The 72,089-nt window shown below is 34.0% G+C and overlaps 1 protein-coding gene and 1 pseudogene across 1 annotated transcript; both read left to right on the top strand.

Moving 5' to 3' along the window:
- The first annotated feature begins 28,476 nt into the window (after nucleotides 1–28,476).
- On the top strand, nucleotides 28,477–33,055 carry LOC120182387 (annotated as a pseudogene).
- A 1,032-nt stretch (nucleotides 33,056–34,087) lies between these two features.
- LOC120182367 (protein DCL homolog, chloroplastic-like) lies at nucleotides 34,088–36,099 on the top strand. The gene is made up of 3 exons (XM_039187357.1): nucleotides 34,088–34,561; nucleotides 34,621–34,735; nucleotides 35,808–36,099. The coding sequence occupies exons 1-3, from the start codon at nucleotides 34,209–34,211 to the stop codon at nucleotides 35,982–35,984; spliced, it is 645 nt and encodes a 214-aa protein (XP_039043288.1). The 5' UTR covers nucleotides 34,088–34,208; the 3' UTR covers nucleotides 35,985–36,099.
- The last annotated feature ends 35,990 nt before the right edge of the window (nucleotides 36,100–72,089 follow it).

Below are 72,089 nucleotides of genomic sequence, written 5' to 3'. Positions count from 1 at the left end.
ATACTGGATGATCTGAATCCTGGGATTGTGGCACCCGAAATTCAAGCTGCACATTTCGAGCTGAAACCAGTCATGTTCAACATGTTGAATTCCATTGGGCAATTTGGGGGTATGCCAACTGAAGATGCCAGGCAGCACATTCGCAATTTTCTGGAAGTTTGTGATTCTTTTCACCAAGAAGGAGTGCATGAGGATTTTCTGAAATTAAAACTTTTTCCGTATTCATTGCGTGACCGAGCAAGAGCTTGGTTGAGTGGTGTACCAGCCGGTTCAATGGAATCATGGGCCGATCTTTGCAAGAGTTTTTTATTGAGGTAGAACCCACCGAATATGAATACGCAACTAAGGAATGAAATATCATCTTTTCGCCAGGGCGACGACGAATCCATGTATGAGTGTTGGGATCGTTACAAGAGTTTGCTTCGAAAGTGTTCAAATCATGGTTTTCATGATTGGACTCAAGTAGTCATGTTCTATAATGGAGTCAATGCACCCACGAGGATGTTACTGGATGCCTCGGCAAATGGGACATTGCTGGACAAATCACCTACGGAGGCGTTTGCTATCTTGGACAGAATTGCTAACAATGATTATCAATTTCCTTCCTCAAGACTTGGGAGTGGGAGAAGAGCACCTGGAGCATTCGAGTTAGAAGCCAAAGATTCGGTGTCCGCTCAACTCTCCGCTATTACTAATATGTTGAAGAACTTACAATGTTCCACTGATGTGAAGGAAGTGAAAACAACTAATCTGGCATGTCTGTTATGCCAAGGCAATCATCACGAGAGCGAATGCCCAACCAACCATGAGTCCATCAACTTTGTTGGTAATTACAATCAAGGCAGCAACAATCCTTACTCAAACACTTATAATGTTGGATGGCGTCAGCATCCTAATTTCTCATGGGGAAATCAAGGAGCCCACAATGCTAATCAACCTACTAGGCAGCAGAATCACAATGAGCCTCAAAGTTACCAAAATGATATGCCATGGCATAATGCTAACAAAGGAGCTTCATCTTCAGCGAGCATAAGTTCCATAGAAGCTACAATTCAAGAATTCATATCTACTACGAAGACAATGCTGCAAGACCATTATACTTCAATTAAAAATCAAGGAGCTTTACTTCATAGTCAAGGCGCCTTACTTCAAAGCCATAGCTCGTCTCTGAGAGCTTTGGAAGGTCAAGTTAGTCAGATTGCTACGGTATTGCAAGAGCGTCAGCAAGGACGTTTGCCAAGTGATACTGAAGTCACTAAAGGGCCTGGAAAAGAGCATTGCAATGTGTTAACTCTTAGGAGTGGAACACAAATCAATCGACAAGTCAAGGATAGTGGGCCACAGCATGATGATTCTAATCCCACTACTGAAGCTGAATTACAAGATGATAGAGTTTCTGAGAAGGAAAGGAGGAGGATTCTGCCAAGGTACCAGATTCTGATGCCAAGGCAAAAGAAATTCTATTCCTACAGCTAAAGAAGCTAGACCTCCCCCACCCTTCCCGCAAAGATTGAAGAAGCACAATGATGAAGTTCAATTCAAGAAGTTCGTAGACATTCTTGATCAACTCCATATCAATATACCTCTCTTGGAAGCTATTGAACAGATGCCGATGTATGCAAAATTTCCTGAAGGATATATGTACCAAGAAGAGGAAAGTAGAGACTGTTGCCACGGCAACAGAATTTTGTTCTTCATTGAGTAAGTTGCCACCAAAGAGAAATGATCCGGGCAGCTTCATTATTCCTTGTTCAATTGGAGCTAATTTCATTGGAAAGGCTTTATGTGATCTTGGTTCAAGTGTCAACTTAATGCCTAAATCGATATTCTTGAAGCTTGGCATAGGAGATGCAAGACCCACCTCAGTTATTTTACAACTTGCCGACAAATCCCATGTTAAACCTGAAGGGAGAGTCGAGGATGTCATAGTAAGGGTGGACAAGTTTGTGTTTCCAGTCGACTTCTTAATTCTGGACTGCGAAGTTGATCCCAAGGCACCAATCATTCTGGGAAGACCTTTCCTAGCCACTGGACGTATCTTGATAGACTGTGAAAAAGGTGAACTCACCATGAGAGTGGTTGATCAGTGTGTGACTGTCAATGTTTTTAGAACGCTCAAATATGTTGATGACACTGAAGAATGCCAAGGCATTTCTGAATTGAACTCAGTGATTGAAGAAGAGACTGAACATCTTTGCCAGAACAACTTCATTCAGCTAGCAGAAAATGAATATTGGGTGGATGATGAAAGCTTAGTGGAGTCCGACGACTTTCCAATTTTGGGGGAGCAATCTAGCTTAGTACAAGTTAGATCAGGTATGAATTTTGAACCTCTGAATTTTGATGAATTCATTTCTCCTAAGCCTTCATTATTGCATGCACCCAATCTAGAGCTTAAGACTTTGCCAGGGCATCTTAAATATGTTTACTTAGGTAGCGATGAGACTTTACCGGTGATTATTTATGCTAACCTTACTGCTAACCAAGAGCAAAGTTTGTTAAGTGTTTTGATGCAACATAAGAAAGCAATTGGTTGGACTATGGCCGATTTGAAAGGCATTAGTCCCACGATCTGCATGCACAAGATTCTGCTACAAGATTGCCACGGCAATTCAATTGAACCACAAAGAAGACTCAACCTTGTTATAAAGCAAGTGGTGATGAAAGAAATTCTGAAATGGCTTGATGCTGGAGTGATCTACCCTATCTCCAATAGCTCATGGGTGAGCCCTGTCCAATGTGTTCCGAAGAAAGGAGGCACGACGGTGGTTACGAATGAGGATAATGAGTTATTACCCACTCGCACTGTGACCGGATGGAGGATATGCATGGACTATCGAAAACTCAACAAAGCTACAAAGAATGACCACTTTCCTATACCTTTCATCGACCAAATATTGGATCGATTGGCCGGCAAAGCATTCTATTGCTTTTTGGATGGGTACTCAGGGTACAATCAAATTGCCATCGCACCAGAGGACCAGGAGAAGACTACATTTACTTGTCCCTATGGCATTTTTGCCTTTAGGAGGATGCCTTTTGGACTCTGTAATGCCCCGACAACGTTTCAGCGCTATATGTAAGCTATATTTTCAGATATGGTTGAGGATTTTCTGGAGATCTTCATGGACGATTTTTCTGTTTGTGGGGACGACTTTGAACGATGCCTCGGCAATTTAGAAAAAGTTCTCAAGAGATGCGAGGAGGCTGAGTTGGTCTTAAACTGGGAAAAATGTCACTTCATGGTGACTGAAGGTATTGTATTAGGCCACAAAATTTCACACAAGGGTATTGAGGTGGACAAGGCAAAGATTAAAGTGATTGAAAAATTGCCACCACCAACTTCGGTCAAGGAAATAAGAAGTTTTCTTGGACATGCTGGATTCTATAGAAGGTTTATCAAAGACTTCTCCAAGATTTCTAAACCCTTGTGCACATTGCTTCAACAAAACCAACCCTTTGTGTTTGACGAATTATGCCTCGACGCATTTACTGAGCTGAAACGACAACTGATCTCGGCACCCATTGTAGTCCCTCCCGACTGGACATCACCATTTGAGCTGATGTGTGATGCAAGCGATTATGCCGTAGGATCTGTTTTGGGGCAATGTCGAGGTAAAATCTTTCATGTTATTTATTACTCTAGCCGCACTTTAAATGAAGCACAATTGAACTACACCACCACTGAGAAAGAATTACTTATCGTAGTATTTGCTTTTGATAAATTTAGACCTTACCTAATAAGCACTAAAGTTATTGTTCACACTGATCATTCGGCTATAAAATACTTAGTGAACAAAAAGGATGCCAAGCCTAGACTTATTAGGTGGATCTTACTTTTGCAAGAATTTGACTTAGAGGTGGTAGATAGAAAAGGAAATGAAAATAAAGTTGCTGATCACTTATCTAGGCTAGAGAACATTTCTGAATGCCATGACACTGTAGATATCCAAGAGGAATTTCCTGATGAGAAAATTTTATATGCCGCGGCAATCCCGTGGTACGCTGACCTTGTTAATTTTCTTGTTAGTGGAATTATGCCTTTTGATTTGAATAGTCAGGCTAAAAAGAAGTTCAAGCACGATGCAAGGCACTATTTTTGGGATGAGCCATATCTAATCAAACATTGTGCCGATCATCTCATTAGACAATGTGTACCCGAAGAGGAGCAAAGTGATATTTTGTACCATTGTCATTCGGCCCCAAGTGGAGGCCATTTTGGTGGAGCAAGGACTGCTGCTAAGGTCCTGTAATCAGGCTTTTACTGGCACACTTTGTTTAGAGATGCCCAAGCATTTTACAAAGGATGTGATCGATGCCAACAGACTGAAAACATCTCCAGACGACATGAGATGCCGCTGCAAAAATATTTTGGAGATAGAGTTGTTTGATGTGTGGGGCATCGACTTCATGGGACCATTCCCATCTTCTGAAGGAAAATTATATATATTGCTTGCTGTGGATTATGTGTCAAAGTGGGTGGAAGCAATAGCAACATCAAGGAATGACTCCAAGACCGTACTCAAGTTTTTGCACAAGTATATTTTCACTCGGTTTGGAGTACCTCGTGCTATCATCAGTGATGAAGGAACCCATTTTGATAACAAGTTGATTGCCAAGGCATTGCTGAGATATGGAGTTCGACACAAGATTGCCACGGCATATCATCCGCAGACAAATGGCCAAGCTGAGATATCTAATCGAGAGATCAAGCAAATTTTAGAGAAAGTGGTGAACCCAAAGCGAAAGGATTGGTCGTCAAAGTTGGATGAAGTACTTTGGGCGTACCGAACAACATTCAAAACTCCTTTGGGGATGTCACCCTTCAAGCTAGTATATGGGAAAGCTTGTCATCTCCCGGTTGAGCTCGAACATAAAGCTTATTGGGCTATCAAGCGATTGAATTTCGATGCTCAACTAGTTGGGGAGCAGAGATTATTAGAACTTAATGAAATGGAAGAGTTTAGAGCACAAGCATATGAGAATGCTCGGATATACAAGGAGAAAACCAAGAAGTGGCATGACCAAAAACTGATGCCACGGCATTTTCATGTGGGGCAACAAGTCTTGCTTTACAACTCCAGACTTAAACTCTTTCCTGGGAAGCTAAAATCTCGATGGTCAGGGCCATTTGAGGTGCATTATGTCTATCCCCATGGAGCTGTTGACATCAAGAGAATAGACAATGGGAAGATCTTCAAGGTTAATGGCCAGCGTCTGAAAGCCTACAATGGAATTCCACCACCGCACAACAAGGACGTGTTACGGCTGCACGATACTGAAGCGTGCTCAGAGGAGAACCAAAATTCGATGCCTCGGCATTGAATTTGTGTCTGTGCATAAATAAAATTTAACATTCAAGTTTTTTTTTCTTTAGTTTTATTTTATTTTATTTTGTATTTAATTTTTGATTTGATCTGTAGGGACCACATTGTTGCAAACCGTACAAGGAACGGTTACCAAAGGGAGGAAAGGACAGAGCATAAATTGGAGAGATATTCTTTTGATTTGTTTCTTTTTATTTAATTTAAATTCTGACATTTCTTTTTCTCTTTCCACAGACTTGTCCTATCACATCATTACTTTTTGGCAGTTTTTCCTTCCCCATACACGCACAACCCCCACCCACTAATTTCTCTCTTAACCGTCCTATCACCCCTTTTCCCTCCCAAATTTTTAACTTTTTCTTTTCTCTTTCTTTATTCATTTTTTCTTTTTCATGTTAACTTTTACTTTTTCTCTCTCTTTTACTCATCTTCTTCCCTTATTCTCTCCATAGCCGAAATACATCCAAGTTTTTTTTAAAGCTTTCAAAAGTTTCTTCCTTTTTCATTTTTCTTACTTCAAAAACACTGAAAATGGTGCGCTCAAGACCGGCTCCAACCGACACGACCGCTTGGCAACAGTTTGAGAACGATGAGGCTAAGGCTCGGTTCCAAAACTTCAAGAACCGAAAACTCTTTTTTGAGTTAGGATTTATTTTTACCGAGGAAACCGTTGGCGGTTTTGGACCCGAAGTTATAGACATTGTGACGCCACTCAAGTGACAGAAGTTTGCCCGTCATCCTGGTTCGGTGAACGCCTCATTAGTTAAGGAGTTCTATGCGAATATTTCCAAGCCCAATCAACATTCCATCTTCGTTCAAGGTAAGCAAATTCATTTTACATCCACTGCTATTAATCATTATTTTCATTTGTAGGATGTTGTGGATAACCATGTCAAGTTCTAAGAGGAAGCCGATAGTAACACATACGATGGGGTCTTGGAGGACCTGTGTTTCGAAAACACTGAGTGGAATGGTCGCCAGACGAGCCGATACTCGGTCAACCGGGAACGTCTTCAGCCGCGTGCCAAATTATGGAATCACTTCCTCAAGCATAAACTCATGCCCACCTCCCACAACACTACGGTATCACTTTCAGGCTTATTGCTTTTACATTCTATAATGGTATCCCGTCCGATCGATGTGGGTTGTATCATTGTTCAGCAAGTTCACGACTGTTTGGGTAAAAAGGCAAGTGCTTTGGTGTTTCCTAATTTAATTATCGCTTTATGTCGTAAGAAAAAGGTTGAGGAAAATGCTTTTGATGAAATTTTACCTGGATTATCGAGCATCACTTGGGCTAGACTTCCACTGTTGTTGGGAATTGAAAATACCAAGTCTAATGACCCTGTTCATGAGCAATCTGCAAGTGCTACAGAATCGAATGTCGAGGCAAGGTTACTTGCTCTCGAGGAAGCTGTGACGCAGACTCAAGCTCAATCCGTAACTTCTTTGGATATGTGAAGTATAGAGATGCTGTGGTGGAATCATTCTTTCAAGAAATCATTCCCCACGGACAACGGAATTTCCCTGGTTTCCCAGACGAAATTCTGCCGGCATTCAATGCCGAGGCATCTCCAGAGCCTGAGCATGATGCACCTGATCCTCCTGCTGATGACCCTACTCCTGATACACACCGGTTCGAAACTCCTGAATATCCACCCACTGTCCCTGTCGAAGAAACACCCAGCCCCATCCCAGCACCCAATCCTTCTCATGCACAACGTAGTGGTCGCCGCACCAAGACCACAGCTGGACGCATTGCGCACTATTACTCCACTTCTTCCGAGTCCAGCCCAGACACCTATCCGAAAGCGCACCCGACGAGGAGCTGCGAGCACCTCCAAAGCACCACCACCACGTAAACATTGAGGTACCTCTCTTGCATCCATTTTCATTTAGTTGCATTTTATTGTATAACATATATTTTATAGTTAGTTTAGTTCTCTTTAAAGCATTGAGGACAATGCTTCCCTTAAGTTTGGGGGAGGTATTGTTCTTGGTAGGTCATATGCATGATAGCATTAGCATAGTATTATGCCATGGCATCAGTAAATGGTAGGACAGTTAGATGAAATGTTTTAAGGATACCCGATGATGATAATTTTGTTAGGCTAGAATCTGAATGTAAATGACTGTTGAGAATGATAGAACTCACTCTAGGGCTTGATGCTTTGTGAAAAATATTTACACGATTTGTATGTTTTCTATACTTAGAAAATTTAGGACATTTTTATGAAGGAACTTTAATTAGTCTTGGCATTGAAATATAGTATGGTGTTTAAAAGAAAAATCAAAAACAAACTCCCTTAGAAATGAAACTGTGAATAAATGCTTAAGCATAGCTGTAGAGGGACACTCCTCTTTGCCGTGGCATTTCCTGGAACTTTCTTTAATAAATGGAAGCCTTGTGCATATGAGTGAATGAAAGAAGTCACGGGATGACTCTACTTAACTAGTTCGGGGATGGAAGCTATGCTCCCTTTCATCTAGAGTGTGGGAGACTAGGTGTGATGAGCTGACTCCCTTCGTAACAGCATAAAAAAATCAAATCAAAGAAAAGGGAGTAAAAATGTTCTTAATGATAAGTAAATGCCTTGACAAAAACTAGGGGACTTGATTAGAAATTGTCTAAATTCGCTAAGTATAGATTGGATACAATCACGCACACACACTACCACAAAGGATTTTGACCTAGGGAAAAGTACTTGAACTCTTGATAAGTCTAGCATGTTGAAGCCTATCGTTCTGAGGGTTGAAATTCAATTTTGCCCTACTGTCTTACTATCGAACTTTACCATGACATTATGCTTATGTAACTGTTATCCATTGCTTGAGGACAAGCAATAGCTTAAGTTTGGGGGTGTGTTAACTTCCTAAAAAGGCTACTTTTAAAGCCTTTTTCATGAAGTTATTGTTTGTTTAAAAGCTCATTTTAGTCATTTTAGGATCATATAGTTGCATATAGTTGCATTTGTGGTGGTTGTGCTATTTTATTTCTTAATGATGCTGTTTGAGGGAAAGGTGCAGTTTGTCTATGGTGTGCAGGGAATAGCAAGAAAAATGATTCTTTGGGAAGTAATGTCGCGGCATCACACGTTGCTAAAGCAGATTGAAATGCCTTGGCATTTCTGGCGCAGAAAAAGACAAAAAGATATTTCTGCATAAGGACAGCTGGAACTGGACAGCTGTCTCTGCACGTGAAGGACTGCTGTAACCGCCTGCCAGAGCTGCCAATGGACCACCGCCACTTGGAGGATAAGGATCATGCACAACATGTGATTCTAGGGGTATGAGGGGTATTTTTCACCCAACAAACTCATCATTACCTCCTAGATATTTTATTTATTATATATGACACCTCATGGGAGAGAGGGACATACGGACGAGAGCATACGCACAGAGGAGAAAAATCACATTTTTTATTCTCTTTTCCTTTCTTCTTCCTTGGGATATTCCTCCATTGATAAAGCTCCAAGGAGTGGCAACCTAGGCGCCGGAAGGAGCTAGCTAGCTAGGTGGTTCGTGGTGGCCGAGAGGAGACCTACGGTGGCGCGTCGAAGGCTTCTTCTCATTTCCCTTTTTGCTGCTATTTTTATATTATTTTGTGGGTTATTGGAACGAAAATTTTCATGACTTTGTGTTTGGATATTTCGAACCCCACCATGAACTAACTTATTTGGTGGTGGTTGGTTGAATGGTTGTTTGAACTTTATTTTCAATAGTATATTTAAGTTTATTTTGGTTCTTTATTTGCTTTGCTTATGAATGCTTCACCATCTAGGGTTGTAAGAGGCATGGAAATGTCCATCTCTTAGATGAAGGTTAGGTATTCGGAAGAATCCTAAGCTAAAAATACTTGTAAGTATTCGGAAGAAACGCAAGATAAGATCCTCATAAGCAATGGGTTATGGTATTTTCAAGGGGCTTTGAACCGGCCTAGGAATATTATAACTTAATCCCTTAGATCTCGGAAGAGACTAGGATAGGATTTCAACGACTAAAAAGGGTGTCTTTATCAATAGGGTAGGCTGTCCAACATCGTTGAGTGAGAGCAGATGCCTTGGCATCCTATTCTGTTAGGTTCTTTTGAACACCTTAGGAAAGCCCTGTCGTGTAAGTAAAGACCAGTTAGCTTAAATATACTTGAGAAATAAGTTTAGCAACCTTAGACCAATCCTTACCATTCATTTCATTGGAAGCTTGTCACGTGAGGATTATTTTCTTCTTATTTTATTTATCTTTTTTATTTACTGTTTTTACCATTTCTCATTGCCTTGACATTTCACCATACTCAATATTAAACATCCATCATTGGCTCTGCATTTCCATTTGCTACACCATCACACCATCAATCCGCATTCACCAGCATACACATATCCATTGCCGTGACATTTGTATATATCAAGACTAACTATACTTAGATAGAATATTGCATTGCTTTGGTTAGACTTTTGTGATTTCACCCAATCCATGTGGAGACGATACTCACTCATCATTATATTACTTGAGCGATTGTGTATACTTGCACATTATTTGCGTATATTTTATAGTACTCACAACACGCGAACACCAAGTTCACCACTTTGAAGTCAAAGGAAGATTACATCAACATTCATGCATTCATAAGAATATCATTTACACAATAGACAATGCATTACATTGATACATCTAAGTGCATTCAAACATAAAGTTTTATAAATCTTCGGAAGAACAAGAAGATTCATGGAAAAAAATACCTTATAAGAAGAAGGTATTCAAAACCGCAAATGCAGGAATCATGCCAACATCTGAAGAATAGATGGACGTAATCCACAAAAACAGCCTTATCTTAAGATTGGGGCATGTTACCCAATCAACATGTTATTTTGAAAAATAATGAGAAAACGATTTCCATAGTTTCTCATTCTATCTTTTCTAGAAATGAAATTGTTGAAAAGAAAGAAAACGATTTCCTTAGTTTTTTTACTTAGTAAACTATTTCCTACATCTGTAAGTCCTGCAGTGCATGATGTTTCCAAAAAGCCTTCGGGAGCTTTTTGATGTTTTCAAAGCCTTAGGGTCATCTGTAAGTCCTACAGTGCATGATGTTTCCAAAAAGCCTTCGGGAGCTTTTTGATGTTTTCAAAGCCTTAGGGTCATCTGTAAGTCCTACATTGCATGATGTTTCCAAAAAGCCTTCGGGATCTTTTTGATGTTTTCAAAACCTTCGGTGGATCAGCAATGCCAGTTAGAGTTCATAATGAGAAGAACTTATTTGAAGAAGAAAGAAGAAATTTATAATGAGAAGAATTTGTTCAACTTTTGTTTGAATTCATCACTCGATGGATCAGTTTTTCCAGAGAAAGTTCATAATGAGAAGAACTCATCTGAAGAAGGAGAAGAAGTTCATAATGAGAAGAATTTGTTCAACCTTTTGTTTAAATTCATCATTTGATGGATCAACATTGCCAGGTAGAGTTCATAATGAGAAGAACTCGTCTGAAGAATGAAGAAGAAATTCATAATGAGAAGAATTTGTTCAACTTTTTGTTTGAATTCATCACTCGATGGATCAACTTTTCCAGAGAAAGTTCATAATGAGAAGAACTTATCTGAAGAAGAAGAAGAAGTTCATAAGGAGAAGAGCTTGTTCAACCTTTTGCATAACTCTATCACAGAAGGAGATAGATCATCATCAACATTACCAGAAGTGTTCATAATGAGAAGAACTCATTTGAAAGAGAAGAATTTGTTCAACTCTTTGCTAGATTGCATTATAAAAAGAGATAAATTGTCATCCCCAGTGGAAAATTTCATAATGAGAAGAACTAATCCCAAAGAAGAAGAACTTGTTCAACATTTCCATCCTACTCAAAAGAAGTCAAATGAAAAATTATTGTCTTTTTCGTCTTTTCTCTATTCTTGTTAACACAAGAATGAACAAAGAGGGGCAGTTGTAGACACTAATTTTTCATTTTCATATATTATTATTATTATATATTATTATTATTAAATAAATAATTACAAGCCCAAGACCCGGAGGCCCGTTTTACAAATCTTGGAGGCCCAGACCCAATCCATGCCCAAATAGACAACCCAAACCCTTTAGGGTTTGTATCATTCATGCTAAGGTTTCAAACCCTAGCCCCCAGCCGCCTCTGCTCAGCCGCTACCTCCACGTTGACGCTTCAGCTGCTGCCACACCGCCGTCAGTACCACGAAGCCACTCTCTTCAAAGACTCCAAAAACACCACGTCGGCCGTCCACGTCGCAGCTATGGGGTGAGTCACCACATAGTTTGGTGACTCACCAGAACTCATCTCTGGGACCGGTCCAACGAGAGCCTCGGTGGTGGCTATAAAAGCCACTCCACCTGCAACACAGAACAACAGCCACAGAGAGCAAGAACGAAGAACATAGCAACCACAGAGAGACACAGAGAGCAGAAAACAGAGACCGATAGCCAACCAAACAACACCAACAGCAGAAAAAAAACCCATAACAGCAAACAACAAAACAAAAAGAGAAGAGCGAGAGAAACTTACCGAGGAAGACAACATCTCAATCGGAGTCACCACTGGCCTCCAGGCGTCACCAAAAACCTTCAAAAACCGAAGGTACTTTCGTAGATTTGCTCCGATTGGGAGCTTTTTAGGGAAAAAGAACACCGGAATCGGTTTTAGATCGTCCCGATCTATATTTTGGTGTATTTTAGAATTTTTCAGCCACCGTTAACGGTGGCCGGCAGCGGTGGCTGACCGGGACTGTGTTCTCCCGTTTTAGAGAGAAGCCAGAGAGAACTCTGGCTCCCTCATTTTTGAGGGAGAAGAGAAATGAGAGAAATGAGATAGCTGGCCCTTCGGGCCAGCCGTTTGGGGCATTTATACCCCTTCCCAAACAACGCCGTTTTGGGAGGGGTATATTTGTAATTTCGCGCATGGCCAAACCCTTTCCGCAACCATCCGAGTTTTGTAATTATTCATTTTAGTCACTGAAACTAACTTATGAACGTTCTAATTCAGTCTTCGAATTTTATTTTATTATGTTTTAGTCCTTACCAGTATTTTATATGTATATTAGAGTAAATACCCATTTTAGTCCCTCATAGTTTAATTAATATTTATCTTAATCACCTATTAGTTTAAATTACACTATTAGTAATTATATTTTTATAATAATTCAAAATATTCCCTTTAATTTTGATATTTTACTTTTTAGTCAATAATATTTTGTTTCTTTTCATTTTTGACCCTGATTTTTTTATATTTTGCAAATTAATATTATTGCTTTTTAATCATTATTTATTTATTATTTTGTTATTACTTTTATATTATTTTATTATTATTTTCATATTAGTCACATAAATATATATATTTTTAATTAATAATTTTTATTTATTTTCAATATCAAAGAAAAGGGCAATCTTAATACAACTGGATGTCCTATTCTGGTATTTTAAATAATTAAATATTATAAAAATTATAATTTAGTTTTATTTAAATTATTTTTAGGAAAAATTATTACATATTTTAATATTTATTTATTTATCAATATTGAAGGAAAGAGTTGTCTTAAAGCAACTAGAAACCCTTTTCTAATATTTTTAAATAAATAAATATCTTACTATATTAAAATAATTTTTTATTTTTATTTTTTTTAAATATCAAAAAGAAAGAGTTGTCTTAAAACACCTAGAAGCCCTTTTCTGATATGTTATTATATATATATTTTCTTTCAATTATATTAATAAATAACAAGATTATAAATTAAATATATCTTTGAATTTTTAATTTCTAATAATAGAGACAATTTATAATTAAAAAGTACCAATTTTGGGCGTTGTAGGGGTGCTAATCCTTCCCTAAACGTAACCGATCACGAATCCCTTTTTATTATTAAAAAGAACGAATTTTTGGTTAAAACGCATATCAGTTTATCTTTTAATCGATGTTTTCTTAAAAACTCTTTTAAAAGATAATTTTTAGATATTCGACCTACCTGACTCAAAAGATCGATGGCGACTCCCAAAATATTTTTTAAATCAAAATCATTTATTTATTCGTTTTATTTTTCTCACCAAGTTAAAAATTCGTACTCGGACGAAAACCGGTTACGACAGTTCTAATACTCCAAGATTTGATTCAAGTACCTCTCTCTCATTGTCACAAATGCTTGTTTTTTTTTTTCTCCGACTATTGCTGGTAATCCCAAGTATTTTTCCGGGTTTGATGTGTTCGCCACTTCCATGATATTTTTGATGTCATCTCTGTTCGAATCACATACGTTAGAGCTAACGAATAGTCCATATTTATCGAAGTTTATTGCATGTCCTGAGCTTCTACCATAGGTTCAGAGTATCTCTTTTAATTCACCTGCCACCCTCGTCGCTTCGCTGAAGATTAGACAGTCTTTAGCGAATAAGAGGTGTGTAATTGTTGGAGCGTATCTGTTGATTCTAACTCTCTTTAAAGAGCCCCGCTCTGCAACCTGTCTTAAGAGAACCGAAAGACCTTCGCTGCATAATAGGAACAAGTAAGGGTTCAATGGATTAACTTGTCGCAGTCCTCGTTGGGGTGTGAACTTTCCCCCCCCCCCCCACCTATCCATTGATTACCACCGCATATGAAGCTGTAGAAACGCATCAGGTAATTAACTCGACCCAATGATTGGAGAAAGCCAATTTTTCCATCATTCGCCACACAAATTGCCATTCGACCCTATCATAAGCTTTGCTTATGCCGAGCTTAAGGGTGAAATAACATTTCCTTCCTAACCTTTTCTTCATAAATGAGTATAGTAACTCGTAAGCCATAATGATATTATTTGTGATTAATCTACCTGGAACAAACGAACTCTGAGCTTCATCGATGCATAGGTGAAGATGATCTTGCATTGGTGAACCACCATCTTTGAGACTTTTTGGTAAATGACATTGTAGAGATTGATTGGTCGAAATTGAGTCATTCGGTTGGGGTTTTTTTTACTTTAGGTATCAACATGATGTGCGTCAGATTAACTGCAACCATATCCTCCGTGCCGTTCAGAAGTCCAATACAATATTTAGCCACTTCTGGGCCTACAATGTACCAAAACCTTTGATAAAGTACTGCCCCTAACCTGCTTTCTCCAGATGCTTTTATCGGTCTCATCGACTTTATTGCTTTTGTTACCTCCTCATAAGTGAATGATTTTTGCAACAGTTCATTAATTTCCTCAGTAATTTCGTTCCTATCTTGGAAACAATTGCCTCGTCAATTTCTTCCAATTCAGTTTGAAACAACTTCTCAAAATAACTTTTTGCAATGTTCCAAATGGATGTTTCGTCCTCCCTTTTCCCCCTCTTCATGTTCCAATGCGTTAATCGATTCTGTTTCTTTCGTTGGGATGTGAATCGATGACAGAAACCGGTGTTGTCCTCATTTTTTTAACCAATTCGCCCTTGCCCTATGCTCCTAATAAATTTTGGATTTATCTGTCTTCATATTTATCTGCAGTTTTACTTCAGTAATTTCTCCTAGGGTGTCCTCATTAGGTTCCATCTCCATCAATTCATTCAGCCGCTTCTTTAATTCTCTCTTTGTTAGCTATTTTCCTTTCGAATCACTTTAAACCACACGTCCAAGCCTTCTTTAACTCGATTGATCTATTCCGATACTTTCCCTGGGCTTAATGTCCATAGTCGTTCTACCTCTATGGCACGTGACTCCTCCGTTAGTCGGGCTACTTCAAATTTAAAGTGCCAATGTCGTTTTTCTTTTTATTTCCCGCTGTATCCATCAACAATGGGTAATGGTCACAATTATTAAGGTTTATAGAGATATAACACTATAACACTAGTGTGAGTTTTTGCTTACCTAGCTTACCTATCTGGTAAATAGAATTCTATTATATTAAAATTCTCTCTGGTGTGAGATAAAACACTGGTGTGAGGTAATAAATTCGCTTAAGTGGATATAGAGATATAACACTGGCTGACTTTTTGGTGAAGGCCATCGAGATATAGAGATATACACCAATGCTATATCTCACACCATAAAGAATTTTAATATAATACAATTATATTTACTAGAGAGGTAGGAAAAAACTCACACCAGTGTTATATCTCTATAAACCTTATGTCGACACGATTTTTCTTTAAAAAAAATTGATTTTTAAAAAGTGATTTTTTAAAAGATATCGTCTCGAATAATTTGGTGACATTTTCAATCATAAAACGTAATTTGAGGAGTCGTCACCAATATTTGATTAAGGTGTGATTGGGCACCCAAAAACATATTCATCATTTTAATAAAAATATTAATTTTAATTAAAACAACAAATTTGTGGTTTGCGTTACTAAAATTTGAGTTTGGGAGTCGATTACGCGTGGGGAAGGATTAGCACACACACAACGCCCTAAATCGGTACTTAGTCGATTAATTAGTTGTCTTTGCAATGAAATTTATGATTTCAAATTTAATTTAATTTATGATCCCAAACAAATAATATTCTTTGAATTTTATGATTAAATACAATAATATTTAATTATTTCCTATCGAGAAGAATTGACCTCTCATTGCCTTAAAGCATTCAATTTTTACTCCAGTCGAAATAAAGAAATATTACAATTACATCCTAAAGTCCATTATTAATTCAAAATTTAAGTACATAAATAACAATAAAATAAAACAAGATAACTTTAAGACCTTCTTTTTAAAACATACTCTTTGAATTTTAATAGGAAAAATAATAATATTTAATTATTTCCAATCGAGAATAAATGGCCTCTCATGCCTTAAAGCAGTCATTTATTACTCCAATCGAAATAAAGAGATATTACTATTTCATCCTAAAATTCAATATTGATTCGATAGAAAACGATAATATCTAATTATATACAATCGGGAATAAATGACATCTCATGCTTTAAAGCAGTCATTTATTACTCCAACCGAAATGAAAAGATATTAGTATTTCGTCCTAAAATTTAATATTAATTCAGGTGTTACTTATTTTTTTGAAATCATGAAAAAGCATGCAAAAATAGAAGTTAAAAACATACATAAAGCAAGTACAATTAATTATTTATTTTACACACCTTTAATGAGAATAATGATGTTCAATTAATTAAATACATCGAGACGATATCTTAGATTCGATCTAACAGTATTTCCTCGGTTAACTTAATTAAAAGAACATGATCTTTTTCTCAATCCCCCGAATTTTAAAATGTAATCAAATTTTTTAGGGTTTCAATTGATGGATACCCTTTTATTTTAAGACTATTGAAATAACCTCTTATTCTTTAAGACAATCACTTCTCTTAATCTCAAAATAAACGGATATTCCCTTAGTCAAATTATTTCGATTCGAGTCAAGTAATGCTTATGAGATTTCATATATTTTTCATGCAATTAATTAAAATATAACCTAGACCGATATGCATCAAATAATAAACTTACATACAAACATAAATAAAATAATAAAATAATTAATATATATATATATATGTAATATTATTTATCAAAAATAAAATACACTTAATAAGCAAATATTAATAATATAGCGTATATGCATAAATTTAAAATGCATAAAAAGTAACATATATAAAAATTTCTTATACTTTTATAAATATTTTAACTTAGGATAGAAATAATTATATTATATCTAAAAAAATGCAAAACGCACACATGTATATATATATATATATATATATATATATATATATATAATATAAATGAAATAAATACATATACAATATAAGGTATTTCATAAATACATAAATATGCATATATTATAAAAGAATAAAGTAAAACAATGAAAAGTATAGGGATTGAAACAAATTTAAGCCATTCGAAATGAGGATTAAATCATAACATGTCAAAAGAATAAGGACTAAGCATGCTAATAAGCCATTATCGTTCATAATAATTTTTTAAATAAGCAAGGATTAAAATGAATATATTTAAAATTACATGCAAGAAATTAAAATAAACACCAACGCATAAATTATGGGACTAAATTGTAATACACACAAAATAAAAGCTCCAAATCAGAAGCCTAATAACATCAAGTGAGGACCAAACATGCAAATAAACCAAAACCAATAATGTTAATTATAAAAGTGATCAAAATGAAATAGTACAAAACATAAGACCCTCAATGCTTGAATAACCCATAATATTAACATAGTAAGTAGTGACTAAATATAACCTGTACAAAATAAAAAGGATCAAACATAGTATTAAACCATTTTTATTTCATGACTGAAATAAAGAGGTTACACATATGAGGGACCTAGGTGTTATTATCCCCTAAAAACTCAACAACACAGGTTGCCCTAGGGTGAAACGGTGCTGTTTTAGACCCTCTAAATACCCTATTATAACCTAAAAACCCTAACTCCTTTGTTATCACATCAACCGTAAAATATAAACCCTATTCATTCTTCTTTTCTCTCATTTTCTTTCTTTTTCTTTCCTCTCTCAACCGAAAGAGGGAAAGGTTTTCCCTCAACCACCTTCTCAGGTGGCCCCGACGAGGGGTCAGTTACCCCCTAATCACCCCTATTCAGACCCTTAAACAAAATAGCCATTTTAGAGCCTTGGTTTTAACCCCTCCCACTTCCCAAACACAAAAACCCAAAAGATAGAAATGCCACATTTGAGGTTTTACAGCTCCGGTGAGACAAAAAGAGCTTTTACCCGACTGGTAAGGCCTAGGTTTTCTTTTATCTTTTTTATCTCTGTTGTTTTTCTTCTCCACTGAACCCTCTATTCGACTTTTCCCTTTTTTCTCCGAAAAGCAAAGACCCCTCCTTTTTTCTCTCTGAAAAGCAAAGACCCCTCCTTTTTTCTCTCCGATTTCCCCTATTGTTTTTTCTTTTTTTTCAGAAACCCGAATCCTCCATTCTTCAGATCGTGTTCCTCCTTTTTTTCTCTAACCCCCTCTTTTTATTGCCTCTTTGCGTTCTTGGGGAGGTTTTGCAGAGGTTATTTTCATAGGTGAGGGTTGACAGGTAAAGGAAATGATTTCTTTTTGTTGTTTGTTGTTTGTTTTTTCTATTTTGCCTTATTGCGTGTTTGGTGAGGCTTGATAGAGAGATGATGACGTTGGTGGTTAAAACGACACCTATCAGGTGGTTGGAGCGACGGTATAAACGACAGCTGCGGTTGGTTCTCGGTATGAGAGTGGCAGTTGCGACTGGAAACCCTAGGGGTTTCAAACCCCTAGGTGTTTAGTTTAGTTAAGCTTCGGCCTTGACTTGATGTTGGGATTCAGTACTGAGTCGGTTGTAATTGGGCCCGATTAGATGACTTGGGTTATAATTCGAGCCCACTTTTGGGTTTTTTCTGAAAATAAAATAATAATAATAATAATAATAATAATAATATTATTATTAAAAACCCGGTCAAAATGGGTGTCTACAGCTACTCCTCTTTGTCCATGATTGTGTTAACAAGAATGGGGCAAAGATGAAAAGATAACGCGTTTTTGTCCGGTTCCATCATGATGTTGTCTCAAGTGAGACTGATAGATGACCCGAAGGGTTTAATCATCATGCTCTAAAAATTTACTGATGGCCCGAAGGACTTACTAAGTAAGAAACTTTGGAAATTGTTTTCTTACTTTTCAAAATATCGCATAAACCCATCTTGCTCGAAAGACTAATAGATGGCCCGAAGGACTTACCAATTTTGGAAATAGTTTACTAGGTAAGAAACTTTGGAAATCATTTTCTTACTTTTCAAAAATTTCAATTTTCAAATTTAAATGAGAAATTTTGGAAATCGTTTTCTCATTTTTCGAAAAACATGTGAAAACATCCTGACCGAAGGTCTTATGGATGGCCCGAAGGACTTATCATCTTGCTCGAAAGGCTTATAGATGACCCGAAGGATTTAATCATCATGCTTGAAAGGCCTACTGATGGCCCGAAGGACTTACCAATTTTTGCAATAGTTTACTAGGTAAGAAACTTTGGAGATCATTTTCTTACTTTTCAAAAATTTCAATTTTTAGATTTAAATGAGAAACTTTAGAAATTTATTTTCTTGTTTTTTTTTCGAAAAACATGTGAAAACATCATGCTCGAAGGTCTTATGGATGGCCCGAAGGACTTATCATCTTTCTCGAAAAGGCTTATAGATGACCTGAAGGATTTAATCATCATTCTCGAAAGACTTACTGATGGCCCGAAGGACTTACCAATTTTAGAAATAGTTTACTAGGTAAGAAACTTTGGAAATCATTTTCTTACTTTTAAAAAATTTCAATTTCAGATTTAAATGAGAAACTTTAGAAAAAGTTTTCTCATTTTTCGAAAAACATGTGAAAAATCCTACCCGAAGGTCTTATGAATGGCTCGAAGGACTATCATCTTGCTCGAAAGGCTTATAGATGACCCGAAGGATTTAATCATCATGTTCAAAAGACTTGTTGATGGCCCGAATGACATACCAATTTTGGAAATAGTTTACTAGGTCGGAAACTTTGGAAATCGTTTTCTTACTTTTCAAAATTTTCAATTTTCAGATTTAAATGATAAACTTTGGAAATCGTTTTCGCATTTTTCGAAAAACATGTGAAAACAACCTACCCAAAAGCCTTATGGATGGCTCGAAGGACTTATTGTCTTGCCCGAAAGGCTTATAGATGACCCGAAAGGTTTAATCATCATGTTAGAAAGACTTACTAATAGCCCGAAGGACTTACTAAGTAAGAAACTTTGGAAATCATTTTCTAACTTTTTAGGTTATAAAAACACTTAATGGTCAGGTAACATGCCCCGCTTCAATGTAATGCTTCCTCTGTGGATTGGGCCGAACCTGTTCTTCAGGTTCTACCTCCCTAAAGATGATTCCCTGTATTTGAGGTTTGAATTCTAGCTTCCACTTGTTGGGATTTTGATATCATTAATCTTCCCTTTTCATTGAAAGATCTATAAAAACCATATGTTTATGTATGAAATACGATGCAATGTAATGCATTTTCTTTTATGCAAATGATGTTCTCATGCATGCATAAATGTTGATTCAATTTTCCTTTGACTCCAAAGTGGAGAACTATGTCTTCTTCCACTTTATCACTCTTCTCTAGGGTTTGCTCAGATATCAGTGTAGCAACTTATAATTTCAAGCTTGCATTTTTGAAGAGCCATCTGATCATCTTATGTCTTTGCGTCTTTTTTACCTATTATCTGTAATAAAATCTCAGAAGAAATATTTCTTGAATTCTTGCTATAGTCAATAATATGATCTTGATGCTCCTTTTTGTCCTTGACTTAATAGCGCTATCGGAGTTGTTTTTTCAGGACTCTACCGTTAATTGTGCTCGACTGGTTTGGTATACAAGGTAAGATTTGCTCAAATTCATGGTCTGCCTCTGACACTCCAAGTTGTGAGACTCATTCTCAATGTCTTTTTGGTCTGAACCTTGTTATCTTAACATGATCTGAGTTTTTGGTCATGCCCCAAAGTGGTTTTTTATGACTCATCCCTATTTGGGTGCCAAAATTTCATCCTTGATTGGTCTCACTCTTGCATTTTTGCTATGAGTTGGGATATGTGCCCCTAAATAAGGCGAACATCTGCTTCTTGACGGCTACTGACAACTTCACAAGGAAGTGTTACAAGTTATATCCTCTAATTCTTCTAATATCTCGGACTATTTGCTTTCAAGATTGTGGAATGCTTCATTATTCTGACATCATTTATTTTTTTTCTCCAATAGAGGCAAAATGGGCCTCACCATCTTCAAAGACCTTTTGGATTTGAGATTGTCTTGTTTGAAAATGTTTTTCTCCTTTATTTTATTTTATAAATCAAAGAACGAAAGAATTTTGTAAAGTATTACCCCTTAATTCAGGCTCACAATTGAAGCAAATCATACACATAAGTTCACATAATATCTAAAGAATCAACAACTTTTTTAATATTTTCAAAGTTATAGCTCTTTGACAAATGTCAAAATTAATGGGTTGACTTCAGGTTGGTTTCAGTCATCAAATATGTTCTTTGTTTCTCGGTCCTTGTGAATATTATAACATGCCTCTCTTTCTTGACTTGGTATTTTAATCGAATGCGGAAAAAATGACACAACTAGCATAATCAATTACTAGACTTTCTAGAACACTTCTATTTCGGTTCTATGAAATCTTCCATTTGTTCAAGCTTCATAGACTTCCTTAGCAGAGGTAGTGCAGGGACATCAATATAAATATAAAATTCTTGAGTGCTTGTGCGAGGTCGACTATAACAGGTGTTACTCAAGTCCCTTAGTCTATTTTACTAAAACTCGTTATTAGATAAATTTGATTTAATTTGCCATTGTTTGGCTAGTTGAATACAACTTTATTGTGTGTGTGTATATATATATATTTAATCGCGTTTATCAGGCTAGCTGAAGGGTTCATCTCATCACAAAGTCTTCGACTTGACAATCGTAGTGGACCAAACACCGAACTGCCAAGTACCAATGTCATGGTTTGAATGTAATCTATTCATAAAGCCGTGGCTTTTGAGTTCCCTCTATAACCAATTGATTTAGTGGAATAGCTCAGCTTTATTGTATAATCTATAATAATAATTTATTAACCTTTTGAGTATTCAGATTTAGAATTTCTTAAGCTCATCGAGAAGAACTTGTTATAGTCTATATATCCTTGATGGTAAGATAATCTCATATTTAGAGTTCAGTTCCCAAAGAACTGACTTATACTAAATTCATCCACTCCACTATTCCATTTGTGAAGATTAGAATCATCATGAACGTCCTCAATAGAAGTGTAGTCTAGTCAGTTTTGCAATGTCATACACAAGAGATGCCCCATGTTTTCTACTCCTATGCATACTTGAATACCAAGCCTCTTATCATTTCCTCGTGAGAGGAGAAGTATATATTGGTCCCTGCAGTAGAAGGGTATGGTGTTCTAGTGTATCTTTTGGGGTAAGGTCAAGGGTTCTTGTTTTATCAATTTTTAATCTTGTCACTTTGTCAAAGATCCATAATTTTAATCATTTAAAGAGTTTTTAATTCAGTTGATATTCAAATAAATGCAAGAATTCAAATTTAAATTAATGCTCACCATCTTTAAAGTAACATAAGTTCATTTAAATATCCTTATAAAAAACAGAGAAATGACAAAAAAATTCAAATAAGATGCTACAAATGGAATAAAGCTTCATGATGGATGAAATGATTCATTTCTAATTAGGATGCCCATTACTCATCTAATGTAGTGGCACTTGACTCGATCGTATGCTATATATTGTGCTTTTTCAACAAATATTTCTATCTCTTTTAACATCGGCCTACAATTCCCTGTAGAATGCCCAGATGCCCCCAAGTGGAAATCATAGACACTGTCTTGATCATAGCTGTGGGTAGAAGGGTTTGGTGGCACTTTCATTGGCCTCAGTGTGAGGTATTGACCTGTAATCAAATGGGGGTATAGATCTGAGATAGAAGTTTGGAACACCTTCAAAGTACTTCTTGATCGTGGGACTTTCTTTGGTCAGTTTGTAAAAAGGGAGTATAAATGTGCTTAATGAATGAGTAAATGTTTGGGTAAAACTAGGGGACTTTATTAGAAATTGTTTAAATTTGTTAAGTATAGATTGGATACAATCATGCACACACACTACCGCAAAGACTCTTGACCTAGAGAAAAGTACTTGAATTCTTGATATGTCTAGTATGTTGAAGCCTAATTTTTCTAAGGGTTGAAATTCTATTTTTGTCTTGATTGTCTTGCAATTGAACATTGCCATGACATTCTGTATATGTTAAATGTTATCCATTGGTTGAGGACAAATAATAACTTAAGTTTGGGGGTGTGATAACTTCTTAAAAAGGTTAATTTTAAGGACTTTTTCACTTAAGTTATTATTTATTTAAAAGCTAATTTAGGTCATTTTAGATGCATATAGTTGCATATAGTTGTATTAGTGGTGGTTGTGTTATTTTATCTTATAAAATGATGTATGAGGGAAAGGTGTGGTTGTTTATGTTGTGTAGGAAATAACAAGCAAAAAGTGAACTGGGAAGGAATGATGTGACATCACACGTTGTTGAAGCAGTTAGAAATGCCTTTGCATTTTTGGCGCAAAAAAAGACAAACATATTTTTATAAAATGATAGCTGGCATGGCACGTGTCTGATGGTTATAACCACCTACTAGGGACCACTACCACCTGGGAGGATAAAAATCACGCCCAAGGAGTGACTCTAGGGGTATGATGGGTATTTGGAGTGTTAAAGCCCATTAATACCCTTGAATATTTTTTATTATTTAATACACCTCACATGAGAGAGAAAAGAGGTTACTCACTCACCGTCTTCAGCTAGATTTTCTTCACCTTCTCCGCTATATCCTTCCTTACATTCTCTTAGTGGTGTTTCTCCATTAACGAGCTCCAACGAGTGGTGAGCTAGGCGTCCGAGAGGAGCTAGCAAGCTAAGGCGAGTTGTGGTGGTCGAGGAGAGCTCCGGTTGCGCGCGTCGAGAAGACTTCTTCTCCCTTCCCTTTTGTTGTTATTTTTCATTTGATATTGGATTGTTAGAACAAATGAATTTTATTTGTTTCATGGATAATTCAAACCCCATCATGAACTAACCTTATTTGCTAGGGTTGATATTATGGATGCTAAAGTTTGTTTTAAAGGTAGATTTAAATTTACCTTTTGCATTTACTTGTTTTGCTTATGAATGTTTCATCTTCTAAGTTTGTAGGAGGCATGAGAGTGTCCATTACTTAGATGAATGCTAGGTGTTCGAGAGAAACTTGGTCATTAATATTTGTAGTATTTGAGAGAAACACAAGTAAGATCCGCATAAGCAATGGGGTGTAGTATTTTCTTAAGCTTAAACCCAACATAGTAATGCTATATCATAATTCCTTAGAGCTTGAGAGAGACTAAGATAGGATTTCAATGACTAAGAGGGGTAGTTTTTATCAATAGCGTAGGATACCATAGTTGATACAGAGAGGAGATGTCGTGGCATTCTATTTATTATGTTCTTTGAATAGAGATAGCGGGAACATTTTTAGCAAACTCCGTCGAGCAAGTGAAGTTGAGATAGATTAAATATGTTTGAGAGATAAGTTTTAGCATCCTTAAATCAATCTGTACCATTCATTCCCCTAGGCAGCTTGTTGTGTGAGGATTATCAAACTATCATTTATTTACTGTTCTTACTGTTTTTCATTGTCTTGACATTTCTATCATTTTCAACATTATAATATGTGTCACTACATTTTCGTCTGCTACCACATCATACTATCAATCCATATCCACCAACATATACTTTTCATTATCGTGACATTCTCCATTGGTACATATCATCACTAACTATACTTAGATAGAGTAGTGCTTTGTTTTGGTTAAACTTTGTAGTTTTCACTAATCCATGTGGAGACGATACTCACTCATCACTTTATTACTTGAGCGATTGTGTATACTTACACATTATTTGTGTATAATTTTATAGTACTCACAACACGCAACACTGCCACTGGCGGCTCCACTTCAGACCGGGTTGCAGTGTCAGTTTAAAATTTTCTCGTGTTTTTTGGGTTGATATTTTTCCCAGTGCCTTTTACTACTATGTATTTAGAGTTTGTTTATTAATTCTTCAGGATATCAATTTTAAAGGTATTGCAAGTGTGAGATACCATATAACCCGGATGACTTCATAGTGCAATGCGAGGGATGCAAGGATTGGTAATGTCAGCCAATGGTGGAGTATAGAGAATTTCACGTAAATCATTGTAGTGTTTTTGTCTCAAATCTCCTTAAAACTTTGTAGTTCACTACATTATTGAAAATACCTTAAGTGAACAAATCTAAGAAGTTTTAGCGTACACTGCAAAATAATGTTACTTTTGATAGTTTAACTCTAAAGTAGTTGCAAATTAACCTTTCAGGTTATTTAATCTAAAACTATAATGAAAAGTGCAACAAAGTTTTCTTTCTTCTTGGTCATAGACAAAGAAATGAGACAAATTTCATTAGAGCCTTTTGGAGGTTTCTAATGTTCCGCTTCACTAAGAACTTAACGAGTTTGAAATTCATAATTTTACCAAATGTAACATATTGTTTGGTGTGCTTTTAGGGGTGTTATCTATTCAAATTTTGAAACTTATATTGCCTAGCTTTAATTTTACATTAGTTTTAACCAATATAACTCAACATCGAGCTGTACTTCTAGTTACTTTTAGGCACATATGGTTGGAACTACTATTGGCTGGTTGATAAGTAGATTTTGGTTTAATCGGTCTAATTATCAATGATTCAATGTTGACTTCAAGGGACTTTGCATGAGTTATTTGTCGATTATTTTTCGCTATAAATTAAAACATATTTGATCTGAAGAGACATGTTTTCAAGTTCTGTTAGTATGTTTAGTATTTTCTCATTTCTTTGTCACCGATTCCATTGTATTGTTTGTGTATATATATTCTTGATTGTACATGAAGTTGGATTATCATATATTTCTGACCAAACACAATTATGTTTTTAGGTTTCATCCTTCCTGCATGGATATGACCATTGAAAAAGCAAAAAGATTGGATCAATTTTTATGTTCCAATTCTACTTTGGAATGTGAAGACTTTCAAAATCAACTTCAAGCTATGATGCAGTTGATACGATAAAATCAACCCCAGAGTCCACCATCTTAGGTGTTATTATTGTTTATTCTAGTTAACAATGTTGAACCACATTATATTTTACGTTAATGTAAACTTTGATTTATTATTATGGATTTCAAGTTTCTTGTTATGGATTTCAAGTTTGTTGTTATGGATGTCAAGTTTATTGGATAATGCTACAGGTTAAAATTTTAAATTTGGGTAACAAAAGAATAGAAAACAACATTTTAAAAATTAGTTTTAATTCGTGGTGTTTGTATAAAAAAATGTCACTAAATACATAGTCAATACCGACGTTTTTGAAAAACGCCACTAAAGTTCTAGATCTTTTGCGGTGTTTATATAGAAAACACCACTATATACGTAGTCAATAGCGGCATTTTACATTCACAAATGCCACTATATGACATAACATTTAGCGGTGTTTTTGGGAACAAACGTAACTATATGTTAGAACTTTTAACGGCGTTTTGGGATAAAACGCCACAAAAGAAAAGATAAATAGCGACGTTTGGAAAAAGCGCCGCTAAATATCATAACCTTTAGCGGTGTTTGTAACAAAACGTCGCTAAATACCATCACCTTTAGCGGAGTTTATAAAAAAATGCCGCTAAAAATCATAACTTTTAACGGCATTTGTGAACGACAAACGCCTCTACCTTTTGCGGTGTTTGTTTCAGCGACGCTTGTTTTTGCACCACAAAGGTTTTTAGTGGCACTTAAAAACGCCGCTATATGACTGAAAAATGCCGCTAAAAACATGTTTTGTTATAGTGAGACTTGATCTTTCATTTACGATATATATTAAAGAACATATTTCAGACCACCAGTTTCATCATCAGTTCTAACATCGTCTTTTTCACGGTTATATATATAACTTAAATAGTTGGGAAAATATATTTTTGTCCTTTTAATGGAACAGTGAAATAAATTTAATACCAAATATGTTCAACACACTACCAAGCTAAGCAATAGAAGAAGTCAAAGGCTCTTAAATATATTTACCTATATTATCTTCTTCATACATTTGATTCCTTCTAGCTAAATAGATAAATAGGTCAACCATCCATTGGTTTAATAGATAAATAGGTAGATTGGACTAATAGTAAAGTACATAATATGTTAAGTATTCCAGAATTTATGATATATATATAACTAAAATTTGGTATATCTCAAAATGTTCTACTAATACTTTTGCAAAATTCTTCCTATAATGTAAATTTAAAAATTCACAAAACCTATAAAATGATTATACCTCTTCAAAATAATATAATTATCTCTCATAATTGTACATCCTAATGCTTATAATTCTCTTTTATAATTATATATGTTAAGGCTTATACTAATTTTATAGGAGAAACAAATTTGGTCATTAATTTTCTTTTTATTTATTTATAGAAATCACTAATTTTATTCAAAATAGGAAATATTCTAATTACAATAAAGATTTACAATCATAATCGTAAATTAAGTACATAATTAGGATAATTTCTATAATTATTGAAACAAAACTAGCAACTTAAGATCGCATTGAGACCATACAAGGAAAGATTAAAATCTAACCAAAAAACTCGAATAAATACGGATATAAACATATCTGTTCGTATCGGGAAACGAACCATAAAATGATATTAAGCTACTGAAAGACCACTGACAAACCGAAAATTAGACTCGAACGACATGAAAAACTATCCATTAACGAATAACAGGTATTCAAATCCAATTTGAGGTTCGAAAACAAGAAATATCACAATATAACATATAAGCGCAATCTTAATCAGTCATAGCGATGTCTAATCAACCATTAGAAAAAGATAAGTGAACACAACGACCAAATGATCGAAAAGCGTGCCATAAATGCATATAAAAGCGTGTCATACCGGCATACTTATTGAAAATAAAAATGTAATATAAGAAAATAAAAGGATAATAAAGAATATCGATCGACAATCAATATTAAAATTGGTGCCATTATCGATCAACAAAAATAAAAAAAGGAATAAACGACCTACCAATGAAAAAAAACTAGGAGAAAAAACTATGTAATTTGGTCATTAAAATTTTAACTAAATAGACTCAAATATGAAATAATCATTAATAAGTATAATTATAATAAATTTAACTTAATTTTTTAATTAAAATTTGAGTTAATATCTAATCGTATATCGAGTCAAAATTTAAGGATATTTGTAGGTGATTGCAAAGGAAAAACACAAGCTATGACGTTCTCGGAAAATGAACATAAGCAAAAGATTACAATATAATTAATATTTTCAGTTCAAACACGATGTAGAAGAAAAAACCCCAAGAAAAGTAGAAAACCAGGCCAAAAGAATCGTATTTTTTTTATGTTCATTAACAAGATAATGATGTACAGTGTCATCGAAATATCACAGCTGGGCACAAAGAAAGGCATGATTGAGGGGAAGACGATTTTTATTCCCAGTGTTTGTATATATGTGTTCTCCCCGGCTTTCTCTATTCGTTTTCTAATTTTATCACTACCTTCTTTTATCTATTTATTTTATTCTCAATAAACATTTATTTCTCTTAATTCACTGATCATTGATAATCGCTTCCCTTTCCAGATTCCGTCTCTCCTTTTTTTCTAGTTGTTCCCGGTAAGTTCCTTTCCTTCCACTCTTTCTTTTAAAATTAAATTTATTTATGAGCTTTCCCATTAATCCCTGTATAATCGATGCTTTAATAAGCGGAAAATCTGTTTGCTTCTTTTAGCTATGTAAACGAAGCTCTGAGAATGTAGAATTTCTGGGTTCATTTATTATAACGTGCGACTTAAGTAATCGACCTTTCTTTTTTCTTTTCCTTTCAAGTTTTTCTCTGTTTAATTCAACATGCAATCGATAATTTAAACCAATAACGGCTTTTAATTCATATAATAGCTTTATTTGCCTACAATGATATATTATCTCATTATCTCAGAATATGATCATTGTTATATTCTTTTCTAGAAAAAGCAAAATTTATTTGAAAATACGGGTGAAACCCTTTGAATTATAATACAATGATCTGTCAATCTACTGGTAAGAAAGTAAATGGGATTTGAAATCGAAGATGCTTTAATTTATGAATTTGGATTGGATTTTAATGCATCCTAGGGATTGAATTCCAATTCTATTCAAATTTTGTTATTTGATATGTAGAACTTTTTATCTTGTTCTTAGCAGATGAATGATCTAAGAAACGTTTCTTTGCTTCTGTGGTTTTCTGGTTTCTATGTTTCAGACACCTCGGTGCAACTTCTTGCCATATTCTGGTATGGAGAATGTAAATCCAGAAGAGATACCTCAGTCGGAATCGTCTTTATCATCTATAGGCATCCATGCTACTGTTGAAGTTCCAAAAGTTTCAACTAGTAATGGAACAGACCAACTCGATAATCATTTGTTGGTAATGGAAAACTCTTTACGAAATGCATCTGATGATCCGATTAAGGCACAAGAAGAGCATACAACAAATAGTGCAACATCAATTTCATCAACTGAAATTGATCAAACTGAGAAAGATAATCAGGGTAGACTGATGGAAGATTATATGACTCGGGGAATACAGGATGGTTCAGATAAACAGATATCTCAAAAGACTGGTTCTGTTGGCATTTCGCATATTCATGTTGAGGACGGATGTGCTCTTTCTACTGCTTCCAATCCAAAGATTGAAGATTTTGAAAATGGCCATTTAGCATCTCCTGGAGAGATTTCTTCACCCCCTGTAGATGTCAACGGGGTTGCTGTTGATCAAACTGAGAAAGATAATCAGGCTATCCTGAAGGAAGAATACAAGACTCATGATGGTTCAGATGAACAAATATCTCAAAAGAATGGTTCTGTTGGCATTTCACATATGCATGTCGACGGAAGTGCTCTTCCTACTACTTCCAAACCAAAGATTGGAGATTTTGAAAATGACCATTTAGCATCTCCTGCTGAGATTTCTTTACCCCCTGTAGATGTCAACGGGGTTGGTTTTGATGGTACCGAGAAAGATAATCAGGGTAGACTGATGGAAGATTCTAAGACTCAGGGAATACATGAAGTTTCAGATGAACAGATATCTCAAAAGACCGGTTCTGTTAGCATTTCGCATATACATGTCGAGGACCGAAGTGCTCTTCCTACTGCTTCCAATCCAACGATTGGAGATTTTGAAAATGGCCATTTAACATTTCCTAGTGAGATTTCTTTAACCCTTGTAGATGTCAACGGGGTTGCTGTTGATCAAACTGAGAAAGATAACCAGGGTAGACTGATGGAAGATTCTAAGACGTGGGGGATACATGACGTTTCAGATGAGCAGATATCTCAAAAGACTGGTTCTGTTGGCATTTCGCATATTCATGTTCAGGACGGAAGTGCTCTTCCTACTGCTTCCAATCCAAAGATCGGAGATTTTGTAGATGGCCGTTTAACATCTCCTGCTGAGATTTCTTTACCCCCTGTAGATGTCAACGGGGTTTCTTTCGGTGAAACGGAGAAAGATAGTCAGGGTAAACTGATGGAAGATTCTAAGACTCGGGGAATACATAATGGTTCAGATGAACAGATATCTGAAAAGACAGATTCTGTTGGCATTTCACATATTCATGTCGAGGACGGAAGTGCTCTTCCTACTGCTTCCAATCCAAAGATTGGAGATTTTGAAAATGGCCATTTAGCATCTCCTAGTGAGATTTCTTTACCCCCTGTAGATGTCAACGGGGTTGCTTTTGGATCAAGAAACTGCGTTTTTGATGGACAACAATCTAAAAATGTTCATTCTGCTTCCTTTGAATCCCAAAGCAATCACCATGTGATGCCACCCAACTGTTCGACTCAGCCTCATCTTATGGTCGCCACTGTTGCAGCTGGATTCTCACAAGATACTTTGGACGGACAGCGAAGTCAAGACACTGCTTCTGTTAGTAGTTCTCAGGATCTGATTGGTAGCAATATTTCCTCCTCCCCCAAGGTCCATTATTCAAAGGCAGGAGATGCCGAAAATGGTGTTCGTGTACCTCAAATGGATAATCATAGCTTAAGTCGTCTAAAAATTCTAAGTTCTACTGATGAATCCACAAGATCTGATGGTGCTAAACTCTGGAAGCGAATTGATCCAAGCAGAATTCATATCGATACGGCTGCACCTTTCGATTCAGTTAAACAAGCTGTTTCCAAGTTTGGAGAGGTTGCTGATTGGAAAGCTCATAGAAAGCAAGCTGTGGAGGTATATTAGTTAATTTTAAAGTATAACCTATTCTTATGAAAACATATTGTTGTTTATGATGATTTTTGTTATGTCTTTAATGACCATTATAATTGTTTCCTCTTGTCTAACTATAGAGACGCAAGTTCGTAGAACGACACCTCGATAAAATGCAACAGGATATACCTGAATACAAGAAACAGTTAGAAGATGTTGAAGAGGCAAAGGTGGAAGTGTTAAAGGAGTTAGAGAGCACAAAGAGACAGATAGAAGAGCTCAAACTAAGCCTCGAGAAAGCTCAAATTGAAGAGAATGAAGCAAAACAAGACTCAGAACTGGCCAACCTCAGGGTTCAGGAGATGCAACAAGGGATTGCTAATGAGGCTAGTGTTGCAGCAAAGGCACAACTTGAAGTCGCTAAAGCCAGGCATGCGTATGCAGTTTCGGAGCTGAAATCCGTCAATGAAGAGTTGGAAACACTAAGAAAAGAGTATAGTTCTTTGATCACAGAGAGAGATATTGCTGTTCAGAAAGCTGAAGAGGCAGTTTCTGCTTCGAAAGAGGTTGAGAAGACGGTGGAAATTTTTAGTATTGATAAGAAGATAAGAAGATTGGAGCAGTCATGGCCCGAGAGCAAGACACTTTCTATTGGGAAAAGGAAGTAAAGCAGGCCGAAGAGGAGCTCCAGAATCTCAATCGGCAAATCCAGTCAACCAAGGATCTGAAATTAAAGCTAGACACTGCTTCAGCTTTACTAGTTGATTTGAAAACCGAATTAGCTGATTATATTGAAAACAAACATAAAAGGGAAACCGATGGAGACTCGCACGATGATATACTAGATGCAGTGGATGCGGCAAAGAAGGAACTTGAAAAGGTGAAGCTCAAAATCGAGAAAGCGACTGCAGAAGTGGATTGTTTGAAGGTGACAGCTGATTCATTAAAATCAGAACTTGAAAAGGAAAAGTCTGCTCTTGCCACCCTTAAGCAGAGAGAAGGAATGGCATCTGTTGTCGTTGCTTCTTTGGAAGCTGAACTGGACAAGTCTCACTCAGAAATAGCTGTGGTCCAGGCTAAGAAAAAAGAGACCAGAGAGAAAATGGAGGAGCTCCCGGAACAACTGCAAAAAGCAGCACAAGAGGCTGATGGGGCCAAGTCACTTGCTCAAATGGCACGTGAAGAGCTGTGCAAAGCAAAGGAAGAAGCGGACCAAGCACATGCTGCTGCAAGTACCATGTATAGTAGATTAGATGCAGCTCAAAAGGAGATGCAGGCTGCCAAGTGTTCACAGAAGTTTGCTTTAGCTGCTATCAAAGCATTGCGGCAGAGTGAATCAGTTCGAAGCACGGATAATGCTGATACACCTGCAGCAGGTGTTATCCTTCCAATAGATGATTACTATGAGCTCAGTAAACGTGCACATGAAGCAGAGGAACAAGCTACCTTGAGAGTGGAAGCTTTCATTTCTCAGATTGAGCAAGCTAAGCAATCCGAGTCAAGAAGCAAGAAAAAGCTTGAAGAAGTAAAGCGAGAGATGGCTCAAAGAAAGGAAACACTAAGATCCGCCATGGAGAAGGCTGAGAAAGCCAGGAAAGGTAAGTTAGCTACAGAACAGGACTTGAGAAAGTGGAGAGCTGAACACGGGAAGCAAAGAAAGGCATCCGAATCGAATATAGGAGGAAACTTTCCGACGGTAAGTGTAGAGGAAAAGCAAGAAAATGATGACTCTGAACCACTCCTTTCTGCTCCAGACAGCACTATAGAAAGCCCAAGGGCACAAATCGATGGGAACAAAACAGAAACTGAACAACCGTCCTCAGAAGCAAAGGCTGTGAAGAAAAAGAAAAGGGCATTGTTCCCAAAGATTTTCATGTTTTTTTCCAGAAAAAAGTCACCTAAGCCAAGTTCGCATTAGTAAGTGTTGAATGGAGTCCGGTTTCATCATTGCTGCTATGATTTTACCTCCATTTTTGTACTGCGGCTTCTTCTATAACACTCGACAGTTTTTTACTCACAGAGTGTAAATTTCAATCATTATTGATGAATGTTACTTTTTACTTTCCGGACAGGGTTTTGCGTAGGGGATAAATGAAAATTTTTGAGCTAGTGGATTAAATTTGTAAACTATAAAATCGAGTTGAATAAATTTATTTCAGCTAATTTAAATATTTAATTATTTTATAAAATCATAAAGTGCATCATGTAAAATTTTATGACTTGAAAATAAATAACTTTAGAATTTATTACAAAAATCAGAAATTGCACAAAAAATAATACTTATTTTTAATTAAAAAAATTAAACATCTCACAAATTCTTTTAATAATCGAATTATTAATCATCTAGTTAGATGATTAATCCGACCACTCAAAACCATTTTTTGCAAATTATCATATCACTATAAAAAACATAAACTGTATTTTATTATGCATGACCATATCTTTAAATTAACAAAGGTAGATATAAAATATAAAGTTGAATTATAAATTAAATTATATAATTTGAAACATATTTTGAATTTATTAAAATTACATAAATCTAACTATTTTGATTCCAGTAACCAAGTGGTAAAATTAGGTAGTTCTGTTATACGACGGCCTAACTTAAAGTTAAAGAAAGACGTAACCGAAAATATTAAAAAAATAATATTTTTAATTGAGCGTAACCTAAAATGTTAATCAGTTAAAGCTGAAAATATTATGAAAAATATAATATTTTTAGTTGTCAACAGAAAATATTAAAAATTAATATTTTTAGTTGAGTAAATATTAAAAATTAATATTATAAGTTATATTTAATAAAATATTAAATTTCTTTTTAATATTTACGATCGCGTCCTACTCTTAAATTAGAATCTCGTTACTTATAGGTTCCAAAAATATATTATGTGGACCAAACAAAAAAGAAAAGTACCTAGCTGGACAAATAGGCGGTCTTCTCGGTTCTTACTTCTCACCTTTTTTTTAATCAGCTAAGATAGTCCTTTCCAATGGCGAAACAGTAATGCGACCGTTAACTCTTCCGATTCTTTCAGCTGCTTCAATAACTCACTGACTCAATTTAACTCGTTATGGCTTCACTTCTCAAGCCCAACTTTCACCCTACCTTTATACCCATCACTTTCTCTTCCTCCTCCGTCATCTTATCTTCTCCGTGGCACCAAACGGTGTTGCTCCGGGTTCGGTTTTGCGCGCTGACCGCCGGTCCCGAAGGCGGGAGAATTGGAAGCCAGGAATCTCACAGTGCTGATTTGATGAGGAAGCCGACTATAGTGCCGGCGAAGGATAGTGGTGGAATTTCGGAAGAAGAGGAGGGTAGTGAGGGACAAAGAAATAGAGGTGAATGGACTGATTGGGAAGATAGGATTTTAGAGGACACCGTTCCTCTCGTTGGATTCGTTAGAATGATTCTTCATTCTGGAAAGTAAGTAATTTTAATTTTATAAACACTTCTTTTATTGTAATTTTGTAAATTTATTGCAGATATGGAAGTGGAGATAGATTAAGTACAGAGCACCAGAGAACTATTCTTGAGATGTTGCTTCCTTACCACCCGGAGGCCGAGAAGAAAATCGGATGTGGAATTGATTACATTACTGTATGTTTCTTTAGCTTTTTCTGGTTTCTAAGCACTGTAATTTATGAATAATTACAAGTTTGAACTAACCAATTTAAATAAGTTATACTAATATTTCTTCTTAAGATTTTTTGAGAGTTGTTGATTTTAGCTGCACATTTTAATTTTGTTCGAATGTAAAATCTTTTTCTTTTTTTCCTGAAAGGACTAAGACCAAATCAAGTTGCATAAATATAAATCTTAACACTAAAATTCTTCTTGACATTCCAATACACACACACACACACATGTATCATCCGTCTCCTTTTTTGCCTTGTTAACGTGGAAGCAAAATAGGCTACATGAATTCTTGCCTAGCTTTAGTTAGAAAGCTTATAGGTTAATCAATCATTGTAATTTCTATTTTCAATATTGAAGCTTTCTAATTTCTACTGGTAAAGCATTCTAGTTTTCTCCACTCTTTTGGTCTTTTAGTTTTCAAGTTTCATTTACGTGTATGGAGAAGTTCATCGCCTTAAGTAATGTTTTTTGTAATTGTATATCTTCATTGACTTTGTGCTTCTCAGTTCTTGATGAGATCATGCGGAAACTACTGCTACCTATGAGTTTCAATACCTATGGTTATGAGTGATCATGCGGTGGTTACATGCTATGAACTCAACCAGATCAACTCATGCTCGTTCTGATTTGTTGTAACTCTCGGGTTGATTTGTTATGAGGATATATTCATCAGTTTTCTTTTGATAAAAAAATGTTAAAATGTGCAATTGCAATTGTTTTTATCATCATTATGTAGTGGGGCAACCTATTCAATATTGAATTGAATTTCCCATCTCATTATTGATTAAGTTCTTTGCTCTATAAACATACAATACAAACCCTGGTAGTAAATTTTTCAACTAATGCTGCACATGATTATAGTTTTACCAAGGTGAGAACCTGATCTTGTTGCCCAAAATTATTTGTTAGACTTGCTCAGTTGCTCTTAAGTAACTAAAGTTTTGTTTGTGATTTACTCAAGTTAAATGGTACCATGTCCTGTTTGACCAACTTGATCAAGTAATGATGAACACTTCTCATATTTGGTTTACAGGTTGGTTACCATCCTGAGTTTGTAGGCTCAAGATGTTTGTTCATAGTTCGAAAAGATGGAGAACTAGTTGATTTTTCATACTGGAAATGCATCAAGGGTCTGATCAGAAAAAACTATCCTCTATATGCAGATAGCTTCATTCACAGACATTTTCGACTAAATAGACGGAGTTCATGAGGGTAATGCTCTGAACTTGTCTACCCATTTTATACCACTATGTTTTAAGGATCTTTTGAATTTTGTTCTTATTTTTTTGTAATATTTCATATTTATGATATCAGATAACATTTTATCCCATATGCAATGGGGTAAGGGGAGGTATGGTAGTAGGCTGCCCCCAACGCCAGGTTGAGGCAGCTTCCGAGGAAGACCTCCGGCAATCAGAAAATTAAAAATAAAGATAAAATGCAATGCATGTATAAATAAATAAATACATAGTTACATAGTTTCTAGAAAATCAATTTCTTAAAAGATTATAAAGGATTATGTTGAATGGATTGACTTGTAAGTGGTCTAAGGTTTAATGTGCATATATCCTTAATTCTAGGTACCTCTATCAAGTAATAGGATTTTTCCATTTTTCTTGTTTGCTCCCCTACTGTTCTCTCTCTACAAACATAAACACTCCTATAGGCACGCTTATATACTGCTCTGACTACCAAACTATATTAACAGTTCACGTTGAACACAAGTGTAGAGTAATTATCATGTTTCATTGTTTAAGTGAGTTTAGATTCAGGGCCGGCCTTGAGCCTAGGCGGGGAGTGTGACCGCCTAGGGCCCAGATATGGAGGGGGCCCATTTTTTTTAAAAATAATTTCTAAATTTTTAAATTTTAATAATTAAAAAAATATTTTTATATAATTTATTGAATAATTATATAGGTAATATATAATAATAAAAATGGATCCACCATTATTCTTATTTTATTCAATTACCCATATCTCCATCATTCCCATAATCCCACTCAAACGGTTATCTAAACCATTAAGATTAAAAAATAAAAATAGATATATCATCTCTGAACCATATCTCTGAACCATTTTAATTTTTAAACAAAAACAATTTTTACCCAATATCATCCCTTTGACCAACCAATCATCTCCCTCTTTTATTTAACCTAGGCCCACGCCTATATCTTAAAGCCAACTAAATTTATTCTGAAAACTCAATTTCCCATTATACTTTAACCTTTTATTTAATTAAACCCCTATATTTCCTCTTTTTCTAAACCCGCATGTCCAATTAAAAAAGCAATACCCTATTTTTTTTCGCCAACCAATAGACACTTTCATCTTTCTCATCTTTTTGTTTGTTCCAAACCCACAGTTGTTTCCTTAAACTGCCCTCATTGCTCGATTCTTCAGTCACACCAAGATTATACCATCTGTCGCATACTGTCATCGTCGAACCTCATCATAAACGCTCATATTAAAAAAAACAACAGATTGCCAGACTCAAAGGTTACTTATTATTCTTCTTATTTTTTTTATTCTGTTCGAATGTATGTATTTTTTTCTGATCGGTTACAAATAAGCCTTTTAGTTTTTTTGGATGTTTTTATACTCGAATATACTTTTTGATGTTTTTTATTTTGGTGTTCATCTTATAACTGTTAATATTCATGTCAACAGTGTCAATTATCAAATTGAGAATTGGTGATTTTATCTTACTCCAATGGGTTACAATTCTAATTGAAGAATCCAGGTGCAATTGTTCTTTTCATATACTTATTTATTAGAATTTAGAATTGGTTTGCGTTTACTCCTTGAATTTTGATGAGATGTTGCCTAAGAAACATTTGTCTGGAAGTGAAAAAAGAAAAAAAAGGAAACGAGAGGAGGAGTTAAATAAGTCACAAAAAGGTGCTCTAGATAAATTTGTGTTTAAAAAGAAAAATGATGATTCTCATGAAACTTTGAATCAATCAACTGAAAATTTGCATACTAAAATTCCTGGAAATTCTGAAAATGTGAATGATGAAGTGAATGATCCAATTGACTTTAATGATGTGTCAATTGATGAAAATATTGAAAATTTAGGCATTGGTGAATAAACACTTCCTCATTTGAATATATATGATCCTATAAATTGGAAGAATCTTGACAATAATGCGAGAGATATATTAGTTGAAAAAGGGCCCATAAGAGAAATGGATCTTGAATTTCCTGTTGATAAATATTATAGACATTTCTCATATGAATGTTATTCTAGAAAGTTGAGCAATGGTGAGACTAGTGATAGAAAATGGTTAGTTTATTCCAAAAATGTTGACAAAGTATATTGTTTTTGTTGCAAGTTGTTCAAATCGATTAGTAATGTATGTTTGTTAGCAAATGATGGCTTAAGTGATTGGAAACATATTAGCCAAAGGCTTAAAAACATGAAAATAGTGTTGAACATATAACTACTATGAATACTTGGAATGAATTGAGAGTAAGATTGGATAAAAATCAAACAATCGATAAAAAATTGCAAAAAGAGATTATGAAAGAGAAATAGCGTTGGAGACAAGTGTTACAAAGAATATTATCAGTTGTGAAATGTCTTGCTAAACATAATCTTGCATTTCGAGGATCCAATGAAAAACTATATCAAGATAACAATGGTAATTTTCTAGGATTGATTGAAATGATTGCAGAGTTTGATGTGATTATGCAAGATCATGTTAGACGTATTCAGGATCGTGAAATTCATTATCATTATCTTGGACATAAAATTCAAAATGAGTTCATTTCCCTTTTGTCTCAAAGTGTGAGAAATTCTATCATTAAGATCATTAAAGAGGCTAAATATTTTTCCATAATTCTTGATTGTACGTCTGATGTGAGCCATCAAGAACAAATGACCCTTATAGTTCGATGTGTTAATATATTAAATAACAAAGTTAAAATTAAGGAGTTCTTTTTGGAGTTTCTAAAAGTGGATGATACATCTGGATTAGGACTCTTTAATGAACTACAAAATGTTTTGAAGTCTCTTGATCTTAATGTTGATGATGTGAGGGGACAAGGTTATGATAACGGTTCTAATATGAAAGGACAACACCAAGGTGTTCAAAAAAGATTTCTTGAAATTAATCCAAAAGCATTATACATGCCTTGTGCTTGTCATAGTCTAAATCTCACTCTTGGTGATATGGCACATTCTTGTGTTAAGGCTATTTCTTTTTTTGGAGTTGTTCAACGTATATATACATTGTTTTTGGGTTCTACAAAGAGATGGAAAATTTTACTTAATAATGTTCCTGGATTAACTGTGAAATATTTATCAAATACTCGATGGGAGAGTCGAATTAAAAGTGTCAAAGCTATTAGATTTCAATGTCCCCAAATAAGATTGGCTTTGTGTGAATTATATGAATCTTGTGAAAATGATGCAAAGTCAAAAAGTGAAGCTGAAAGTTTGGTGAATGCACTCTCAAGTTTTGAGTTTTTGCTTGGTGTTGTGATTTGGTATGACATTTTATTTGTTGTTAATATATGGTAAGCAAGAAATTACAATCTAAGTCTATGTGCATTGATACTACCATAAGACAATTAGAAGGTGTGATGTTATCCTTTGAAAAATATAGATATGAAGGATTTACAACTAGTATGAATGTAGCTAAAAGTCTTGCACTTGAAATGGATGTGGAACCTATCTTTCCCACAAAACGTCGTGTGATTAGGAAGAAATTTTTTGGAGAGAATAATGAGGATAACGAAGTTGAATCGCCTGAAGAGTCATTTAGAGTCAATTATTTTTTTGGTTGTGGTAGATATGGCTATTACTTCTTTGAAGAATAGATTTGAGCAATTGAAGACATTTGAAAGTATTTTTGGATTTTTATATGATTCAAATAAGTTAAATTCATTAGACAATAATGAGTTGAAAGAATGTTGTGCTCATTTTCATTCTATCTTTTCTCATGGCAATTCATCGGATGTTGACTTAGATGATCTTTTCTCTGAATTAAAAGTCTTACAAATGACTTTGCTGACAGAATTGTTATCCGCCACTAAAATTCTTAAGTTTGTCAAATCTGCAGATTGTTATCCAAATGTTTCAATTGCTTATAGGATTTTATTAAACTGTGCCTGTGACTGTAGCTTCAGCCGAAAGAAGTTTCTCAAAGCTTAAATTAATAAAAACGTACTTGAGGTCATCAATGTCACAAGAAAGGTTGAATGGTTTAGCAACATTAGCTATTGAGAAGGAGATGATAGGAAACATTGATGTTGATGTTATTATCAATGACTTTGCATCTCAAAATGCTAGAAGAAATCGTTTATTATGAGAATTTATGTACGTAATAGAATCTACTCGTATAATTTTTAATGAAAAAATTTGTTTGACGTTTACCGAAATTTATTTTTAAATTTTAAGTTATTTTTTTAAGGGCCCTTATCTCTTATTTTGCCTAGGACCCTTAAAATGTCAGGACCGGCCCTGTTTAGATTGTTAATGTTTAAAGTCGATAAGTCAATATTTTCTATAAAAAAAAGTATCAATTATTTGTTAGGATTACATTCAATTATTAATAAAAAATAAATATAAATGGTATTGGTAATTAAATATCTACTACAAAAAGTGAATTCCATATCTGTGACCGTCATTACCGTATTCATTGTTATTTTTTTAAATATAATCTCGTGACTTTTCACTGCACTATTTGTTATTACTGTTTTCTAGTTCACCTAATTAACGTGCAAACTAAAATCAATTTCACGTGCACCCTTTAAGAGTATTTTGATTTCTTTTGATGGTTGAGTTTAGTAAGCTCCTAAACTGTTGGATTGAATGTTTCAAAACTTTTTCTAGAATAGAAAATTCAAAAGTTTCAAAACCTTTCTGAGGATAAGAAATTAGGTAGACCGCTTTGAAATTATGTTTTCAAGGTATGTTTTGGTGCTAATAAGTTATAAAGAAAAACAACTAAAAGGTTCAAAATGGTAGAGTTTCTTATGTTTTTTTTTTCTTTTGCCAAGTGTCGACCTTCACTCTAAATAGCAACAAGAGTTGAGTTTAATCTCGGCCTATTCTCTTTTGTGTTACCCCGAAAGAGTTTAACAAAAATTTACCTTTCTGTTATCAGTAAACACATTATTTTTTTAGGGTATTACCAGTAGACATTGGGGGGTTTTTTCCCCAGAAAACACCAACGAGCTATTTCTTGTGAAACCGAACCCTCTTGAAAAGAGAGAAACGAAGAAAAGGACGATACTTATCCTAACCGACCTTAGAAAACAAAACTGTACCCCTTCCCTGCCAAACTAATCAACTTTCTTTCCAACAGAAGACATCAAAAGAGAGATAACATGAGATAAAAGGGAGACTTAATCATCTCCAATTAAAAAATTGGAACGTCTTTGGATTTATTGTGCAAGGACATAAAAAAAATCAAGTTTCAGATCTGGAGTCAGATGAGATGCATTCAGAAGAAGCTCCATTCAAATTGGTCGCAAAAGAGTCGGCCAACTTTGACAGAATCCGTTGGAGAGTTCATAGATGGCCTCAGTTTCATATATTGCAAAAACTCCTGGTAAAAAGCACTGATCTCCTCCTCTGTAAGGCCTTCATCATCGGTAGAGTTTTCTTCCCAGCCAAGAGACCAAATGAATGCAATCTCTTCGTCATCTGAATAAACCATAGCTGTGGAACTAACATCCTTTTCGTCATCATTAGAAAATCTTTGAAACTCTTGACAGACATTACCATTGCTAGTTGCTACAGTACGTTTCTCATTAGCATGAGCTGCCACAGAAGCACCAACTATTTCCTTGGTAACTTCATATTCCTATGGTAGAACATGAAATATGAGGGTCTGAATCTGAGAGACTGGCAGAAGAGTTAGTTGGGGTCTTCTTCTTTAGGAGATTTGGCTCTGAGTTTGACCCAAAGATGGCCTCTTTTCCTCATTGAACCCAGCTATTGGATCCAAAGGAGATACCTTGGGCTCTCCAATAGAAACCTTCGAGTTATTTGAGTTTCTTGCAGCAGCCGATGAAACATGAGTAATGGCATGTTGGCCAGTAATAACTCTACTGTTTGCAATTTTTGTTGGAATGGCAGTGTCTTTTTAGTAGGTGATGAGACCACATTCTCCCTTCCTGGTTTGAGAACCAAAAGCTTACCAGATGTCTTCGGCAAATCAGATTTGAAATTTCCACTAGGAGGAGGTTGATTACCATTATGAATAAAATAAGGCTGCTGCCTCCCACTCTTCACAGTTCACAGCCATATTCACCTCATTTGTTCTTGATGCTGGTTTGGCTTTTGATTTAAACACTAAATTGAGAACCGAAGCTTTAGGCATTGAAGGTGTCACTGGTAATAGTTTCCTTGATTGCTTAATGACCAGCTCCTCACGCCTTGGAGTATTAACAGATAACTGGGAAACAGTATGTGCTCGTGAAGGAGCTTGAGCTAGTGTTACTTCCATATTAAGCGCATATGTGACACTTGGAGCCCCAGAAACTGGGGTGGCAACAGTTGGGGGACTGGCAAGGAACTTGTGCTACTACTTACAACCACAGTAGGTGATTCTGCCAAAGCGTCCATCCTTCCCCATCAATCAAAGCTGAATTGCCAACAAATAAACACTAAGAAACTGAGCTCGAACCAAGAGATGAAACTCTATCTATCTCAGGAACCAATTGTCTCTCTTATGTTCCAATAGAGGGAAAATCTTTCCTAAATGTATAGCCTTCTGGATGCTACTCCCAATAGCAACCCTAGAAACCAGACCATTGGCATTGTTATTGTTACTATTACAGTTGTCTGCAGTCCTTTGAGGGAAAGCATCAACCTGTTTCCTACAGATCATAGAATGAGACTTCTGAAATGTATCTATCTCCACCCCAGAGGTCGAGATACCTCCTAATTTCTCAACACTACTCATTAAAATACTTTCTAAAGGGTCAGACGAATAACTGTCACAACAAACACCAAAGCTTAACTTCTCCTTATCCCATTCTCGATCCTTATCACAATGACTCCTACTAAAACTACTAAAAGCACGCCTTGAAAACCCCTTACTAGAACTCCTCTGTGAATTCAACGAAGATGCCCAATTCAAGAATGCAAAACTAGGGGAATCAAAATCACTAATATTCCTGGAGTTCTACTTATCCCATTATGCGTTGATGAAGAAACATCTGAGAGAGAAGAGGAGGAAGAAGAGTGGTGGGCTGAATTGCCACCCCCGCTAACTGTGTCAATATTTCTCTACCTTTCTGGAACTAATTCTGGTTTACTTCTTTCCATAATAGACTCTGAACACGAAAATCAGGGGAAACCCTCTTCAACCTTCGTCAAACCCTAACCCACCAAATTATTTTTTATTCCTAGACAAATCACAAACTTTTATTAAGTCTTAACCCAGTCCCTAGCCATTCAACTCAACTAAACTAAGATTTCCAATAACTTTAAGGATTTAAAGGTTGTTCAACAAATGGAAAAGAAGGAATTGTTTGATCAAAAGGAACATAATTTTGTCGAGATGTTACTTTTAAAATCTTGGGTTATCGATTTAAAAAAAAATTGAGATTTTGTAAAAACTTTCGCCTCAATTTAGGAGTCGAGTTAAAAAAAATCAATTTGTGGAGTCGCCATCAATATTTGAATAGGGTGTGATTGGACACCCAAAAACATATTTGTTATTTTAATAAAAATATTAATTTTAATTAAAGCAACAATTTTAAGGTTTGTGTTACCAAAAATTTGAGTTCAGGAGTCGGTTATGCATAGGGAATGATTAACATCCTCACAGTGCCCTAAATCGATGCCTAGTTAATTAATTAGTTATTTTTGTAATAAAACTTATAAGTTTGAATATAACATAATTTGAGACCCCTTTTAAACGCATACAAAGTAATGTGAAACTTAAAAGCATACATCAAACAAATACAATTAATTAACTATTTTATCAACCTTTAATGAGAATAAGGATATTCAGTTATTTAAAGACATTGAGACTAGACCTTAGATTCATTCTAACAATTTTTTCTCGGTGAATTTAATTAAAAGAACATAATATTTTTCTCAATTCTAAATTTTAAATGAAACCAAATTTGTTTGTTTCGATTAATAGGATACTCTTTTATTTTAAGCCATTGGAAGTGACCTCTTATTCGTTAAGACAATCACTTGCGATGAACTTAAAATAAAAAAATATTACATTTAATCCCATTATTTGATTTGAATTCAAGTAACACTTGTTAGGATAATATACATATTAATTTAAAACAAACCTTAGAGTTATATGTACAAATAAAATATATTTACATACATATCTAGTTTAATGAGAGAATATATCTAGTTTGAAATGTAATCATAATTTAAAAAAAAAAACTTGATGATGAATAAATCTAACGAACGGTAAAATTGAATAATTGAAAGGAAATAATAAAAAGAGGGATTTATTGGAGTTCCCTAAAATAACGTTGTGTTGCTTTATTTAAATATAAAATAATAAAAATAACGAGGAAAAATCTGTGTATAAGTATAATAATACGATGATAAAAAAACATTCAATAAAGTATGTAAACAATATGTTAGTGCATATGTACACATATTTAAGGAAATTACAAAAAGTATTATTAAAATATATGGTAAACAAAGAAACGAACCTAATCAAATTTTTATACAATAAATATAATATATGAATACACCAAATGCTTAAATATGTATGGAAAACAAATCCAAAGAATCAATCACATGCAAATATAAAGGAATATGGAGACTAAACAAATGAAATTAGAAAATAGGCAATAAAAATAAGAAATTTAACCAAAAGATGAGGGCATGAAGATTGCGTTAATAATAGAAGGGAGAGGCACTTAAGAGCAATAACCACCAACCTGTTGGACTAAAAAGGTAGATATCAAAATATGATGCCAAATGTATAGAAATATGAAATATCAAACAATGGCCAACCATGGTTATCAAAACCGGACCGGACGGGACCGGCCGGTTCAACCGGTAGCCTGTCCGGTCTGGTTATCTCACAAAACCGGTCTGGCAATAAACCAGTTGAAAACCGGTAGAATCGGCTGAAAATCGGTAAACCGGGGTGAACCAGCTAAAAACCGACAAAATCGGTTTGAACCACCGGTTCACTTTTTTTCTTTTAAAAAAAAATTAAAACAAACAATGTCGTTTGTTCAACGAGCCAAGTCAAATTCGAGTATTGTTGAGCTCGACTCGAACTCGAAAACTTTAAAAGTAAGTTTAACTCGACTCAAAAACTCACAAGCTAAAAATGATCAAGTTCAACTCGAACTCGAAATATAATATTAAAATTTGAACTCGAAAAGGCTCGAACTCAAAAAAATTTAAAAGTTCAATTGAAGCCTAAATTTTGAGCTCAATTGAAGCGAAAGAATAGTTTACTCTGTGCTCACCAAAAGGCTCCATGATTTTGAATGTCAAATTATCTCTATTATTTATAGAAGTAAGTTGGGATGATCTTCTATGTTTCTTATCCATGTGGGATAGATTTGTTCTCATATTTTCTCTTTAAACTTTTGGGATGCTCTTCTATGTTTTTTAGCCATATTGAATTGTTTTTTTTTAAATTAAACCAAATGACATCATTTGTTATGATTTTTTTAAGCCCCAATTTTATTTTTTGATTATAGTTATATAATTATATTTATTATTTAATATGTTTTACCTTAAATATTATGTTGTAGTTGATTTGAATCATTTTGTTTCACTTGATTTTCTGGTTTTTAATTTATAAATGTTATGACTTGTGATATTTTTATACCTTTTAATATTGTAAACTTAAAAAAAAGTGTTACATATATATTAATATTGCTTTAAATATTATGTAAAATTCAAAAAAATTATTTTATATAAAATCTGGTCAACCACAGTTGAACCCGGTTAAACCAGTGAACCGTACCTTTACTGGTTTAATGTCTGGTCCGATTTTAAAAACATTGTGGCCAACAAATAATCCGAAGACTAAAATGAAAGTATTTAAAAATGACCTACCAAATGTACAAATAAACAAAAATATATGCAAAACAAAAAATCATTGACTAAAATAAAATACACATGAAGTAAAAGGACAAAGTCAGAAATCTAAAAAAAAAAAAACCCTCGAGTAAGGACTAAATTGCATTAATATTTAAATAAGAGGGATCCTTAAAGTGGTTAGCCTACAAGAGCAAAGCATGGATGCCCTAAAATGATGTCGTTTTAAAGGGGATTTAAACACCCCAATAAACATTATAGAAACCCTAGCCTCATTTCTTTTCTCTCCTCTCCCTGTCGTTTCTGTTTTTCCTCTCCCCTCTTTTATTTCTTTCAACCGAGAGAGAACAAAGCTCTCTCCGGCCACTCTAAACAGTGCCGACAAAGGACCAAAGGAGCCCCTCTGCCTTGCTTCTTCACCCAACGGTAAATTCGACCTTTCTTCCCTTTGTTTTTTTTCGGATCTCTCTTCTTCGAATGGTCTTTTTGTTCCGGCCTCCCCCTGGGTTCGAACTGAACCCCCTTTTCAACTGATGGTTGCTTGCATGAATTAAATGGGCTTTGTTACTGGCATAAGTGGCTATGGCTAGGGTTAGTCGGTAGGGGAATGGGGATCCCAGATTTTCTGGGATCGATTGTTTGTTTGTTTTTATTATTTTTTTAATTTTTTTGGATTAATTTTGTTGGGATTTGGTGTAGGTGGATTCGTCGGTGGCGGTTGGAGTCTCGTTTTGGCTCTTCGGCGGTGCACAGTGTGAGGCGGCGGCGGCGACGGGTGGCGGATGGCTAAGGGTAACAAGGGTTTCCAGCCCTAATTTTTTTGACACTTGGGTTTGCTATTGGACTTCGGGTCATTGGGCCTGTTGATTTGGTGATGTGATTTGTGTCTGGTGTTAGGCTTGTGGTTGGACTCTGTAATCTGTAAATAATATTAAGATGATGATGATGATGATAATAATAATAATAAAATAAAATGTTTTGACCCGGGCAAAAACAAGTGTATACAATAATTTAACCAGAAAGTGAAACCATTAATTTAAGGAGCTTATATTTTAGTTAACTCTCACCCTTTATCACCGTCTTTGATTAAACGATGATTTTCATATTGTTGATTTACAAATTATTTATTATAAAATGCTTATTATTATTATTATGAAAATATTAGAATAATCTATTCAATATTATTTATTTCAATATTATTATTAAAATATTATTTCTACAATTTTATAAATAAATATTAAGATTAGTATATTCTATTGAAATAATCATATTATAAATTATTTATTAAAATAAGTATATTATAAATAATATATATTATTAATTATATTTTTTGGTATAACCATCGGTATCTAAACTATTAATCGACTAATTCGAATTGTTTATTGCAAAGGCAATATCAACCTTCCTAACCTAGTTTATTCCGTGCTCAGACAATGCAAATGAAAAATGAATTACATTGATCAATTTGTTTTTGCCAACCAAATAATAAAAAATAAAGAAAATATTTTTCAGAAAATATTTTACGTTAAACAAGCCTTAAATTTTATTTGAATTCATATTACGTATAGAACTTCTTTTCTTGTTTACATTACATATCACATGTAGAAATAAAAATTATGTTATGGTTAGACATGAGATTTTTTTTTTTCCTCAAGAGAGAGAACAGAAATCGTCTGCCCCCTTTACATGCCCCTTTTTACACTCCAACCTATTATTTTTTACACGTGTTTACTCATTTAAATTCATTAGTTAACTGTTGATATCCGTTTCGTTTAGAAGTTTTTTCTCGATTAAAAAAAATCCTCTCCAAATTTATAGAAGAAACTCTCTAGTTTCTTTAACGAGATTGAAGCGTTAACCTATCTCTAAGCTCTCGGATTTGTTATGGATTTCACTTCCAATAAAGTGGAGTTAAAAGACTTGCTGGTGATGAAGATGATAGATCTGCAATTGCTCTCATGATTGTTGAGATTAAAACATGTGTTAACATATTTCACATTAGTCGATTCGGACACAAAAGAAAAGTAGCAATTTATGAACTAACTCGACAAGAATTAAACTTGAAAGCTGATGAGTTTTGGATTGAAGGGTTACCAAAATATTTTCTAGATTTAAACGTAATTGAGATGTTTTCTAGGGATAGATAAGCATGTTAAACTCTTATTAGATGGAAAGTCAAAGTTGTTTATTTTCTTGTGAAATGTTTTTCTTTTCTATATTTTCCACCCAAATTCTTTTATTAGAAGAAAGCCAACCTTTTTATAGTGGTAACTAAATCAAAATTTGTTGTCGGTACATGATCTTTAGGGTACTGATAATGTGGTACACAAATATGCAATAGCTGTCATTATTGTTGAGATGGGTTAGCATACTGCACATCTTAGATTTGTTAATTCAAACACACAAGAAAAGTATCAACTCAAATGAAATTTATAACAAATTCAAGAGCTTCAATCTCTTCAAAGAGTATTAGAGAATTTCTTTTAACAAAAATGGAGGAGTTTTTAATCGATCTGCAAAAGATTTTCTTAAAACTAATAAATTTAAAATAATAAATAGATAACGTGTCAAAAAAATAATAGTTTGGGGCATAAGAAGGGACAAATAATGGGGGCAGACGATTTTTATTCGGAAGAGGAGAAAAGATTGAAATCAAGATAGTAATATCGCAATAGTGGATGTATAACTTTTTATTATTATTACTGAAATTGGTACAAACCAATATCGGTTTGCTTTATTGTACCTTTCCTGAATTTATTTTTCAATAAAATACGCAAGCAAATAATACGAGGATGCTTTAAAATTAAATATACTAAACTGCATATGCTGTTGATAAATGGTGGGTATATTTATGGCGATTTTATATATCATCGTTGAACAGTATATTTTTCGATCAGTCACCGTTCAGACTATATTTCTCGATCTAACATTATTTGCAGAAAGGTGTGGTTCCTACAACGCGTTTTACGCTGATTTGGTGCCACGTGGGGTAAGGCGCGCCCCCTGAAGCGCGCCTTACGCTGACATGGTGTACACGTGTGTAAAGCGCGGCCCCGGGGGTACGCCTTAGGCCACCTAGGAATATAGCGCAGGCCACCTAGGAATATGAGTGTGTTAAAATATCATTGAAGAGAAACATAACTCTTGAGGAGCTGATAACGAAGATTTCGAGGAAGATTCATGTTGGAAGTAGTAGAAGAATGTCATCGTTGCAGTACAGATTTCCAACATCATTGTTGCCATTAACTTATACAGCGTTCGAACTTTTGAACAATGATGATGTTGAAATGATGGTTGAAGCTCAAAGTAATTATTTAGACGCCGATATTGAGATGTATGCAAATTTTATTCAAGTGTGTGCTGTTCGGGGTCAATCATTAAGCTCCCACTATGGGCTGGCTAAACAAGTTGACAGCCCGACGACAGTAATGTGTAATGATTTTAATGCCATAATGGGGAGACATTCATCCGCAACTCCTTACGATATGTACTGAGGTGGGTCGACGAACAATCCGTATGGCAACATCGCGTCCAGTTCAAGGGGAAGACATTCATCTGCAAATCCCTTTGACCTTAATATGGAGATGCCATCGACGTAACAATCTATGCAGTTTCCATTTGACACGATGGCTTCAAGCTCCAGGGGGAGGCATTCGACTGCGAGCTTTTTCGATCTGAATGTCGATATGCCTTCCAGTTCAAGGGGAAGGCGTGCAAGTAGTAGGTTCTTCAACCTAAATGTGGAGAGCATGGAGGAACCATCATCTCCACCAGAAGAACTACTTCGTGAGCCTGGTGCGGATGGTGCTGAGACTGGACTATTCATTCACCCAAAATCACCGCAATTCAACTCCGATGATGATGATGATGTGGATGAAGTTCTAGCAAATTTGGCACAAATTGACCCTCCAGCACACATGTATGAAGCTGATTATGGTGTAATGTATGGGTCAGAATTTGCGGATATGCCTCATCTCGGTGACTATGGATATTACTCATCAATAAATAATGGTGAGTTATATTTAGGCATGGAGTTTTCAATCAAAGAAGAAGCGATGATGACTATAAAAAATTACAATATCTGTAATTCTGTTCAATCGAGAGTCGACCGCTCCACGACAGAAAAATATGTATGCTACTGTGCCCGACGCGAAAACGGATACAATTGGATGGTTCGTGTATCGAAGAGGAAGAGGAAAAACAACAGATGAGAACTAACAGTATACAACGATCCTCACACATGTTGTGCTGGAGGGTCAACCAAGATCATCCCAACTTAGACTCTGAAGTGATATGCTAATCCATCATGCCCATGGTAAAAGGAAGCTCTCATATAGTTGTTGTTGTGTTGATTTCAGCTTTACAATCGCAGTATGGGTACACTGTCTCCTATAAAAAAGCTTGGTTGGCAAAACAAAATGCCATTGTCAAACTTCATGGCGAATGGGATGCATCTTACAACGAACTTCCAGGCTGGTTTAGGCTGGCGCAGAGGTTGAATACTGGGATAATTGTGGACTTCGAAACCTCCTATGCATACCATAATGATCGAGTTCTCTGCGATCGATGCCAATTCTACCGGATTTTTTGGACTTACCCACAGTGCGTTAATGCTGTCAAATACTGCAAGCCTGTGGTCCAGATCGACGGGACTTTCTTGTATGAAAAATACAAGCAAGTTTTATTATTGGCAGTTGTCCAAGATGACAATCGCAACATTCTTCCAGTTGCTTTTGCTCTTGTCGAATGAGAAGATACATATTATTGAGCTTTTTTCCTCCGAAATTTACATGCACATGTTTTCACGAGGGAAAAAATCTGTGTCATTTCAGATCACGGAGCTGGGATCAAAACAACAATAGATTCTTGTGGCAACCACCCTTTGTCCAACATAGGTATTGTCTCCGACACATTGCTGCGACCATAGAAGATATAAGAAGAATGATGAGCGTCAATTACTTGTGCGCATGGGCAAGTGAAACTGATGTAGTTTGTTTTCTTTCGATCCTTTTGATCATGTTAGTAAGTTATATTTTTTTTTATCAGGTTACGAACTAATTCCTCGAATATTTGAATCAATGCTTCAAGATTTACGGGCGAAGAACGAGGAAGGATACGATTACATCAGCCTCATCGATAAAGAAATATGGACGAACGCATATGATGGTGGATATCGATATGGACACATAAACGGTTTCCCGTTTTTGTTGAACCACTCATAATAATCATCACCAACCGTCAAGTCATCAACATAAATGGGCTCTCTACGGGAAAGGCGCCGATGTCGATCCTCCCACAACACGACCAGCTCATGATGTCTCACCAGCCAATCTGTATCGGTCTTGTCGCGTCTATCTGTGGCATTCAAGTCGTCCATATTGCGAGGTGCTTCTGGAATTGGTTGAAAACAACCAAATTGTCGGAGCATGCGATCAGTGGAGTGCCACTTGACGGTTGCATAACATATCAAAGGGACCATCGCCATCCAAACATCTGATTGGCCGCTCAACTCAGGTGGGATCACCGTCCTCACATCATCATTAGAATATGACACCCATTCAAACTAAAACAAATATACATAATTATTATCAAAATAATAATCTAATTATATAACTATAATCTAAAATCGATTTTTAAACATTTAAATTCATACCTGTGTGTCAGCCTTCTGATCTATGAGCACCCTAATTTTTTCTAAATCATCAGGTAGCTCCTGATTATTTTTCCTATCAGTAGACCACCTATTCAAGAAAATTTTTTATTATACGCTATATGAGTAGCGGAAATACGAATGAGTTCTTCACAATGGGACATAAAAAGGGCAATCGATAGCATGCCCAAGACTGCAGCAGGAGGAAACATCCACCGATAGTATTTATCTTGTAGTCAGTGGCTCAACACATCTCCCTGTACAAAAAAGCCAAAACTACCGAGCCCCAACTGAGTGATCCGGCCAGACGAAAGTCGACAAGATGTCGCAACCATATACAGTGAACTTGGTTGAGCAATTTGTCCGGCATCAACAACCCTCCTATCAGCTGTAGTATGCATGTCCGTGCATACATTTTAACTTTATTATCTGACGTATCCTCACTCAACTCCCGAAATTTGGCATCTAACCAATTTAACGGTATCCGACCTCCGTTAAAACTTTCCGGGACACGTCCTAGATTATCCCGACACAAAGCAGTCCAAGAACCCCGCGCGATCCCCGATATCACATCTCCATCCACCGGAAGCCCTAGGTGCATAGCAACATCCTCAAGTGTAATCGTGCACTCTCCGCACGGAAGATGAAATGTGTGGGTCTCCGGCCTCCACCGCTCTACTAAGGCAGAAATAAGGTATGATTCTATCTTACAATGACCCTGATATCTACCTATGTAACCGAATCCAGCCTCTACTAAATACGGAAAGACACGGCTAAGTATCACTAACTTAATATTCCTAATAAATGGGTCTAATACACGATCCTTCTCCTAAAATTAAATAATTACAAAAATTAATTCTTAATCTAATAATCATGCATTAAATAAATCAACAAATAATTACTAATAATTTAAATTAAATTAAAACGTTAAAATATTATCGTATCAGCAAAGTGTCAAGATATATGATTTCCATCAAAGCAAAGTAGACCGTCTTCCATTTTATATCTGCAAAAAAATTAATTAAATAAAATATTAAATAAATTAAATGCTTAAATAAATTAAATACAAAATATTAAAAATATAATAAAATATACCTTAGAAAGAGATTATAAGAGTGTTTGAGAGAAATTGAGAGAAGTTGAGAGAATTTGGTATGATGAAAGTGATTGAGGATAGGGGTATTTATAGGGAGAGATTGGGGTGTGAAACGTCGGGGTAGGTGGGTAATTATACCAAAGGGGCTCGCCTTACTGACGCGTGGTAGAATCTAGGGTAAGGCGCGGTCCCTGCACCGTGCTATACCTCTGTACACACGTGTATACCATGTTAGCATAAGAGGCTCTTCAAGGGGCACGCCTTATCCCACGTGACACCAAATCAGTGTAAAACGCGTTACAGAGACCGCGCCTTTCTGTAAAAGGTATTAGATCAAAAAATATAATCTGAACAGTGTCTGATCAAAAAATATACTGTTCAACGGTGATATATCAAAAAAAAAATCACCCAGAGTATTTTATATTTAAAATCTGTATACTCTAAATCAATAATATTTATGTATTTTTAATTAGGCGCATCTTCACAAACAAGGTGGATGCTGAAAACCGTACCCGTGTTGGTTCTGTCTAAACAAAAGCATACTGATCTAGAATAGACATAATTGGAGTCAACTTGTTCCACCAGTTCACATCGAGAGTGCAAAGGCTTCTAGAAGGTAGATATTTATGTAGTAATAAATATATGTGATTTTTTCTATATATCACCGTTGAATAATATATTTCTCGATTAGGCATTGTTTAACTATATTTTCATATCTAACATCATTTGCAGAAAGGCGCGGCCTCTGTCCTGCACTATACTCCTAGGTGACCTAAGGCGTGTCCCCGGGGTTGCGCTTTACACACGTGTACATCACGTCGCATCTTACCACACGTGGCACCAAATCAACGTAAAACGCGTTGTAGTGGCCGTGTCTTTTTTCAAATGGTGTTAGATCGAGAAATATAGTCTGAACGGTGCCTGATCGAAAAATATACTGTTCAAATGTGATATATCGGGAAAATCGCCAATACTCTAATAAATTTCAAATATATAATTTATTTTTAGAACTATAAAATAAAGAAGAATAAAAAGTATTACAATATTATTCATTATTTAACTTTTATTTAAGATTATCGCAACGGTATTAAAATCCGATGACTTTTCAATTATTTTTGAAAATGCATACAATTTCATATTTATTTGGAAATTTGACCTTTAAAAATGAGATATGAAGTCGTCGTTATTATTTGAGGTTAAATTTGATTGTACACTTATAAAATTTTCTTTTAAATTTTTTCTTAGTGTTTATTTTTAAAGAAAATTTCAAGATTCGTGCTTAATCAAAGATTCGTTAAAAACGGGTTTAGGAGTTTGTTATATGTGGAAAAAGGTAGGTACTCCCACAATACTCAAGTTCGATACCATGTCAATTATACAGTGTCTTGATATTAGAATTTACGAGTTTTAATATACTTTAAAATACGATATTTTTCATGAATCAAATTTATTTAAATGAAGTGAACTTTATTTGAAAACTTCGATTAACTTCTTTAAAGGATGACCTAATTCTCTCGATTTTTTAAAAGGATACCATTCTATTTCGATAAGTCATCAAGAGTTTGCTTTTCAGTCTGAAGTCTATTCATCATCTCTAATATAACACATTGTCTCGATTATTTTTTATGAAAACAAAAATATGATACAAACACGAATATGAAAATGAATGCACCGTAATATTGAATACATGAATAAGAATACTAGTACATAATAAAAATAAAATAAAATATTTAAATAAAATAAAATATTAATACTAAAATTATTTATGGTTTATTTCAAATAAAAGTTAATACAATTTTGTTTTAACAATCTTATAAAATTACACTTCAGCAATTTAGAAAGTTCTACCACGAATCAGGGGTGGATGTATTTGGTCTCTTAAGGGGATCAAGTGCATACTCATTATTTTGGATAAATTATTAAAATATAATTCAATATATTAAGAGAATCAGAAAAAAATTACACATCCATTTTATTAAAAAAATATTTTTAATATTTTTAACCCTCAATTTTAAATTTATGGATCCACAACTACTACAAACCATTCTTATAAAAAATTATCAATTTTAAAACATTCAAAGATATTAAATATATATGTACAAGGATAAAATCTTATTACATAATGTAAAACTCTTTTACTTTTACAAAAATTTAGGACTGTTGGATGAGCGAAAATAGACGATTGAGATTAATAGTAGGAAATGAGAAGATATTCACTTGAAAAAAAAACATGGAGTTAATTTCAGTCATCTATTTTCGCTCATCCAACGGTCCTTAATCTGTGTAAAACTAAAAAAATTTAAAATTGTGTAAGTGGATCATAACCCATATAGATATAGATACAAATGTACTTTTTATTAAAAAAAAATGCAATACTATATATATAATAATACAAGGTTTACAAAATAATATTAGGGTATATTATAACTATTATCAATAAATTATTGTACCTTTTTATTTTAATTATTAGTTTTTTAATTTTATCAATCAAATTACTTAACTATTTAAATATTATCAGACTATTTAAATATTGTCGACAATTATCATTAAGTGTCTTTAATGCACTAGTAGAGTTTATTCTAAAACAAGCGCAGTACAGACTAATGTTATTCATGTGGGTAAAGGATGAGCTTATGAACTCTTGATGGAATTCATTGTCCACTGTTTAAATGTCGGTAATAGTTAAACATAAAGTTATCGTTAACGATGAAATTCATTTAGTAATGTTGGTAACAGTTTGGACAATAAAATTAGAAGAATATTGCTAATTTAAAAAACTATAAGAAATCAGTTGGTAGAGCACAAGGCTCTTAATCTTGAGGTTGTGGGATCGAGTCTCACGGAGGGCATTTCATAATTCGGAGGTCTCCTACGAAAGTTGCTCTCAACCTGGCATTGGGGGCAGCCTACTATCCTATCTCTCCCTTATCCCATTACATATGGGAATAAGGGTCAGCTAATTTATAAGAAATCAGTAAGTGATTTTAATGGTAAAAACGGGTATTGTTTTCTCTAGAAGTTATAGATTCGAACAGTTGTGTCTGTAAGGTGTATGTCTATTGTCAATTGTTTAAAAACATTATGAATAAATATTACATTATAGTCACCATAGAATATTAATTTTTTTAATAATAATTGAACATAAAATCATCTTTTAATTAGCTTATAATGCTTAAACTTGGTGATCAAAGCATGAGCATTGAGAGCTAAAGGATTTGACTAAAATTAGGTTTGAAAAAAAGCCTTTACCCTCGTTAAGAGACAGAAAAAAATTAGGTGAAACCCCGCTTTTGGTGACTTTTAAAAGCATTCTACAATCTCTTTGTCAATGTTTTCGTCGCCAATACTTTTGTTCTGATTTGCTTTAAACCAATCAACCACTAAATAATGTTATTTTTAGTAGATATGATTAGTTTTCAATATGACATTAAATGCAATGTAAACCGGACACATTAAATAAACATAAAATTCTACTAAAAAATAAACTATCTTGACTATGTTATAAAAGTGAATATTATTCTCTCTAGAAGTTTTAGATTCGAGTAATTACGTTTATAAGATATATGTACGTTGTCAACAGATAAAGAAAATTCTAGACAGGTGCTACCTTTTAATTGCCTTAAACTATTAAAAATATTTGTACCAGAAATAAACATAAAAATAATTTATAACCAAAAAATGTAACAAACATTATACATGGTTGATCTAGCTGGACTGGATCGATTAAAAAGTTCGGTTTATTATTTAATATAATTAATTTTGGTCACATGCGTATTATACATTTATCTATTTTTATTTAATTAATTAATATTTTATTTTATGATATTTCTTATTTATATTCTAATAATTTAATTTATAATGAAAGTGTCATTTAAAATCAATATAAAATATAAATCAATATTTAGTGGACTTTATTAGTTAAATTTTATGGTTTAATATAATGATAAAAAAGTTCATATGTTTATTTAATAAATAATTAATGATAAGGTATTTTTTTATTTACAATTCTTAATATTTTAAATCATAATAAAATTATAATTTAAGATCTATATATGTAATGTAATTTTTAATATTTATATAATTTTATTTATTCAAATTTTATATTTAGTTTAAATATAATAATTAAAATAATATTTTAAACCATAATTAATTATAATTCAAAATGAATACAGAGGGTAATTTAATAGGGTAAATACCAATAATGTATAGTATTTATGGTGAGCATCGGTTTATGACACTTTCTAGAAATGTTTTTGCTAAATAATACTAAAATTAGTTTTTAATATTTTTTTATAATGGTAACTGGATTTTATTAATAAAATAATTGAATGAATCAAAATTACAACGCACTCAAGCATAGAGAGGAAAATGAGGATAATAATCACACAAAAATTCATACAAAACAAAAATATTAAATTGAAAGATGCGAAGAAAAATGACGTATTTTGTTGAGAATGATGACCAACTTCAAAAGAACTCAATAACCTTCATAAAAACTCTGCCTCTATCAAACAAGAAGTTTTACGAAGTGATAAAAGAATGATGAGCGAACCAAATTATATAGCAGGTTGCTTCGTTACATAATTTTAATTATGATTTTTGTGAGATGTTATTAGAATGAAAATACTTAATTGTATGATGCTCATACATCTATCTATAATGTTAAAATCTTAATTTAAATCGGTTTAAAACTATAATATTAATTAATTAATATAAAATCGTAAACGTAATTTTAATATAAATACAAAGAATATTTCGAAATTGTGGTGAATGTTTTCAAGTAAATTATTTTTAATTAATGTTACTTTTATTTTTGCATAATAGTTACAATTACTATATGAATTTTAGCAGATATTGTTAGAAAAAACGTTAATTTGAAAATTAAAATAATAATAAGAGGATATTATTATTGAATCAAACGAAGTAAAATAAATATAAAATTAAAATAGAAAAACGAAATTGTTTACTCGTATATAAATATGGAATCAGATGAGTAAAGTTGGATAAACGAACAAAACTTTTTGTAGAGGTATGTATAAACAATTTCCTTAAGACATGTTTGTCCTCTCATTGTTGCTTCGAGTAATGCTGAACATCAGTCTCCTAGAATACAACAACAAATGATCACAGGAGCAAGCACAACATCAGTGAATAGTCGAACACAATCTTGTCTTTCTCTATCACTAGAAAAAAACAATTGGAAGGAATTTTCTAAGTCTTCCTTTTCCTAAGTTATATTTAAATTGTGTCTCAACTGGACTTTATATAAGGGAGAGAAAATGAATTGAAAAGTTAAAACTATTTGATGAAAAGACTTGACATTTAATGAATAGAATTGTTAAAAAGCTAAGAGCGTTGCAAAACCAAAAATTAATAGGTATATTCACTGAGATGACTTATTATTAACATCAATAGCATTCAACTAATCCATTATTTTTTTAACAATCTCTCATATAAATAAAATTGATAGTTCAAAAATATTAATTGCTTAGGATAGGTAGATGTCCCTCATTTGAACATTCTTTTATGAAAATATGTTTACCATATTAGCTTTCCAGTAGACGTGATATTCATAAACTGTCATGTTATTTTTGTAAGCGGTGGCATACCTCATACAAATATTTCTCTGACAGGAATTTGGTTCTCATAGTTATGTTCATATAGTTGTGGGCTTCTCCTAGTTCTGCAAGAGCTTAGAGAACTATGCCCTAATAGTCTCCTTTAAGCGGCTCCATTTCATTCTTACATAGGTGACTTATATTGTTCGACTCACCAAAACACATAATGATCATTAAAAGCATTATTTAATTTTTTTTCACATTTAATCATTGTTTTCATCATAGGAATGAACTTTGGATAATAATCCTCATAATTAGCTTACATAGTCTATGCAAATAGGTTGTCTCATTGAACCTAGATCTTGAGATCTCCAGTTAACTAGGTTGAATTTTCCTTCACATAGCTTCTTAACAATCCACGAGGTTTAATCTCACTCCTCTTAATGTTTTATCAATTTGATCTCAATTTAACTCTTTGGTTAACAGATATGTAATGTTATCTTTTTGATCTTGCAAAACCAATGAAAATAACTCCAATTGAGATTAAGTGTCTAATGGTATTATGTCGACAATGATGTGTCCCGACTTACCATTATATATTACATTTATGCTCTACCAATTGTTGCTTTGTTATCACAATTTATGCAAATTTTAGGCACATGTTTTGGTCATTCATGGATATCCTCCAAAAATTTTGTAGTCATTCTACCTCTCTCCATATTTATCTAGGGCTACAAACTCAGATTTCACTATGAGTCTGATTATAATCATTTGTTTTGAGGATTTTCACGACACAACTCCTCATGCCAATGTAAAAATATAATGTACCTTTGATATCTTGAATATCATATATCTAATTAGTTTCAAGGAATCATTCTAACGCTATATGATCTCTGGAATATTACAATATGGTGTTTTGAGTATATATGAGATATCTCAATGCCCTCACAATCGTATTTTAGTGGTTCTCCCTTGATTGCTTGTGATTTTGCTTAAATTGCTTATAGTGAAATCAATATTAGGTCTAATGTAACTCACAAGGTACATTAGACTATCTATGATCATTGCATGTTCCATTTGATCAACACTTTCATTTTTATTTTTTGGACAAATATTGACTTGTATCTATTAAAATTTTGGCTACACGAGGATTATCTTTACTAGATTTTTCAAGAATATTGTCTATGTATTTTGACTTGGTCAATATGAGACCTTCAAATGACCTTTTGATTTGGATGTCCAAAACTACATCATAAAGTCTTACATCTTCATGTAAAATCTTGAATTTAACATGTTTTTTTTTGTACATTTTACTATTTCCTTGTTACTTTCAACAATGAGTATGTCATCAACATATAGGTAAAGATTACATATTAATCATCAGTGATTTTGACATACACTTCTATCACACTCATTAATTAAATTCATTTGATATCATAATACTATTACATTTTTTGACCACTACTTCGGTGCTTGCTTAAGTTCATATAATGACTTGACCAATTTACAATTTTTTCTTTCTTGACTTAAATTACATGACCTTTAAGTTGTTCCATGTAAATCTCTTCAAGTCTTCATTTAGGAAAATTGTGTTAACATTCATTTGATGTACTTCAAGATTTTGCAAGACAATAATTGTGAGTATCATTCTCATGGAGATTATTCTTGATACTAGAGAAAAAAGTATTAAAGTAGTTAAGACATTCTTTTAGTTGGTAACCTTTATGAATTAGCAATGCATACCTAGAAAAACAAAGAAACCAAACAGAATAAAATTGAATACCTATGACAATCGTTGATATTGTTTCCAAATCGGTCATCATGCATATAAAACACCTCAGTAGTTGGTACTATAAATAACTCCCACTATGCTTGATTTAGAATTGAAAAATGTCGACTTCGTTCATCTTGGGTTAGAATCGTAAAATTAATATAAAATATGTCTTAAAATTATTAGAAAATGTTAATTCAAAATTAAAATAATAATAATAATAAGAGAATATTATTATCAAATCGAATGAAGTAAAATAAATACAAAATTAAAATATATGAACGAAATTATTTACTAGTGTGTAGACATGGAATTAGATGAGTAGAGTCAGATAAACATAGAAGAATTTTTGTTGAGGCCTATATAAATAATTTCCTTGAGACATATTCATCATCTCCTCGGTGCTTTGAGTAACGTTGGACGTTAGCTTCCCTAATCACAACAATAAGCACACCAATAGTGAACAGTTGAACACAATCATGTCTTTCTCTATCACCATAAATAACAAAATTTGGAAGAAATTTTCTAAGTCTTTTCCTTTTCCAAAGTCATTTTTAAGTTGTGTCACAACTAGCCTTTTAATAGGGGAGAGGAAATGAACACAATAGATATGATTGAATAGATTAAATTTGAAGTAAAAATCAATAAATTTATTTATCAAGAAACATGACTTATTATTAATAAGTTTATTCATCAAGTGACATAACTTGTCGAGACGTTTCTCTGCCCTGGCGACGGATAGTGCAAATAGTACACCCCAGATGGTGTAACTAGTCTCGAAAAAGTAATTGTTTATCCTCCATGAATCAGATAAAACACCAAATTGTAGAGTTGCCACCAATCTTTTATATGGTGAGATTGGTCACCAAAATGTCATATTATTTTAATAAAATTTCTTAAGAATAATATTAAAATAATACAACTCGAGTCTGCTTTACCAGAAAAATGAGTACGGGAGTCGGTTACATATGGAAAAGAATTAACATTCCCACAACGTCCAAAATTGGTACCGGTATTTATTAATTAAATGTCTTTGCAGTAAATTATAAATTTAAATTTTAATATAATTACTAAATATTTAATATAAATATTCCTGACACTATTATGATATTTAATATTAAAATTATATTATAAATTATCATAATATATATATATATATATATATATATATATATTTATACTAATATTATAATTAGTCTTAAAATAAAAATTAATGATGAAATCATATAATGTTAAAAATAATTAACATAATTTGAAATATTATTAAAATAGTGTACTAATAGTGTAATCTACCCTAAAGTTTTATATAAATCTAAAATGTAAACTTGTTAATATTTAGGGACTAAATACACAATTTGACCTAAATATATGTATATACATAATAGTGACTAAAATATAAATATTAAAAATATAAAAACAAAAATAAAATATACGAAGAACCTAATTTCGGGACCAAAATGAAAGGTTTACAAATCATGGGGACTACGCGTGTAGTTTGACCATAAAAAATTACAAAGATACCCCCTAAAATGATGTCGTTTGGGAGAGGGTATTTAAGCCCTATAACCGGCCCAAAGAGAGATATCACTCTCATTTCTCTCTTTTGCCTCTATCTCTTAGAGAGAGAGGCTCTCAACCATCTCTAGAAATCCCTTGCCTGAGGGATGGCTATCACCGGCCAACCACCTTGTTCTGTCGTCATCCACCACCCACGGTGGCCGGAATATACCAAACCTTTACTAAACGTAGATCGAACCCCTTATATTCGAATCCGACTTCTTTTTTCCCTAAAAAACCTCAGATCGTCTTAGATCTAAAAAAAACCCGAAGGCTTTACCTTTGATTTCACAGTGGTTCTTTGATGGTTGGGTAAGCTTCTCACTCTTTTCTCTTTTCCTTTCGTTATTTACGTTGATTGGTTTCCCTTTATTGTTGCTATTTCTCTCTATTTGTTTTTTTTCGTTCTTTTTGTTTGTGTATGTATGTCTCTTGCAAGTGATGAGGGTTTACATAGCCCTTGACAATGCTCTGTTTGGACCGGTTAAAGTGGAGTACCCCGGTGAGTCACCGGACCTACGATGGTGACTCACCCTAGCTTGATGTGTTGTACGGTTTGTGTTTGTCTTCTAGAGGCTTCTGGAGTGCTCTGGTGAGATCTGGAGAGGCGGCAACCATCGTGCCAGTTTTTGATTGGAGCGATGGAGGCGGTGGCCGGAATATACCCTAGGTTTACAATGATACCCTAGGGTTTATGCTGGATGAGATATGGACCCTTCATTTTCCCTTTGATCAAACGGATGAGGAGAAGCGTCGTAGTAGAAGAGTTGTGGAAACCCTAGATGTCGAGTTCGGGCTTCTCGGGTCTGGACTAGGTTTGATTGGTTCTGGACCTCTAAGTCTTTACTGGGCCTGATGTAGGCTCTACTTGTAATCGGGCTCCAATTTGTTTGTATCTTTGGTATGTGTGCCTTATTTTGTAATCGGGCCTTCGGGCTTAATAAATAATAATATTTATAATATTGTATTGTTATATATAATAACATATATATAATTGTCGTCACTCGGACAAAAACTAATGTAGAAAACTACACCTCTTTGCTTATTTTTGTGTTAACAAGAATAAAGCAAAAATAAAAAGACAAATTTTCATCGAGTGAACCTCTTGCTTTGCTGGGAATTTGTTCCACTACTCTTTCGTGGAGATCGAATTTTGATCTGATCTTGCTCCTGCTTCACTACTCTTTTGTGAAGGCTGAGGATGACTTGCAAATGATTTGCTTCACTACTCTTCCGTGAAGGCTAAATTTGCATGACTTTATTACTCTTTCATGAAGGTTTCATCTGGAATGAATTGAATATAATATGTTTCACTGCTCTTTTGTGAAGTTCAGACTAAAACTTGGATTACTCCACTACTCTTCCGTGAAGTTTCCATATTTTGCTGAAAAACTCATTCCACTAATTCTTTGTGGAGAGCGAATTTTGTTCTTGCCTTTTTTGCTTTTGCTTCACTACTCTTCCTTGAAGATCTCATACTTTGTTGAAAAATCTGTTCTACTACTCTTCTGGGGAGTTTGGATTTTGAGTTTGCTTCTTGCTTCACTACTATTCCATGAAGATCAGATTCAAAGTTGGATTTGCTTCCACTACTCTTTCATGGAGCTTAATTTGACTTGACAATAATCATCTTGCTTGAAAAACTGATAGATGACCCAAAGGATTTACAAATGACCCGAAGGTTCTACAAATTCGTGGAAATAGTTTACTAAATAAGACACTTCTTATTTTTCAAAAATTTCATTTTTGGAAAAGATTGAATGAGAAATGTTTGAAAATCGTGTTTTCATTATTCGAAACACCTTGTTAATTGAGCATGCCCCAATACTTCTCCTGTATGGATTGCGTTCACCTATTCTTCAGATTGCCTCTCTAAACATGACTCCTGTATTTGTAATTTGTATCCTACCTTATACTCGTAAGGTATTTTGTCCCTGCATCTTTCTGTAAGAAATGTATTTATGCAAATGTAGTCAAATGTATCAATGTAATGCATGATCATTTATATAGATGATGTCCTTATGAATACAAAAATGTTTACTCAATCTTTTTCTGACTCCAAAGTGGCAAATTTAATCTTCTTCCACTTGATCATTTCTTTCCAGAGCTTTCTTCGAATATCAATGTAACAACTTATGCTTTCAAGTTTGTATTTCTGAATAGCCATATGATCAACTTGTATATTTGTGTCTTCTTTTGCCTTCAGAAGAATTGTTTTATTTATGGAACTCTTGTCATACTCATAATTATGACCTTGTTGCCCCATTTTGTTTTTGATTACACCAATTATCTTTATCTGAACTTGAGTGGAAATCTGATAAAGCTTTCTGTCTTTGAAAAAAGAATCTATCATTATTTGAAAAGAGAATCTATCATCCTTACAGCATGTAAATATGACTATGCTAAATTCATCAAAGATTTAATTAGGATATCTGCCACGTCTGCTCTGATTTGACTCTTGAAACACATCATAAGAAGGATTTACCCTAATTCCTTTTATGTCTCCATATCTAATCATATTTTTTCAATAAAAAGATTTATCCTAATTCTTTTCATGTATCCATATCTAATCAGATCTCGAACAAGGTTATTTAAACCATAGCTCATCGTTCAATCTTAGTTGGCTATACTAGTTTCTTGTTGTTAAAGTTTCAATGTTTCTTTGTGGAAAGAAATCTTCATCATTTATCATTTCTGACCTTGGGATTGAAAAAGGAAACTTCATGTTAAGTCAACCACATGATCGCAACATTGGTTCAGCACCATAATTACTGGTTCGTAAAACATTTGACAACACATTCATCCTTTCCAGTGGTTTTTGTCTAAATTTCTCAACCAGAGAACTCTTTGCATGTTGTTCAGAGCTTTTTTGCATGATATTTCAGTAAGAATACAAATGGGATACTTTAACTTGCAAGAATCATATCAAGGAACATTTGACAACCATTTATCCTTTCTTTTGACTCCTGTGGGGGTAATGTAATCGTATGATTGACAAAACATTGATGTATGGTCAACTCGATTGTCATTGTTTCTCCATTTTCATTCTTCATACCTTTCTGTTTCAGGGGAATGATTTGCTCAAATCAAAGGCATTTCCATAGGATGATAAGGGTTTAGCATGCTCCCAACATTTGCTTCTTGTTGGTGTGAGCCTTCAAAAAGCCCTACATTGATCATTTCTCTTTAAAATGCCCTAGCATTCTATTTCTGATTGGAATGAGCCTTCGTAAATGCTTCATATGGATTATTTCTGTCTAAAATGGGCTTTCAGCATGTACCAGAATTTTCATACTAACGTAATCGTCCAAAATACATTGTTGGATCATTTTTGTCTGAAATAGGCCTTCAACATGCCCTAACATTCCAAGTTATAATTTTCATTTGATTTTGAATCTCATGATCCTTACATGGTTCAACTTTGATATTGCCTTGTCTTGGGTACTTGTGGTTTCCTTGGAGCCAAATCTAGTAATCTTGAAAGCTTTCATCCTTTCTTATGAATGAGACGATCATCTTTTCTTGACTATTTGCCCTAAAGGGAATGGTATAAGTTTGGTTGATCTCTCAGGCCACTTATTTTCAAGAATTTGAAATGTTTCATTATTCTGGCCTTGCTCATTTTTTCAATGAGGTTCAAATATGTATCAACTTGATTCAAGATCCTTTCTTATTTGAGATTATCCTATTTGAAAATGTTCTTCCTTATTTTTTTATTAAAGAATGAATTTTATAAAATATTGCCCCTTATAGGTTCATAATAGAATCAAATCATAAACATGAATACAAAGAATATCAAAAGAATCAACAACTTTCACTATTTCAGAGTTATAATTCTTTGACAAGTATCAAGATTGAGAGGTTAGTTTCAGGTTGGCTTTCCTATTTTCTATGGTTACATCTTAGTGAAGATGTCACTCATCTCTTGCTCTTTGTGAACATTGTCACATGCCTCACTTTCTTAACTTGGTATCTTTAACCGGATGCGTTCAAAATGACACAATCTAGTATAACAATTACTAGACCTTCTAAAGTACCTCTATTCCAATTCTCTGAAATCTTAGATTATATTCAAAGTAGTGTGAAAACATCAATCTAATAACGAAATTTTCATGTATACATGTGTAAAATAGACTATAACAGGTATTATTTCAACAAACTTTTCTTTCATAACTTTTTACCATTTTAGCTAGCTGAATTAAGCTTTTATTGACATTAGTCATCATTAGAATAATTGAAACTTATCCATAAAGCCAGGGCTATTAACCAATTGCTTTAGAGGGACAATTTTTTCTGTTTATGACTCTTACCCATTTTTTAAAGAAAAAAACATGTTATAGTCTGTGTTTGGTGAAATTCAGAAAATCTCATTACCAAATTTCAATTTACTAGCAACTGACTTTAGATTAGATTTGTCAAAATTTTCATCGTCAAATCTCATCAATAGAAAAGTAATCTAGTTAGCTTCGTAACATTTCACAAGATGCCTCACGTTGTATGCTTCTAAATATACCAAGCCTTTTGTCTAATTCCTTATATTGGAGAAGGATCTCTCATTTTTGTGAAAGGGTATTGTTAGGTATATTTCATCTGCGGTAAAGTCAGGGTCCCTTTTTTTCTTGTATTCAATCTTGATACTTTTATCAAATATGTATACTCTAATTGTAAAGAGTTCTTAATCGAATGATATTCAAAGAACCTCAAGATTGCAAAATTGATTCAATGCTGATAACCTTAAAAGCAACACATTTTTATTACTATAGGCAAAGAGGAACAAAAATATGTTCAAATAAGATGCTATAAAATGAGAGGTGCAATAGTGGTAGATAACAACTTCCACTGCCCTATTATTCTTTGGATATTTGGTGTATAATCAGACCAAGATCTTTGTCAATACTTGCCCCCTATTTCTTGATCATTTCTTGGGTAGCTTCTTTAGATGAGCTTTTAGGTAGAAAAATCTCAGCTTTTTCCTGATTTATTTCTTGGTCAAATCCTATCATCATCTTCCCTGACTGACAATTGAGCTCAGTTTGAACTTCAGAACCAATCGCTTTGGTGGTAATAGTTGTATCCTGGTTCTGGATGTTTCTTACAGTGATATTTGGAGTATCATTCACTAAATTGTCCCCTATTTCTCTTGATTTCAAAATATCTAATATAGGTGTCTCCTTGGTTCTTTTTAAACCTGTAGGTCAGTCTCAGATTACCTTTCCTTTTTCTTTTTTCATTTCTTGTTTTTGTATCATCTTTTAGCTTGAGAAAAGTATCGGGAGTTAAATCTATCGTACATACTTTATCCTATTTAGCTTTACCTTGTCTTGTATTTGTTTTGACACTATCAACTTTATTCTTGGGGTTGACTCCCAAATGTTTGATCAAAATGGATTGACTATTAGCCTCCACTTCTATAACTCCATGAGTCAGAAGATCTTGAACTCGTCGTTTGAAGTTGCCATAATTTTCAATGGAGTGTCCTCGGATTCCAGCATGATACTCATAAAAGACTGTTTTATTATACCATCTTGGATAAGGAGGTACCAAAGGTTTAGCCAGACATGGGGCAATAAGTTGGGCTACATGTAATTTGGCAAATAACTTGTTGTATGAGATTGAAGGGAAACAGGGTAGAGATTCCCTTGATATGATTGTTTTCTTATTATTGCCTTCTTGAAAATGTTTGCTTTGAATGTCTGACTTTTGACCATCGTCTTGAGAAAGATGATGACTTGAAAATTTCTCCTTCTCAACCATCTTTGAATTTATGAGGAGCCTAGGTTTCCCATTTTCAAAATATAACAACCCTTGTGCCATAAGGTCTTGGATTTTTAATTTTAGCATTATGCAACTTTCAGTAGAATGACCAAAATCTCCATAATGATAATTGCACAGATTCTTGATATTTTTCCAATTTTGATGTAAATAAGTACTAAGAGGAATGAGTGTTACAAGACCACTTTCAAAGAAAAAAGATAGCAATTCTAACTACAAAATTGGAATTGGAATGAAATGTGTCATCCTTTTTTCCTTCTTACCTTTTTTATCCATTATAAATGGGACTTGTTCCATGTTTCTCTTTTTTGTACCAGCTTCAATGTCCATAATATCCATCATATTTCCTGATTTGTGAAAATGGGTTGGATTTCTATATTCCACAACAGGTTCTTGGTCATTTTTCATCATATCATTGAAATCCAGACTTTTTCCCAAGGCTTTCATCTTTTCATGCTTAATAGGGTCTTCTAAAATTTTCTCCCCATATATCAAAGTAACCATCATACCCGTCATCTTAGACATCTGTTCCCTGGACTCAGTTTGGAACCTTATTGTTTCTTCAAGCATTTCTCGTTGGATTTCCATAAGTTGTTCCTGGATTCTCTTAATCCTTCCAACTCGAGTTAATATTCCAATCATTTCTTTCAATCTTTTTTAAGACATGTCCCTGATTTTCAGAACTCCTGATTTCAAAATCTTTTACTGATTACTCTCAAGGTTTCATGATTGATACATGTTATCATGCTATGCATAACATGATTGTGAATGTATATGTAAATGCATGTATGAAAAGGTGTAATTCAAGAGTAATTATCTTAAAACAACTTCCATTAAACACAAAAGGGCTTTTCAATACATTCAAAAGATCATTACATATAAAGAATAGCTTTTCCTACTAATTTCTCTATTTCCTTAAAAAAAACCAAGTTAATTTCCATTTATGTTCCATAATCAGATCGTCATCCTGCTTCAGCTCCCTTGTAAAACTAGCTAAATCCACCAGCTTGTGGGCTACCTTGTTTGCTTGAGCGGCAGCTTTATTCAAGTCATTTTCTTTTTCTTGAACTTTTCCTGCCATTTCCTGAAGTTGAGGACAATATTGTTCATTTTCCTTTATTAAATAACCTTTATGTTCAAGAAGTTCTTGTACTAGATCTCCATAATCATCTACTATTTTCAGCAATGTGTGGTTCTGAGCTCTAGTGGATTTTAATTCAGCATTAATCTCACATTGATGAATCAGGTATGAAGTTTCCATGTTGGCTATATCCTTCTTCAATATATGGCTTTCAGCTTGACATTTTTCTAAATTTGTGATGGTTGCATTGTATATTTCTTCAGCAATTTGAAAGTCATAAGAGAATTTCTTTGTTTGATCCTCATGTTGTTTTTTCCAGTAATTCACATCACTCTTTATTTTAATGATTTATGTCATCCATTCGTTAGGAGTATTTCCTAATCCAACATTTTTGAAGGTTTGACTTACTTTTCAGAAATCGTCAAGCATAACTTCAACCTTTGTGCTTAATTTCTTGTTTTCGTCTTTCCAAAAACGGGCTTGAGCTTCATAAAAATTCTCTTCCTTGTGACTGCTTCTATTGATGCTCTTACCATAAAAAGCTTTTGGTACTAGTCTACCAGGATTTTTGCATGCATACCCCTCAATTATTTTAAAAGCTTTTTCAAGATATCCTTCTTTGCCTTCTTCACAATTTACTTGATCATGAACCCTTTGTCCATAATAAAAGCCTTTGATTGTAATAATTACTCTTGAATCAACACCCTTGAGTATGTCATGATTATGCAAATACAAACATAATAATTAATATGTGAATTTTCAGAATATATACAAAACTGGTTAGTAAGAAACAAATCATATCCTAACCTCATGCTTTTTAGTTCCATGCTTTGTTTGGAAAAATAACCTAACCACATGATTTCTAGTTCACATGCATTTATTTAGAAAATAAAATAATACTAAATAAAATGAAAGACTCAACATGCTTTCCCTTGTGTACTTAATTTTTCAAGACCCAATTAGGTTAGATTCTACCTAGACTTCAGTTCTAAGTTTATTATATGTTGGGTTTTGGCTCTAAAGCAATAAGGGTCAATGAATTTTCCTTTGTTGGTATCCCCTTGGACTGCCAAGCCCTCAATCCTGATCCATTACAGACTTTCAGATTAAGTTCAATTCGAAGGAAGACACTTCCTTAAGTCCATACGGAGGTGAAAACCACACGAGGAACATAAGGTGTGAGCTCAAAGAATGGTCCCCTATCCCATACGGAGGTGAAAACTACACGAGAGAATAGTTTCTCATTCCTTAAATAGGATAAGAGCGAGGTTTTGGCTCATGTTATGAATGCAGTGCACAGTGGGTGAGGAAAAGCATAAAATAAAAATAATATGCAACCTATTATTTTTATTTTAACAACCCAAATTAAATATGTACACATAAAAACATAAAGTTAGTAAAATAATAAAAATAATTAAAACAAAATTAAAACAAATTTATTATTTACTGCAAAGACAAATAATTAATAAATTGATGGCTGGACTCTTATTTTTTTTTAAAATATTTCCCAGCGAAATCGCCAAACTGTCGAGACGTTTCTTTGCCCTGGCGACGGAGAGTGCAAATAGTACACCCCAAATGGTGTAACTAGTCTCAAAAAAGTAATTGTTTATCTTCCATGAATCAGATGAAATACCAAATTGTAGAGTCACTACCAATCTTTTATATGGTGAGATTGGTCACCAAAATGTCATATTATTTTAATAAAAAATCTTAAGAATAATATTAAAATAATACAACTCGGATTTACTTTACCAGAAAAATGAGTTCGGGAGTCGGTTACATATGGAAAAGAATTAGCATTCCTACAATGCCCAAAATTGGTACCGGTATTTATTAATTAAATGTCTTTGCAGTAAATTATAAATTTAAATTTTAATATAAATACAAAATATTTAATATAAATATTATTGACACTATTATGATATTTAATATTAAAATTATATTATAAATTATCATAATATATATATTTATACTAATATTATAATTAGTCTTAAAAAAATAATTAATGATGAAATCATATAATGTTAAAAATAATTAACATCATTTGAAATATTATTAAAATAGTGTAATCTACCCTAAATTTTTATATAGATCTAAAATGTAAACTTGTTAATATTTAGGGGCTAAATATACAATTTGACCTAAATATATGTATATACATATTAGTGACTAAAATATAAATATTAAAAATATAAAAACAAAATTAAAATATACGAAGAACTTGATTTCGGGACCAAAATAAAATGCTTACAAATCAGGGGATTGCGCGTGTAGTTTGACCATACAAAATTACAAAGATACCCTCCTTAAAATGACGTCGTTCAGCAGAGGGTATTTAAGCCCTATAACCGGCCCAAAGAGAGATATCACTCTCATTTCTCTCTTTTGCCTCTCTCTTTTCTCTTTTTCTTTCGTTGTTTGCGTTGATTGGTTGCCCTCTATTGTTGCTATTTTTCTCTATTTGTTGTTTGTTTATTCTTGTTGTCTGTGTGTGCATGTCTCTTGTAGGTGATGAGGGTTTATATAGCCCTTGACGATGCTCTGTTTGGACCGGTTAAAGAGGAGTACCCCGGTGAGTCACCGGACCTACGGTGGTGACTCACCCTAGCTTGATGCGTTGTGCGGTCTGAGTTGTCTTTTAAAGGCTTTTGGAGTGCTCTGGTGAGATCTGAAGAGGCGGAAACCATTGTGGCAGTCTTCGGTTGGAGCGATGAAGGCGGTTGCCGGAATAGACCCTAGGGTTACAATGATACCATAGGGTTTCTGCTGGATGAGATATGGACCCTTCATTTTCCTTTTGATTGAACGGATGAGGAGAAGCGGCGCAGTAGAAGAGTTGTGGAAACCCTAGCTGCCGAGTTCGGGCTTCTCGGGCCTGGACTGGGTTTGACTGGTTCTGGGCCTCCAAGTCTGTACTAGGCCTGATGTGGGCTCTGCTTGTAATCGGGTTCCAATTTGTTTGTATCTCGGGCATGTGTGCCTTATTTTGTAACCGGGCCTTCGGGCTTTATAAATAATAATATTTATAATATTGTATTATTATATATAATAACATATATTTAATCATCGTCACTCGGACGAAAACTAGTGTCGACATAACTTATTATTAGCATCAATATCATTCAACTAATCTATTATTTTTTTCAACAAATACATACAATTACTCTCGGATATTTATTATCTTAATCATACTTCAAAGTACAAAATGGATAATAATTTTTTAAAAAGGTTTTGAACATTGATAATAAACTTTTAACGGATTTGGATTTGTGTAAATTCAAATATTTCACGTATGCTTTAAAAATCTTAATTTGAATTATTTTACGAATTTAAATATCTAAAAAATAATATTTAATTTAAACACGAATAGTAAAAAATTTGAACTTTAGATAAATTTATAAACTCAAATTCAAATAATTTAAAAATGGTAAACATCTAACTTGACGTGGTTCCTAAATTCATGAAACATGTATGAAAGACTTTGATATTTTATTGGAAGAATCTAATCCAATCCATGAAAAAGCATGAGAAAAAGATTTACTCTATCAAACGATTTTGAGCATTTTTCATCACAATGTATTTTAATTTTTTAACTAATTTATCAAAAAATTAACTAAATATCGGATTACTTTTAGTTTAATAAAGTATTTTCATTTTGTTTTTTCGATAACTGTTTCCAAAATAAGGTGCAACTAAATTAAATAATATTCAAAGTTATTTATTTAAAGATAATTATTTTATACATTAGTAGTAGAAAATTTATTTCACAAACAATGTTATATAATTATTATGTATATTTTTCTAATTATGTTAAGAAAATAACATATG

Source organism: Hibiscus syriacus, unplaced genomic scaffold (assembly GCF_006381635.1).
Source record: "Hibiscus syriacus cultivar Baekdansim isolate YM2019G1 unplaced genomic scaffold, ASM638163v2 tig00112647_pilon, whole genome shotgun sequence".
Classification (NCBI taxonomy): Eukaryota; Viridiplantae; Streptophyta; class Magnoliopsida; order Malvales; family Malvaceae; genus Hibiscus; species Hibiscus syriacus.
This window is presented reverse-complemented; position numbering and strand designations above follow the sequence as displayed.

Coding starts and splice junctions, on each gene's coding strand:
- LOC120182367 (XM_039187357.1), top strand. CDS start 34,209: ATGGCTTCACTTCTCAAGCCCAACTTTCACCCTACCTTTATACCCATC. Junction 34,562..34,620: donor ATGATTCTTCATTCTGGAAA/GTAAGTAATTTT, acceptor AATTTATTGCAG/ATATGGAAGTGGAGATAGAT. Junction 34,736..35,807: donor GTGGAATTGATTACATTACT/GTATGTTTCTTT, acceptor TTTGGTTTACAG/GTTGGTTACCATCCTGAGTT.